Genomic DNA, 72,089 nt, shown 5'->3' with positions numbered 1-72,089 from the left:
GCTTTAATTTTGAGGCTACTTTGGAGGCTTTTTTGACTGTTAGCGTGAAATGCACTCTTGTCTGGATTAATTTTTTCTATTGGTGACTTGAAACAGTTCTGAAAATTGAGTTAGGGTGCGGAAGTTATGAAGATCTTTGTGTAGGCTTTGGAGGTGGGTTGTTAGTGAAGGGTATGATGGAATCTATGTTTTATGAATCTGTTTTTTTGGTAACATTTGCATTGTTTTTGAATTTTTGATTTCCTTTTATTTTGGGTTGCATGGATTGGCTCTTATGATGACGCTGATTGGCTTTTTAGGTTTTGGGGATATGAATGGGATCGTGTGGTTTATTTTGTGGGTTTCGAAAATTGATTCCTATGGCACTATTTCAAAACCGAGTGGGCTTTGTTTGTTGGGCCTATAGTGGGCCGCTTCTTTATTTTTTTTATTTTGCACGTACATTTGGTGTTTATTTAGTGTTAGAATAAAATTTTCAGGAGAAATATTACGCCTTTATTGATTCGGAAAGTAAGGAAAACACACTGAAATAAAACTGACCCATATTCTAAGGGGTCTTAGGACCATCTAAAGTCTCTATTATGAAAATACCTTGAAAATACCTTGAAAATACACCACTTTTGTATTTACTACCTTATGAAAATTTTATTTTAAATTACTACCTTAAAGTTCCAATTTATTTTTACTTACTACCACTTTACAATTTTCTCATTTTAAAATTGAGATATCTCTTTCGTTTCTTATTCATTTTAAGTGATTCAAAGCTCATTCTTCTCATTTATGTGTAAGGATTCCATAGAGATCTTGCTTTTAAAATTTTGCAAAAGGTTAAACGATTTAAATATTATATGTAAAAGTTTAAAATATATATGAATTATCAAACGAATTATTTTGAAATGTCGTTCTCAATGAAATCCCTATAGAGCAAGGAGAATAATGAACTTTGAATCACATTAAACGATTAAGAAACGAAAGAGATATCTTAATTTTAAAATGAGAAATCTGTAAAGTGGTAGTAAATAAAAAAAAATTGGAAGTTTAAGGTAGTAATTTAAAATAAAAATTACATAAGGTAGTAAATACAAAAATGGTGTATTTTTAAGGTAGTAAATACCAAAATTTCCTTATTTTTTTCTATCAATCTAAAGAACTACTAGGCGCTTTTTACTAATGGTGCTCTATATGGCTCAAGCCTGGGGTTTAGTCTCATAAAACTTCGGTCCTTCACCGGTACTCATCTTGAATTCTATTCCTTTTGCGTTGACCCACTGATATGTCTTCACCCATCCGTTCTCGACCTCTTCTAGTGTTGATGCAGGAGAGATTAACCAGGTTGGATCAAAACCTTCATCTTGTAAAGCTAGGGTAGTCATCACAGTCTCGTCCTCCATAGGCCTCGATTCGTTAAACAATGTCCATAGAGCCTGGTTGTCCAATATTTCAGCTGTTTTAGCCTTGGCGAGGTGGGGTGCCTCATCCAAGGTGTGGCAGTCATGGAAAATTTCAAATCCGAGTTTTAGCAAGCCATCCTGAACAAAGGGTTCAGGGAAATCACAACATGGGTGTTGTTCTCCTTCCCGAACGAACATCCCGTTAAGGGTCCTTTGATATAAGGGAAGGAGGGTGGTTTGTTTGGTTTTGTTAAGGCGTAGCCTAGATAGGCGGTCAGCAATATCTTCCTCCGTTGGTTCATAACCTAAGCCAAAGGGAGTAGATTTGTCGGGAAAAGGATGGAATGTGCATTCCTTCTTCCTTATGCCCAATGGGGTTCCTGGAAAATAGCCTTGAGCTAACAGCATTCTGGGGATGACTCGGGATGCATGCGGGTCTAGGAATGCTGGATCATAATCTTCGATGAACTGGATTGTTTCTTCCATTTGAAACCCATAAAGGTCGTCTGCAGTTTCAGCCGTTCCAACCATAGTACAACTGACGTCGAGAGGAGGGGCGCGGATTTCTAGTATTACCCCGTTATGGTTAAGTTTAACCATTTGGTGCAAGGTGGAAGCCACACCTCCTAAGTCATGGAGCCAAGGTCGCCCCAAGAGGAGGTTGAAAGTGGGCTTGATGTCGATTATTTGAAACTCCGTGGTGCGTGCCACAGGCCCGGTTTGTATGGTAAGGTTGATTTTCCCCAATACAGGCCTTCGGGAGTTATCATAAGCTCTTACCCCTTGCGTGGAGGTTTGGAAGTCATCGCTTCCTAGCCCCAAGCAATGGGCGGTTCGCAATGGGCAGACATTAACCGCCGAACCATTATCTAGGAGCGCTAGGGGGATGTTTTGTCCTTTGCATCCCACCACTAGGTAAAGGGTTTTATTGTGAGCACCCCCCTCTTTGGGTAAGTCTTTATCAGTGAAAACTATGGCCTTTTCTCCGGCATCTCTCGTGACATGGCTAACCAATGAGTCAGGTGTGATATCTGTAGGTACTGAGATGAGGTCAAGTGAGCGAATAAGCTTTTCGCGATGTTCCTTTGAAGTACACATAAGATCCCAGATGGTAATCTCAGCCTTGGTTCTTTTTAGTTGTTTCAGGAGAGGATTTTCAATGACTTCCGCGACGGTGGCGTGCCGTCCATTCTCAGGAGTTTGCCTAACCGGGACGTCGTCCATGGGAGGTGGGTGAATGTCCGGTTGGTATATTCTTCCGGATCGAGTGAAGTTGTCGACCTCGGGCTCCTGAGGGGTGGTGTCAATGAGAGCATACCCGGGCCAAGTTTCAGTGAAGAAGTCCTGGCCCGAGACTTGAGATAGATAAATATCTTCAGCATCATCGTTCCACACACCGCACACTTCCCTCTCGATTTGATCCATAGGGACCACAACGAGTGGTGCACCTTGAGGTGTAATATACACCGTGGGGTCGACATTCTCTGGTTGGTCGAGAGAGATGTGACAAGAGCCGAGTGGGCTCTTGTTGTTGTTGGGTTTGCCAACGTTAGGGAGAGGTATCACTTCATCCTCTATCATGTCCTGGATCGTATGTTTTGGAGTCCAGCAGTTTTCAGTGTCATGCCCATTTCCTTGATGGAATTTGCAGTAAGTACCTTCGACCCAATATTTGTTTTTGACAGGAGGGTCACGGGTGGGGCCTATAGGTCTCAACTTTCCTTGATTGGTTAGTCTTTCAAAGGCTTGTACCAAAGTTGACCCGAGTGGGGCAAACTTTCGGTCTCGGACCCATCTTACAGGGTTTCTTCGGGCGAGAGCCTCTTCTACAGCATGGACTTCTTGGGCTTGGGGTGTGTTACCCCGATTATAGGTGTTGGTCTTATATGTGGGTTTGCTCAGTATGGTTTTGGCGAGGTCGTCCTCGATCTTTATTCCCACATCATAAACTCTTTTGAAAGTGTCGAGTCCCAGGTATCTAAGGTGTTGTCTGTAAGCCGGGTCCAGGTTGTCAATGAATTTTTAGACCAATTCTGTTTCAGGAGGCCTATTGATTAGCTGGGCCGCCTGGTCCCTCCATCTAGCAAAGTAGGTTGTGAAACCCTCATTTTTCTTTTGGAAGAGAACTTCCAGCTCGCGCATGGTGACTTGGAAATCCATGTTCGACGAGTATTGCTTGATGAAGACATTGACAAAGTCTTCCCAAGTGGGGAAGAGCTTAGGGTCCTGTGAAGGAAATAATGCCCTTGGTCCAAGTATGCATTCTATGTTAAGTCTAATAAATGCGGTTCAGTATTAATTAACAAGTTAATAATTCAGTGAGATCAAGTGAGCTGAATGCCTAGCTAGAGGCCGCTTCAGTTCAAGTGGAATTAATGATATTAATCCACAGCTTACTCTTGACTGAACCCGTAGGGTCACACAAATAGTACGTAAACGGATCAAGTATTTAATGGCATTAAATACTCCATCTATGAATATTCGGAACCGACGGATCTTGGTTTCAGTGGGAGCTAAGATCGTCACAGGCAAGAAGTGAATACTCCGGAAACGATGATATTGCCGGAAACGGAAATATGGATCGTATCGGAAATATAAATATTATCCAAGTCGTAGATGTTGCCGGAAACGGAAACATGGTACGTATCGGAAAATATTATCGGAAATGGAAATATTGCCAGAATCGGAAATATTGCCGGAAACGGAAATATTGTCAGAATCGGAAATATTACCGGAATCGGAAAATAATTCCGGAAACGGAAATATTAAATATTTGTTCGAAACGGAAATTAATTCCGGAATCGGAAATATTAAATATTGTTCGTATCGGAAATGAATTCCGGAATCGGAAAATTTAATCAGAAGCGCATCGTACGAATAAGCATCGGACGAGGCCTGCCGGACGAGGCCCAGCACGAAGCCAGGCCATCGCCCAGCAAGCCAAGCGCACCGCACAAACAGCCACGCCAGGCCCAGCGCAAGGCCAGGCCCAGCAGGCTGCGCAGCGCGCACAGCGCGCGCGGGCGCTGCGTGGGCTGCTGCTCGCGCGCACGCATGGGGGCCCATCGTGGCTGCCGTGCGTGTGTGTGCAAGTGTTTGTGTTCGTGCACGTTTCCTAAAACATGCAGAGTTCGGTTAATGATTAAATTCCTAATTCTATTTGATAAATTAATTAAATTAGAGTTCTTGTAGGATTCTAGGTTTAATTAATTTGTATCTGAATAGGATTTCGATTCCCTTTCCATACCCCTATAAATATGAGGCTAGGGCTCACAATTTATAACGAGTTTTCAAAGTATTCAAAGTGAGTTTTTGAGAGAAAAATTCAGCCACACATCTTGCTCAAAAGTGCCGAAAATTCTAGTACCTTAAGGGCGATTCTAGTTGGTCAATCTTAAGGCGGATCCGGACGTACTGTGGACTATCTACGGAGGGATGACACTTGGAGTCCTAAAGACTTGTTCTTGTTCGGTTCGGGCGCAGCTAGGGAGGGCACGCAACAAAGAGTATGCATCTAAATTATGCTATATGATTATGTGTAAATAATATGTTATCCTGGGTTAATGGTTGTTTCCGCATGATCTATGTAATGTCATATGTATCATAACCTAACAGTGGTATCAGAGCCCCTTATTATTTTCATAATCTAAATTGCATGAACATGGTTAAATATTACAAATTTGCAAGAATTAAAAGGGGTGATTAATTTTCGTAATTGTTAATTAATTGCAAATTGCGTTTATTTAATTATACGTACGCAGTTTTTCGGCAGTTTCTTCGTTACTCATCCGAATTGAGTGATTTTTGTGTCAATTCCGCATGTAAAAGGCATTCTAAAATTTTCAAATTCGAAGCCTAACTAAGACTTTTCGAAGGTTTTAGTTTTTCGAATGCAAAATTTCGTAAATTTAAGATGTTAAATTAAATATTTGCGATTCTTGTTGATAAATCTTGAATTTTTGATTGACCTACAGCATATGTTTAACAAGTTTGAATGCCTAGTCTTGTTAATTATGCAATCTAATTTGTAATTATGATTAATTTGTTGAAAATTAGAATAATTTAGAATTAATTTGATTTTCATAATTAATTGTAATTTAATTAGAAACCTATGATTAAAAACCACCATAAAAATTGTAAATTTATGATAAATTTTAAATTTTTATGACCTAGACTTGAATCCATAAAAATCGGAAATCAATTGGATAATAAATTTTCGATTTTTCGCCCTAAAATTATGAAATTAATATTATTTATTAATTTGTCATTAATTTTAAATATAAATTTTAAATTTTTATGCGATTCGTTCATAAAACTTGCACGCACGAAGCAATGGACGCTTCGTGTTACCCTTAAGGGGTGTTGTATAATGCGGGCATGCGACGACGACGAATGCAATGAGCAAGGGCGTAGTGCACGAGCACAAGGCAGCAGCCCTGCCTTGTGTCGTGTGCCACGAGCAATGGACGAATGGGCATGGGCGAAGGGCGAGCCAAGGCAGTCGCGTGTGGGCAGCAAGCGAGCTGCGCCACAACGCGCGCTGCCTCGCACAAGAGCGCGCAGCCTCGCGCGCAGCGAGCGCAAGCTCGCGTGCCACGAGCGCTGCGCCCAGCATTGCTCGGGCGCACAGCGAGCGATGTCGCCCGCCCAGCGAGCGATGTCGCGCGCCCAGCGAGCGATGGCTCGCGCGCCCAGCGAGCGATGTCGCGCGCCCAGCGAGCGATGTCGCGCGCGCACTGCGAGCGATAGCTCGCGTGCGATGAGCGCTGGCGCGCGCAGCGAGCACCAATGCGTGCGGAGGCTTGCGATGGGGATGCAGCAGCTATGCGACGAGCGCATGGGCTGCGCGCACATGGCCAGCAATGGCTGTGTGCGTGCGGCCCATGGGCGTGCAACGCGTAGGGTGTTTGCGTTACGATTAAAGATCATTTTGAATGTTTAATTTGAAAATTCCAGTTCACGTAATTTTAATTAATTTTAAAATTAATAATTTAAATTATTTTCTTGGATTTTAATTTTGAATATTGTAATTATAATAAATTTTATTTATTCTAATTATTTTACCAAAATTAAAATCATGAATTAATTTAAATACGACTGAAATTAAATTAAACTTTTTGGATTCAATTATAAATTTATATGAGCTTTAAATTTTAATTAAATTTGTATGTTTCCGGTTAGACTAGAAATACATTTTTATGTTTAAAATTAGTAAAGCATATGAATTTATTGGTTTAAGTGGGAGCGTATTTTAGTCATAAACTCTTGATTAGGTCTACAAATCCTTAAGGTTAAAACAACTTGATTAGAATTAATAAGGACTGAATAATTGGTAGATTATTGGTGCCCTTGATTAATTGCTGCAAATGTTTACGTGATGCATAATGTGTTTTACTAACCAGCTATGTGGGCCATTCATGATAATGAATGGGTGAATGGTATATATTGTATATGTACTGTTTTGCAGGTTATGAAGTGACTAGTATGGCCCAAATAGGATAGAAAATATGGTCTGCGTACCATTAATTTGAATGTAATTGGTCTAAAGTACCAAAGTTATTTTTCAATTCAAATATGGTCTGCGTACCATCAAATAGTTGTAATTAGTTATAGCTTATCCTATTTGAAGAAAATGGTGCCTCCCACGGAGATTTTCAAGACGGACTTTGAAGTTAAAGCTTCAAGATGAAGTCGGGCCATACTAGATCACAAATATCTTATGCATGTTTTAAGTTATTTATTGCTTTAAATATGTCTTAAAATGCATGAGATCAAAAGCTTGATTATGTTGCATGATTAAGGATTTTAGTTCACTTAAAATCTAACCAACATAGTAAGAGCCTTAAGTTCCAAACTTAAAAATTGAGTTAAAAGGTGCCATGCCAAAATATACACTTGCTTGGATATCCTTTACATCAATCTAGTAATAGTTTTCGCTCAGCGAGGTGTTACTTATTGGTCCTAAAGGGGCAAGGTACACAAATAATTGTGAGTACATGTTAGTTTTGGTGAAACTCAACGATATAAGTAAGGAGTCCTTTTATGTCGTGGCAAAATCGATAGGTTTACCTAATAAGTTCTTAGACGTACCTATCAACCAAGAGTAGTTTCTAGACTATTAGCAAAAGGCTTTTGCTTACCTAAAATGTTTTAGGATTAAGTCGACAAACTGTGCTTAGTTCTTCAATGATTTTAGGGTCTTGGAATCATTTTATTCACACCTGCCGGAACAATAAAATCGAATAAAATGCTAATAACTTGTTTGAATTGCATGGTTGCTTTAATTTCAAGTTATTATTCATGATAAATGTTTAGACTTTGCATGCTTCAATGTATGTTTTAATTATTGTTTATAATTAAATATCTTGCACTGCAATAAATCCTTTTAGAAAGGTAACAGTAAATTTCATCGATTGGTAGTGAATCCAAGAACGATTCACGGAAATGAGAGAAAGTAAGCAATTTAAAAATGTACGTTTCTTATAGCGACTTTTATGGTTGTTTTCGAACATCAAAATCGAATGGTAAACCAATTGGTGCTTGTGAATTCAAAATACAATGTAGTTTTGAGATCATAAAGCATTGAGTTTAAACGCTCAGTCTTACCAATGGTTAACAACCTAATATCTTTTTCCATTTAATTCTCGAATGAGTCTAGTCCCTAGACATTCGAATAGATCGATGCTTAGAGAACTTTAGAAGCTTCTGGTAAGATCATCTAGTTGAAACAAAATATTCAACATAAATTAAATGGTAAGAACCTTGTTGGGGTGACATTGGACATGTCTAACAAAGTATAAAAGTCAACACTAAAGAATTCAATTCTTAAAACTATAAGAAAGGGTACAAGAAATAGGAAAACGAGGAACAGATGAAAGGAATTTACGATTCCATTTCTACCTATAAGTTTATGTTTAAAGAGAAGTGACCTAGCAATCAAACTTCCTTGGTATCATATACCGCTTGAGGTTCTTACTTCGGTAATAACTCAAACAATGGAAGCTAGGATACACTAATGACCTACAAGTGGGAAATGAAGCATGGCAATGCTACATTAATTGTAGGGTCATCTAAGTTTGTTTTAAGTCCTTTCAAAGGCTGGAACTTAATGGCTATTTTGTTCCATAATCAACATACCTAAATTTCTGTTTTCAAACACAGAAAGACTCACATTCAAGAAAAAACAAATACAATGTTTGTTTGTTTATTTGAATGAAATGGTCAATTACAGGTTGAGTCAATATGCTTGATTAAAACAAACAACTCTTTAAAGAACTTTACTAGGTTCAAATCAACCCCTTGATTTGAGTTCCACTAATCTTTGGCATTGTTTCTTAGACCATATCAACAAGTTAACATTCAAAAAGCTCTATTTTGATGGACTTTTGAAAGTTGATTGATTTCTAGATCATTTTAAGACAACTAGTCTTACTTGTTGAAAGTAACAAAAGATATGAACTATTGTTAGAACGCCTAGACAATAGAGTTCAAAGCTAAAGAAAGATTTTATAACTTTATTATTTCACACAGATTTGAGTGAATATAGGTTTATTTACTCAATGTGATATAAGTTTGAATCTGTTTGGCTAGTTCAAAGATTCAGAAGTATAAAATCCACTTGGCAAGAAATCATAAAGATCTAGGTTAGATCATGTTGATGATTACTTGAGACCAAATATGATCATCAATGATTGTGTGTTGTAATTTCACAATCTAGGTCCATAAGATATGGCATATCTTAGTTGGAATAATCGAAGTCAATTAGTACTTGATTCGATCAATGATGAATCATAAAGAATTTTCCTATAAATTCTAAAACAAAATGCTCAACTACCACCAAACTAAACCAAATTCGTCAAAGCTATTGAAAAGTAATTTCAGAATATCTTTTCGATAATATATATCTAGAGAGTTGCTAAACTCAGTGGGAGCTTAGTGTTTGTTATTCAACAAACTAAGGCCCAAGTCTAGATATATGTTTCATTGTGATTTATTCAAATGAGACACAAGGGTATTATTTCTACCACGAATTTTTGAGAACATAATGTTTGTTTGCTCGGAATAATGTCCTTTTGGAGATTCGTTTCCAAAATGACAAGTGGGAGAAAATAGACCTCGAAAGTCTTCGAGGCGAACAACAAACATAAACGGACATTCCGGAGGCTTTTCGAAGTGCTTCAGAAAAACCGAACTTATTCTTTAAGGACTTTAGAAGTGGCTTTAAAGAATAGACATCTCTTAAAAAAAAACTTTACAAGTGCTTCAAAGAGAACAGAATATTCAAAGGACTTTCAAGTGGCTATTGATATTCTATTGTTTGATGTTCTATACCCTAGTAGGCATAGAGTTCAAGTCACTGGAACTATGAGATTCTTCTATTAGATAGTGAAGAAACATGGAGTTCAGGTCACTGAAACTATGCAATTCTTCCATTAGATGGTGAAGAAACCTACAACTTGCAGTCAAACTATTATCATGTAGATTAATGAGTTTGTGACTTGTAAGAAAGCTATGACGAAACCCAGATTCCCTAAAATGGTTAGAGGCCATATATAGACTCAAATGTTTTAAATGGTTAGAGGCCATAAAACATACTCAATGTTTTGATGACAAAATTGAAATTTTGTTGATTTGCAAGAATAGTTTCACACCTATTGGTTGCAAGTTTGTTTTAAGGATAAAAACCATCGAACATGAATTGTGTTCACACACAAAGCTAGATTAGTTGCTAAAAGTTACAAGCAAATTCACGATGTGGATTGTGTTGAAACCTCATGCAAAATCGTAATGCTTCAAGTCTATAATTCAAGCAATGATTGCATATTGGTAAATATGGCAATTGGATGACAAAAGTATTCCTCAATCAAATGTTGGAATAAACTATGTACATGGCATGTCATAGGATTTGTGGATCCAAATAAATGCTTGAAAAGGAAAGCTAGCTTATAAAATCTAAGTACAGATTTAAGCAAGCAATTGAGAATTGGAACTGTATTTTAAGTGAAGCTAATAAGCATTTTAGTTTCATAAAATATACATGATTCTTATAGATGTATAAGAAGTTTAGTGGGAGTACATAAAAACTTATTTGGTCCTATGTGTATCACACACATATCTCTCTATTGTGAAATAAAATTCAAATGCTAATGACTTAGATTTGAAATTATTCATCAATGATGGACCATGGCGAAACTTAGTACATATTGGGTATTAAGATCTATTTACAAAGATCTTATAATATTGTTTTAGATTAAGTAATGGCATTTACTAAATCAAACACGAAAGTCTCCATTGGAGATATTCGACCCATGTGAATAAATCTAAGTAAAGAATGTTTGAACTATGTATAAGCATTTACTAAGTTAAACATCAAAGAGTCTAAATGAGATTCTTAACCTATATTATATGTCAAAGAATTTAGCTGGATTCAGTATCTACTAAAATTGAATGAGCTAAAGTTACATGAATAGAATTCAATTGGGAATTATTCTGCAAAAGAATTTATCATGTGTGATATAATATGAGGATCGCCAAAAACGTATCGTATGACTTTAGGCATGACGAACATATACCAATCTCTATTGATCTAAGTGAAGATCAACTAGATTGAGATCAAGAATACTTATGGTACTTGAAAAGGTACATAGGAATAGTTCTTGATTCAAGGAAATAAAGATACGCTAAATATTGATGCTACACGCATAAACACTGGCAAAGGATCAAACAAGACCCTTTGGAGTTAACCATTGATAAGGACGAGCTATAGAGCATCGTGTTTTGAAATGGCAACATGGATTGGAGACCATGAGTTGTTGCGTGGGAAATTAAAATATTAATTTCTATGTTCTAAGATATAGTTGGAGAGTCTTCCACATATCTATGAACTGCTTGGATAGGTAAATCCAAACAAAGCATCACTAGCAACCTATACAGTTGAAGTAAAAGTAATTATTGCCTAAGAAGCAATAAAACAGGGTTGTTTAAAGTTCTTCACTGAACTTGGGTAGATCACCTATCTGCTGGCTTGATGGTTCTTCATTGAAAAATGCGTGGAACCACTCTTGAAGCAAGAAAAACATCTACTAACTTAATGGTTCTTCATTGCAAAATGCGTAGAACCACTAATGTAGTAAGAAAGACTAGATCACATAATAAACAAACTCGAAAAGATCTTATCATCATATCTCAAAGAACATTCGATGAAAAGGATGTTAAGATTGGCAAAGCATGATAACTAAACCTATGCAACAAGTGAGAAGCAACACTCACATTGTCGCACTGGAAATCAAGCATAGCTTTGAATTCCATGAATTGTTTTAGAAAATGGGTTTGAGGCCCATGGTTGTAAAACATTGGAGTTGAACATTTATCATATATGAAATGTGTTTTCATATTCCATTTAATCTTGGTTTAGTATTAAATGATGAGTCCCTTCAATTTGACGATATATTCAAGATAGACTGTCAGGACCAGTCCTGTGACTAAGAAATGTCTATCAAGTGAACTTGAATGTCAAAGGTTGAAAATGGTCCCTAGTCGGAGTTTTCTATAAAATTGGACGCATAGAAAACGTTAGACGATTAGAATGCAAGATGACTAGTAGTTCTGTTTCTTGAACTATGTGGACATGGCAATGTCATAATCATTTGCATAGATACTTACTTTGGGAAGACTAGTATCGGACAAGACCTATGAAACTTTACTGTAAGAGATGAAAATCTGTCATGAGTAAATTTCATTAAATTATTAGACACTAAATCCTCAATACCTGAGTGATTTGAGATTACTTGTTTGAGAACTGGTTGCTTTGACGTTGACCAACCGTCGCACCGTAAAAGGAGGCTATAAAGGCAACGCTCAGGTAATCACCTATCAAACGAAGTCCAATCTCAAGATCGCAAGATTGGGATTGTCCTCCCATAAATCGGGATGAGATGCTTAAAAGTTGTACAAGGCCACTCGGAGAGCTAGAAACTGTGAAATGCATGGCCGTGCTCGGATGAATCATAGGCTATGATTATCTGTTTATTTGATCAGTTGAACTCTGAAACCGAGGAACACCTCTGGACGTAATAAGGATGACAACTCTTACCTTATGTTCAAGAGCAAGCATCGAGCGACAAAGGAATTAGGAAATGCACACTTGTCCCTAAGGACAAGTGGGAGACTGAAGGAAATAATGCCCTTGGTCCAAGTATGCATTCTATGTTAAGTCTAATAAATGCGGTTCAGTATTAATTAACAAGTTAATAATTCAGTGAGATCAAGTGAGCTGAATGCCTAGCTAGAGGCCGCTTCAGTTCAAGTGGAATTAATGATATTAATCCACAGCTTACTCTTGACTGAACCCGTAGGGTCACACAAATAGTACGTAAACGGATCAAGTATTTAATGGCATTAAATACTCCATCTATGAATATTCGGAACCGACGGATCTTGGTTTCAGTGGGAGCTAAGATCGTCACAGGCAAGAAGTGAATACTCCGGAAACGATGATATTGCCGGAAACGGAAATATGGATCGTATCGGAAATATAAATATTATCCAAGTCGTAGATGTTGCCGGAAACGGAAACATGGTACGTATCGGAAAATATTATCGGAAATGGAAATATTGCCAGAATCGGAAATATTGCCGGAAACGGAAATATTGTCAGAATCGGAAATATTACCGGAATCGGAAAATAATTCCGGAAACGGAAATATTAAATATTTGTTCGAAACGGAAATTAATTCCGGAATCGGAAATATTAAATATTGTTCGTATCGGAAATGAATTCCGGAATCGGAAAATTTAATCAGAAGCGCATCGTACGAATAAGCATCGGACGAGGCCTGCCGGACGAGGCCCAGCACGAAGCCAGGCCATCGCCCAGCAAGCCAAGGGCACCGCACAAACAGCCACGCCAGGCCCAGCGCAAGGCCAGGCCCAGCAGGCTGCGCAGCGCGCACAGCGCGCACAGCATGCGCAGCGCGCAGCGCGCGCGGGCTGCTGCTCGCGCGCACGCATGGGGGCCCATCGTGGCTGCCGTGCGTGTGTGTGCAAGTGTTTGTGTTCGTGCACGTTTCCTAAAACATGCAGAGTTCGGTTAATGATTAAATTCCTAATTCTATTTGATAAATTAATTAAATTAGAGTTCTTGTAGGATTCTAGGTTTAATTAATTTGTATCTGAATAGGATTTCGATTCCCTTTCCATACCCCTATAAATATGAGGCTAGGGCTCACAATTTATAACGAGTTTTCAAAGTATTCAAAGTGAGTTTTTGAGAGAAAAATTCAGCCACACATCTTGCTCAAAAGTGCCGAAAATTCTAGTACCTTAAGGGCGATTCTAGTTGGTCAATCTTAAGGCGGATCCGGACGTACTGTGGACTATCTACGGAGGGACGACACTTGGAGTCCTAAAGACTTGTTCTTGTTCGGTTCGGGCGCAGCTAGGGAGGGCACGCAACAAAGAGTATGCATCTAAATTATGCTATATGATTATGTGTAAATAATATGTTATCCTGGGTTAATGGTTGTTTCCGCATGATCTATGTAATGTCATATGTATCATAACCTAACATCCTGGTGATAGTACCATTTTAGCGGCACAGGTTCCAAGGACAAAGGAAAGGCAGGTAAGTACATGGACTTGTCCACGCCTTTCAAGTTCATGGTATTCACAAAGCTCAGTAGATGATCACGGGGGTTGTCCGTGGCCTTGAGCTTTGGTAAGTCAGATGAACTGAACTTTTCTGGTAATTTGCCAGGAAAAGGTTCAGGATCGAGGGAGAAGTATTTGCTCCCCATGGTTTGCTGTAGGACCATTTTTTCAATCCTCTTCTCGTTTTCGAGGTCATTTTTGGCTTGTGCAGCCGCTAAAGCTTCATTTTCCATTTTCAGTTGACCCATAAGTTGGGTCATCTGGACCATCTGGTCTCGCAAATCTTCGATGGACATGTTTGAAGGTGCGAATCGAGGTTGGGGAAGCGGAGATCCTTGAAATGAGGGACGACGGACGGAGCTTGGAGTTACTAAACCTGGTGTTGGCGATGTATCTTCGAGACGCACTAACCGTTGATTCCCTGATCGGCACCAAGTGGCAGGACCAGTCCTAGGCATAAGATAAGCTAAAGTTTAGGTTCCCAAAGTTTCAAGCATCACTTAGTCTAGACTTCGACTCTCTAAGTTGGTTTTTCGCTTTTTCTTTTGTCGGTTTTTTCACGAGTCGCTTTTTGAACTCGAGTGCTTTTCTTATGCCCTCGTAGCAATCCTTTTTATGAACATTTTTTTTGCTACGTATTTTCCTTTCGTTCGGGCACCGAGGCTGCTGCGCCTGACCAGAAGGCCAAGCAGCAACTTCAGCGCCCAGCAAGGGGCGTGAGAAATTCTTGCGCCCAGCCAGGGGCGTTGAAAATTCGTCCCTGGCTGGTTCTCGTTTTCTGTCTTCTGTTTATGCGACTTCGATTTGCGTGCTTGCCTAATAACGTCCTTTACGCGTAACAGCGTTTGTGGGATTCGTCACAGGCCATCCCGAGCGTCGCTTATTTTGTGGCGATCATTCGGGTTTGCGGAACACGTGTTTCGGTATAACTCTTTGGCCAATTAGTCTATGAATGTTTGGGCAGTTTTTAAGGTCGTTGGTTTTCTAGAATAGTTTGTCACACACAATCACATATTTCGCTACACATAACTACATGGATTTGAAAATTAAATATGCCACGTAGTTTATGATAGGCTTCTATGGGTAGTTTATTTGCGCCTGGCTTGGTACCGCTTCTATCGTAGATCCAACACATGCCCCGGTCGAGGTAGTGTCTTCAACAGACGAATTTCGCTCAAGAGGCCAACCCGCAAGTGCAAGCCAAGGGGGCATGCAGGCGAGAGGGACCTAATGGGCGAGCGATTGGGTTCGGGATAGGTGTACTACCTGCACAAGTACCGAATGGGAAACATGCGCGGCGTATGCACCCCCCTATTGGCGAAAAAAGGTATCCTTAGTCCCAACTCCCGAGGGAGCCGAGATTCGTTATGATGTTCTGTCCGTTCACATTAATATGCTGATTTTCAGGTCGTCCCAACTTGATGGGGAAATAAACGCGGGGTAGGATCGTTTCACCCTTCGGCTATTTTGATTACCTACAAGCACGAGTATTTCCTTCACTATCCCCAGTGGAGTCGCCACTGTGAGGGGGTCGAAAAAGCGCGAGGCTAATGCGTGACCTTGTCCCTCGTGGGTGTGACGATTCTTTTTATTCAATCAAGTGTAATTGGATTTCCTGTGAGTATACACCCAATTGACTAGTAATATAGGAGTCGCCATTCAGTTTTTAACGACAATGAGAAAAACTGACAAAACCCGGTTATCGTGACATAAAGGGAGTGCAATTATGTTTGACCACGACGGCCGTAGGTTCCCTTGTGATCCCTGGTGTGGGGATCTCTCAATATACACCCGCAAGGTAGAGATTGAGGGTTCGGGGGACTGTAACTACCGAGAGGAGTACTTCAATCGTCGATAACTCCAGAGGCAGGATATCCTTACTAGCTCAGCATAAATAATTGAAGGGACATGCGTTAACTATTAAACTAATCTGAATTGATTTTAGCGATATGCAACATATAATACTAATTCGATCGTGATTATCTGATTTAAATAGCATTAAGGGACCTAGCATGAAAATCTGATTTCCCAAAAATATTATATTTGTTAGGCATGATAGAACAATCAGATTAGGTTAGTTTAACAGTTTATAAAAAGGGCGAGGAAAGCAGTTAAATCGTCGAAAAGGGACACATTACGACGCACCCTTGAGAGGTGCGTCACGGTTCTCAGAAAACTAACCACTTTGACTTTGCTATTTCTCCTTTTTATTTAACGAATCTCAATTATGGGATAGGATACGTTCTGTTCGATTTATGGATCGATTGCGACAGAACGCGTGAACAGTTTCGCAGCGAGAGGCTTAGGCTAAGGGTTGGAGTCAATACTCAGAATATAATTGTGTGTTGTTGTGTGCTCTTTCACGTCGAATTTAGGGGCCTATTTATAGGGAAGAGTTCGTGGAAAGATAGAATTGCAGAGTTCTAATCCACAAAGAATTAGGAAAAAACACGTACCCAGGAACTTTCAGCGCCCAGGCCTGGGCGCCGAAGATTTCGGCGCACAGAACCAGGCGTTGAAAATAGGGCCTGGGCTGTTTTCTTTAGTCAGATTCGGATTCTTGAAATCCGTAGAGTTTGAGATTAATTCGAGTCTTTTAGCGCGTATCAATTTTATGACGGAATGCGTCTGGGCCCGTTACGAACTATAGGCTCGTTAGGATTTTAATTAATACGTAACTCTTTTTTCTGAATCATATTAGGAATAGGATTCTCGCAGTTTTCTATCTCATTTAGGATTTATGTTGGAATGCAACACCTAATTCTGACAGGTTTCTATCTTTTACGACTTGCCACTTTTAGAAGCTACATTTTACGGCAGTTACTATTTTTAGCAGGTTTTCCATAAATAGCAGGTTTCGGGTGAAATGAAATGGGGAATCGAGACTCGTTTATTTTATAGGAGATGCGTTGTCAAGTGAAGATTTACGCTTTCATCATCGAACCTTTCCCTTGCGGGAACGGGGACAAAAGTAGGTGTCTACACTGGTGGTCATCTTTTTTCATGGTTTTGAGCTAGTCTTTATGGCTCAATTTTGTCATTACCTGGGTCCTTGATTAGGGGACTATGTATAAGTATCAACGGCGACCTTTGTCTTGAGGTCATAATCCGGTTTTATTTTTTGAGACATCCAAACATGGGACTTCGTACAGCGTAGTCTGGGAATATTGTTTAAACTTTGCATAATATATATTTTCCTTCGAGCCCCCAAGCACTCGTGCTTGACGGTCATTTCTTGTCAAAGAGGTTCCTTGGGGATACGCATTCTGTAATGTCCTTAATCGTATTTGGGATTGTGCTCGTAAGTGCGAGCGATTTTTGTAGTGGTGTGCTACTCTTAACAAAGCCGTGAGGTGCGACTTTCAGTAAAGAAATCGGCAATTTTCAAGTCGAATGAATATGGCAGGGCCCTATAGAAGTCAGAGTTGTTTTTTTGGGTCTGGGATCATTTTTGGCGCCCATGCCTGGGCGTTAAAGATTTCGGCGCCCAGCGCTGGGCGCTGAAAATGATTTCTGGCGAGGTTTCTTGATGACACAGTTGGCCTTTTGTTCGTTCGTTTTCTTTTTTTTTTTCTTTTGAATGCGTTCGTAAATATTCGATACTTAGAAAAGATGATATGTATGTGCGAACGAGCGTTCATAGAATGGCCGTTGCTTGCGGTCCATTAATCAGTTCGCTTGAATCATTTTTTTTGAGCAATTTGCTTAGAAGCTTGATAGGGTTTAGGCCCATTCATGAAGTGGGCTCAAGCATCGTGCCCTTTTGATCGTTCAAACATTTGCTTTGAGACTTTTTTTTTTTATTTTGCTATGGTCGTTTCGTAGCTTGGAGCCCCCAAGTATGCATCTTGGGATGCTTCCTTTTGGCGTACGATTTTTGTAGGTTCTTTCGAGAAAGATGCCTTGGGGTTCCGCTCGTGTAGGTGCGAGCTATCCCTTCCGTGGTAGGTAATATTTCGCTACCTTTAATCCTTAATGTAGGAGTCGTGGGGCTTGCATTTTGAATTTGGGCGATAAGTAGTCTTTGCCTCTTTTACACATGCTCTTGGTCGTGCCTGCATTAGTGCGATATGCCTTACTCCCTTTTTTTTAGACTTGTACCGCGGGATGGTTGGATTTATGGTGCGACGTAGGCTTGTGTGGCCTAACAGCGTGTCTTAGAACATTCCTCCAGGCGTTGGGATATCATTATTTTTTTTTTGCATTGGAGTACTTCATCACGCCTCGTTCAGGTGTTCGAACAAGTGTAGCACCTTCTGCGTGGGTGTGCACGGCTTATTACTTCGTTCGATGCAAGGATTCATGGATGTTTCTTTCTTTTTATTTTCTTATCCTTGATTTTTCTTTCGCTTTTGCTTTGGAACGACGTAGACTGTATAAAGGGCGCTTATAGGGCGAGCGTTATGTGCAGTAGTTTGATCGGAGTTTTGGTGACTCGCGATTTTCAGTTACCCTTGTTAGTGGGGTGAATTTATATATTCTAAGTGGTGCTCATAATTTGGGAGGGGTTGTAGCCATTCTAAGATTCGTTTTACACGATTGACCTTAGGATTGTGCCCCTATGACGTGTGTATAGCATTAGCGTCGAGAATTTGCGATAAAATCGTCATTTCGAGCATTTTTAGAGTGTTTTTCTCAAGCCTCCAACTGTAGCTACGGGATTGGCTTGGTGCTATAATGCTTTGCATACGTTTTTATGCATTCATGGTGACATGGATCATGAATAGTTAGAACCAGACTCGTTTAGTGCGAGGTACGTTCGAGTAGTGATTTGCTACTTCTCTTGTAAATGTCGTATTGTGCGACATTGCCATGGTCAAGGTGGTCACATGTTGAAGTGTGCCTTGGCCAAAAGCTAGGTGCCTTTCTTTACCCATAATCATATTTAAAAATCTTTTTGACTCACTTGCAACGTCGAGATAAACGCATACTTAGATTAAACCAACGACTATTTATTATGTTCGAAGAAGTCTTTGAAAATTATTTAAAATCCGAGTCCTACTGTGTACAATTCGAGGTGTCCTAAGTAGGTTGACTTATAGAAAGGTTCGTACAGGATTACATGAGTGAATCAAAATACTGTTACGATTTTTGGAATGCTGTCTAAGGATTTGCTGGAAGCTAGGGTGCAGGCGTCAAGATATACTTGTGCCCGTTTGGCATATGCTTTAGGCTTTTAGGGCCATCTTTTCCAGAATGGCGGGAATATAAACCGTTTTCAAATTGACTTAGATTTACTTGGTGTATGTCTGCACAAAAGGTCAAGGTATACTTAGTTCTTTCCCTAGCTCTTTCATTTCAATTTTTTAGCCCCCAGTTGCTATTATGTCTTCCCATTAACGATGCTTTTAGATTTCGATTTTAGATGCCCGTGTCATATGTCTGAGTAGGGTGAGTCTTGGTTAAGTGTCGAGTCCTATTGACAATGTCTGATTTTTTTTTCAAAGGGGATTAGCAAGCATTTGAATTACCATGAACGGGTGCCCTGAGTTCGAAGGAACGATGGGGCGATGCCGTAGAACAATCCTCTTTATTGCAAGCTTACTGCCTTTACTACTTGTTGGCGATTATGACTGTGTCTAGTGGTGAAAGAAGGTCTTTAAGTGAACGACTATGTCTAGTGGTTAAAGAAGGTTTTTAAGTGAGTTAGTTCGCTTTAGGGACGGTCAAGTCGAGTACTTTAGAGGTCATGGACGCTTGCGCTAGCCCCCATTCAATTGAGGAAAAACGATCTTTTGAGACTTGGCTAAGTGCCTAGGAGTGTGAGTGCTCCTTCTGGCAAGGGTACGTGCCCTTATTATTTTTCGATGTGTGCTCATTAATTTTGGCATCTTGATGACTTGGATTTTTCCTTTGACTTAAATTTTTCTTTCGACTTGGATTGCAAGTAATTAAATTTCAATAAAGGACTGTATTTTTTATTCTTGTTATTCTGTAGGCTTTAACATTTTTGCAAATTGGTTGGACCGAATCATGGATTGCCTACGTATCCTCCTTAAATAGATTTAATTTGGAATCAGGTCTTGCGTAGTTCTTAGCCTAGAAAATGGTTTCTTAGAATGCCGATTTTAAACAAGTACGTTCTGAGGTGGAATCGCAATGTTTGAAATAGGATGAGATAAGTGAAGTTCATTATTATTTTAATCTGCTGCTTTGCCGTAAGCCAAAAATTTGTTTTATTTTTTTTAGTACATGTATTTGCACAAAAATCTTTTCATGTGTTTTTTTTGTACGTATATTTGAATACGTGCTGTACCCCTCCAAGTGTTCGTTATTGTTCTGTGTATGTGCGGATAAAATGACGAGCACTTCTGGACAAATTTTTAGCAAGCAGAGAGATTCAGCGCCCAGGCTGGGGCGCTAAAGATTTCGGCGCCCAGCTCTGGGCGCTGAAAATGATTTCTGGGCGGATCTTTTTTGGTGCGCTAAATGCTTCTTTTTCTTTTTAGACTAACTTTAGAGGCGCTTTGCAAAGTTTATTTTTTATTATTCACATTTTTTTTATTTTTTATTTTTACGTTGAGCGTAGAATGTGCTTTTCATTTGTCTCTTTTTTATTTGTGACTCAAGACGGCTTGAAAGATGGGTTGAATGAGATAGGATAAGTTGTATAGGTATTAGTCGAGCCTGAGGATTACATCAACCAAGGCCAATGAATAGCATGGGGACGGCTCAAGGGTATATCAACAGGATGTATCCAAACAAGTTATATGGTCTTTATGCTAATGGTGGTGTAAGAGCAGGTTTGGGCTTTGGAAATGATGGGCATGACGCACGTGTCAATGACCGTACGTGGTTTGCAGTTGATAACAAGTTCAAGAACAAGAGTCGAGGTAATGGTTTCTTGGGTTATGGCAATGAGAACATGGATGAGTTAAATGAGCTGAACAGGGCCCCAGAGCGAAGGCGTCTAAGAACATAAGGATTGGAAAGGGTAGACATCGTAGAATTTTATGATTTGGATTGGTTGACTCAATTCTTTCCCTTCGTTTACTTGGGTTAATTTCGCACTTTGGGAGGTACAGGCTAAGTATTTCATGGCTCGCTCTTTTCGCTCTCCCTTTTCTCTTTCTTTTTAAGTATTTCATGGCTTACTCTTTTCGCTCTCCCTTTTCTCTTTCTTTTTTTCTTTTTGCTTGGGATTCTCCCCAACATAAATCCTTCAATTTTTTTATTTGGGCTAAGAGGTAGATGGTTGTGGTTTTTGAGTCACGAGGCGAGACTGAGTGAGCCTCGTTTGGTAGGCCTATAGTGGACCTTTAATTTTAGTAGGCCTAGGGTGGACCTTTGATTTTAGCAGGCCTAGGGTGGACCTTTAAATTGTCTTACTTTGCAAGCGTATTTAGTCGTTTCTTCAAATGTGCAAATAGCGTAGATTCAAAATGTTGTTTTTACCTTATTGAAATTTAACGAAAGAATTGCATCGAAAATAACTTTTTTTGCTTCTTTTCAAATTCCAGTTTCTGGGATTTAATTGGAAGTTGTGATTTAGACTCGAACTTTCATTAATCTTTCTGATTATAACCCGTGTATGAATACAAGGAGGTGGCCTAGACTCAAAATAATGACGTGGCGTAAGCCTATAATACTTGACCAAGCAACTCTCAGACTTAGGCTAATTGGACCATAACTTTCGTTGGTTGACACTTTAGATTTTAACCCTTGGGTGTTCATTTGTCATGCGCCATTTTGCTTAATGTTGGCAAGGTAGCTAATTGGGGAGATCGAATTTTTATTTTTCCAAGACTAGAATCATTAGTACGGCTTCTCTCTTAGTGTGTATTGCTTTACCCCAATGGTAGCCTTATGGCATGCCAATTTGGGTATTTTCATGGTTGGTCATGTTGCATTCATGGAAAATCTTTTAGTCCGTACTTAGTAGTATTTCAAGGAGCGAGTGGCTCGAGAGGACTATGATAGTCGTGACCCAATGTGATCAAAAGCCTTGAGGCCATTAATAATATTTTGCTAATGGTATTGATACCTTAGGTTCACTTTGGGGGTTGTGCGACTATGGAGGAATGATTTTCAGAATGTGACCGTTTCCATTTTGCAAATACTATAATATATTCTTTTATTGGTGAGAGAGTATTGAGGCCGTAGATTCTTAGCAAAGGATGACAATTACATATGGGTGCTTATTGATTTAAATGTTAGGAAGGGAGACTCAATATGGTTTAACCTTTTAACTTGCAGAACGACACCAAGCATTAGGACCGATTCTATGGATAAGACAACTAAGACTTAGGATTTAGATTGTACTTTGGCATAGCCTAGTCTAGACTCGGATTTATTTATTTTATTCGAACTTTATTTTTCTTGAAAACTTCATTTGAACATTATTTTTTGAATACTTTGCCCATGTGACATTGTAGACACCTACTTTTGTCCCCATTCCCGAAAGGGAAGGTTCGATGATGAGAACATAAATCTCCACTTGACAACGCATCTCCTATAAAATAACGAATCTCAATTCCCCGTCTCATTTCACCCGAAACCTGCTATTTATGGAAACCTGCTAAAAATGGTAACTGCCGTAAAGGGTAGTAGCTAAAAGTAGTAAGAATAAAAAGATAGAAACCTGTCAGAATTAGGTGTTGCACTCCAACATAAACCCTAAATGAGATAGAGATTACGAGATAATTCTATTCCTAATATGATTCGAAAATAAGAGTCACGTATTAATTAAAATCCTAACGAGCCTAGAGTTCGTAACGGGCCCAGACGCATTCCGTCACAAGGTTAATACGCACCAAATAACTCGGATTAAGTCTCTTAATGGACTCCGTACTCTAGAGTCCAATCTGACAAAGAATTCTGCCCAGACCCTATTTTCAACGCCCAGCCCTGGGCGCCGAAATCTTTGGCGCCCAAAGCCGGGCGCCGAAAATACCTGAGACGGATTCTTTTCCTCATCCGTTTAGTATTCAAATTCCTGAAAATCTATCTTTCTACGCCACTCTTTCCTATAAATAGACCCCTAAGTTCGACGTGAAAAAGGAACAACACACAATTATTATTCTGAGTATTGACTCTAAACCCCTAAGCCTAAGCCTCACGCTGCAAAAACTGATCACGCGTTCTGTCGCAATCGATCCATAAATCGAACAGAACGTATCCCGTCCCATATTTTGAGATTCGTTAAATAAAAGGAGAAATAGCAAAGTCAAAGTGGTTAGTTTTCTGAGAACCGTGACGCACCTCTCAAGGGTGCGTCGTAATGTGTCCCTTTGCATGATTTAATCGCTTTCATCACCCTTTTATAAAACTGTTAAACTATTAAATCTGATTGTTCGATCACGCTTAATAAATATGATATTTTTGGGAAATTGGATTATCATGCTAGGTCCCTTAAAACAATCTAAATCAGATAATCGCGCTCGATCTAGTACTATATGTTGCATATTATTAAAATCAACTCAGATTAGTTTAATAGTTAACGCATGTCCCTTCAATTATTTATGCTGAGCTAGTAAGGATATCCTGCCTCTGGAGTTATCGAAGAGCGAGTACTCCTCTCGGTAGTTACAGTCCCTCGAACCCTCAATCTCTACCCTGCGGGTGTACGTTGAGCGATCCCCACCACCAGGGATCACAAGAGAACCTACGGCCGTCGTGGTCAAACATAATTGCACTCCCTTTATCTCACGATAACCGGGTTTTGTCAGTTTTTCTCATTGTCGTTAAAAATTGAAAGGCGACTCCTATATTACTAGTCAATTGGGTGTAAACTCACAGGAAATCCAATTACACTTGATTTGACAAAAAGAAGCGTCACACCCACGAGGGACGAGGTCACGCATTAGCCTCGTGCTTTTTCGACCCCATCACAGTGGCGACTCCGCTGGGGATAGTGAAGGAAATACCCGTGCTCGTAGGTAATCAAAATAGCCGAAGGGTGAAACGATCCTACCCCGCGTTTATTTCCCCATCAAGTTGGGACGACCTGAAAATCAGCATATTAATGTGAACGGACAGAACCGCATAACGAATCTTGGCTCCCTTGGTGTTTCATCTCGGGAGTTGGGACTAAGGATACCCATCGCCAACGGGGGGGTGCATACGCTTCGAATGTTGTCCAATCGGCCCTTTCGATAGTAGTACACCCGTCCCAAACCCAATCGCTCGCCCACTAGGTCCCTCTCGCCTGCATGCCCCCTTGGCTTGCACTTGCGGGTTGTCCTTCTGGGACGAAATTCGTCTGTTGAAAGCACTACCCCGACCGGGGCATGTGGTGGATCTGCGATAGAAGCGGTACCAAGCCAGGCGCAAATAACTACCCATAGAAGCCTATCATAAACTACATGACATATTATTATTGCCTCATGATGGAATGTTAGTTATGTGTAGCGAAATATATGATTGCGTGTGACAAACTATCCTAGAAAAACCAACGACCTTAAAAATTTCCCAAACATTCATAAACTAATTTGCCAAAGAGTTATACCGAAATACGTGTTCCGCAAACCCGAACGATCGCCACAAAAATAAGCGACGCTCGGGATGGCCTGTAACGAATCCCACAAACGCTGCACAATGCGTAAAGGACGTTATTAGGCAAGCACTCAAAATCGAAGTCGCATAAACAAAAGTAGACGCAAACAGAAAACGAGAACCAGCCAGGGACGCATTTTCAACGCCCCTGGCTGGGCGCCAGAATTTCTCACGCCCTACGCTGGGCGCTGACGTTGCTGCCTGGTTTTTTGGTCAGGCACAGCAGCCTCGGTGCCCGCGCATAAAAAAATATACGTAGCAAAAAAAAACTTTTCGAAAAAAATTGCTGCGAGGGCGTATGAAAAGGCACTCGATTCTAAAAGCGACTTGTAAAAAATAAAATAACTCTTTGTGTCGTTGTTAGGCCTCCTATGACGACAATGTTCGGCTCCGAAACCGAGCACGCTAATCGAAATAAACTTGAATGTGACATGGGCAAAATATTCAAAAAATAATGTTCAAATGAAGTTTTCAAGGAAAAATAATGTTCGAATAAAAAAAAAAAATCCGAGTCTAGACTAGGCTATGCCAAAGTACAATCTAAATCCTAAGTCTTAGTTGTCTTATCCATAGAATCGGTCCTAATGCTTGGTGTCGTTCTGCAAGTTAAAAGGTTAAACCTTATTGAGTCTCCCTTCCTAACATTTAAATCAATAAGCACCCATATGTAATTGTCATCCCTTGCTAAGAATCCACGGCCTCAATACTCTCTCTCACCAACAAGAAGAATATATTATAGTATTTGCAAAGTGGAAACAGTCACATTCTGAAAATCATTCCTCCATAGTCGCACAACCCCCAAAGTGAACCTAAGGTGTCAATACCATTAGCAAAAATTAATGGCCTCAAGGCTTATGATCACATTGGGTCACGACCATCATAGTCCTCTCGAGCCACTCGCTCCTTGAAATACTACTAAGTACGGACTAAAAGATTTTCCATGAATGCAACATGACCAACCATGAAAATACCCAAATCGGCATACCATAAGCTAGGCTACCATTGGGGTAAAGCAATACACACTAAGAGGGAAGCCGCACTAATGATTCTAGTCTTGCAAAAAAAAAAAATCGATCTCCCCGATTAACTACCTTGCCAATATTAAGCAAAATGGCGCATGACAAATGAACACCCAAGGGTGAAAATCTAAAGTGTCAACCAATGAAAGTTATGGTCCAATTAGCCTAAGTCTGAGAGTTGCTTGGTCAAGTATTATAGGCTTATGCCACGTCATTATTTTGAGTCTAGGCCACCTCCTTGTATTCATACACGGGTTATAATCAGAAAGATTAATGAAAGTTCGAGTCTAAATCACAACTTCCAATTAAATCCCAGAAACTGGAATCTGAAAAGAAGCAAAAAAGTTATTTTCGATGCAATTCTTTCGTTAAATTTCAATAAGGTAAAAACAAGATTTCGAATCTACGCTATTTGCACATTTTAAGAAACGACTAAATACGCTTGCAAAGTAAGGCAATTTAAAGGTCCACCCTAGGACTGCTAAAATTAAAGGTCCACCCTAGGCCTACTAAAATTAAAGGTCCACTATAGGCCTACCAAACGAGGCTCACTCAATCTCGCCTCGTGACTCAAAGACCACAACCATCTACCTTTTAGCCCAAATAAAAAATTTGATTGAAGGATTTATGTTGGGGGGAAATCCCGAGCAAAAAGAAAAAAAATAGAAAGAGAAAAGGGAGAGCGAAAAGAGCGAGCCATGAAATACTTAGCCCGTACCTCCCAAAGTGCGAAATTTACCCAAGTAAACGAAAGAAGAGAATTGAGTCAACCAATCCAAATCATAAAGTTCTACGATGTCTACCCTTTTCAATCCTCATGTTCTTAGACGCCTTCGCTCTGGGCCCCTGTTCAGCTCATCTAACCCATCCATGTTCTCATTGCCATAACCCAAGAAACCATTACCTCGACTCTTGTTCTTGAACTTGTTGTCAACCGCAAACCACGCACGACCATTGACACGTGCGTCATACCCATTATTTCCAAAGCCCAAAACCTGTTCTTACACCACCATTAGCATAATGACTATATAACTTGTGTGGATACATCCTGTTGATATACCCTTGAGCCGTCCCCATACTACTCATTGGCCTTGATTGATGTAAACTCGTGACACTAGCTTGAGGCTGCAAATTGTGAGTCCTAGCAGATATAATCCTCATGCTTGACCAATGCCTATACAAATTATCCTATCTCATTCAACCCATCTTTCAAACCGTCTTGAGTCACGAGTAAAAAAGGAAGACAAATGAAAAGTACAAAAAAAAATAATAAATAATAAAAAAGCAAACTTTGCAAAGCGCCTTTAAAAGTTCGTCTAAAAAGAAAAAGAAGCATTTAGCACACCAAAAAAGATCCTCCCAGAAGTCATTTTCAGCGCCCATAGCTGGGCGCCGAAATCTTTAGCGCCCCAGCCTGGGCGCTGAATCTCTCTGCTTGCTAAAATTTGTCCAGAAGTGCTCGTCATTTTATCCGCACATGCACGGAAAAATAACGAACACTTGGAGGGGTACATCACGTATTCAGATATACGAACCACCAAAGAAATACATGTACTCAATCAAAAAAAATATAAAACAAATTTTTGGCTTACGGCAAAGCAGCAGATTAAAATAATAACAAACTTCATTTATTCTACCGTTTCAAATAATATGTTTTCACCTCAGAACATACTTATCGAATTCGGCATTCTAAGAAACCATTTTCTAGGCTAAGAACTACGCAAGACCTGATTCCAAATTAAATCTATTTAAGGCGGATACGTAGGCAATCCATGATTCGGTCCAACCAATTTGCAAAAATATTAAAGCCTATAGAAAAACAAGAATAAGAAATAGAGTCCCTTATTGAAATTTAATTACTTGCAATCCAAGTTGAAAGAAAAATTTAAGTCAAAGGAAGAATCCAAGTCATCAAGATGCCAAAATTAATGAGCACACATCGAAAAATAATAAGGGCACGTACCCTTGCCAGAAGGAGCACTCACACTCCTAGGCACTTAGCCAAGACTCAAAAAAATCGCTTTGCCTCAATTGAATGGGGGCTAGCGCAAGCATCCATGACCTCTAAAGTACTCGACTTGACCCTACCTAAAGCGAACTAACTCACTTAAAGACTTTCTTTCACAACTAGACATAGTCGTTCGCTTAAAGACCTTCTTTCACCACTAGACACAGTCATAATCGCCAACAAGTAATAAAGGCAGTAAGCTTGCAATAAAGAGGATTGTTCTACGGCGTCGCCCCATCGTTCCTTCGAACTCAGGGCACCCGTCCATGGTAATTCAAATGCTTGCGAATCCCCTTTGAAAAAAAAACAGACATTGTCAATAGGACTCGACACTTAACCAAGGCTCACCCTACTCAGACATATGACACGGGCATCTAAAATCGAAATCTAAAAGCATCATTAATGGGAAGACATAATAGCAATTGGGGGCTAAAAATTGAAATGAAAGAGCTAGGGAAAGAACTAAATATACCTTGACCTTTTGTACAGACATACACCAAGTAAATCTAAGTCAATTTGAAAACGGTTTATATTCCCCCAATTCTGGAAAAGATAGCCCTAAAAGCCTAAAGCATATGCCAAACGGACACAAGTATATCTTGACGCCTGCACCCTGGCTTCCAGCAAATCCTTAGACAGCTTTCCAAAAATCGTAACAGTATTTTTGATTCACTCATGTAATCCTGTACGAACCCTTCTATAAGTCAACCTACTTAGCACACCTCGGATTGTACACAGTAGGACTTGGATTTTAAATAATTTTCAAATGATTTTTAAAAGACTTCTTCGAACATAATAAAGTGTCGTTGGTTTAAGCTAAGTATGCGTTTATCTCGATGTTGCAAGTGAGTCAAAAGATTTCTAAATATGGTTATGGGTAAAGAAAGACACCTAACTTTTGGTCAAGGCACACTTCAACATGTGACTACCTTGACCATGGCAATGTCGCACAATACGACATTTACAAGAGAAGTAGCAAATCACTACTCGAACGTGCCTCGCACTAAACGAGTCTGGTTCAAACTGTTCATGATCCATGTCACCATGAAACCATAAAAACGTATGCCAAGCATTATAGCACCAAGCCAATCCCGTAGCTACAATTGGGGGCATGAGAAAAACACTCTAAAATGCTCGAAATGACGATTTTATCGCAAATTCTCGACGCTAATGCTATACATACATAGGGGCACAATCCTAAGGTTTGATCGTGTAAAACGAACCTTATAATGGCTACAACCCCTCCCAAATTCTAAGCACTACTTAGAATATATAAAGTCACCCCACTAACAAGGGTAACTGAAAATCGCGAGTCACCAAAACTCCGATCAAACTACTGCACCTAACGCTCGCCCTATAAGCGCCTGTTACACAGTCTACGTCGTTCCAAAGCAAAAGCGAAAGAAAAATCAAGGATAAGAACTGTCAAAATATACCCAGAGATAATTTTCAACGCCCAGAGCTGGGCGCCAATATCTTTAACGCCCCAGGCTGGGCGCTAAATATCTCTGGTTGCTAAATCTTGCCCTGATACAAAAACAAGAAAGAAACATCTATGAATCCTCGCATCGAACGAAGTAATAAGCCGTGCACGCCCACGAAGAAGGTGCTACACTTGTTCGAGCACCTGAACGATTCAGCGCGATGAAGTACTCCAATGCAAAAAATAATAATGATATCCCAACACTTGGAGGAATGTTCTAAGACACGCCGTTAGGCCACACAAGCCTACGTTGCACCATAAGTTCAACCATCCCACAGTACAAGTCTAAAAAAAGTAAGGCACATTGCACTAATGCAAGCACGACCAAGAGTAAGAGGCAAAGACTACTTATCGCCCAAATGCAAGCCACACGACTTCTACAATAAGGATTAAAGGTAGCAAAACATTACCTACCACGGAAGGGATAGCTCGCACCTACACGAGCGAAACCCCAAGGCATCTTTCTCGAAAGAACCTACGAAAATCGTACGCCAAGAGGAAGCATCCCAACATGCATACTTGGGGGCTCCAAGCTACGAAACAACCATAGCAAAATAAAAAATCTCGAAGCAAATGTTTGAACAAACGAAAGGGCACGATGTTTGAGCCCACTTCATGAATGGGCCTGAACCCTATCAAGCTTCTAAGCAAACTATTCAAAATCAGTCATTGCTCAAAAAAAAAAAAAAATGATTCAAGCAAACTGATTAATGGACCGCACACAACGACCATTCTATGAACGCTCGTTCGCACATACATATCATCATTCTAAGTATCGAACATTCACGAACGCGTTCAAAAGGAAAAATATACAACAACAAGAGCGGTCAATGTCTTACGCCTCAAGGTATGTTCCTCGGGCCATATAGACTCGCCCAACTATCGCAATAACTGTACGCCTTAAGAGCAACAGTTCCTTAAAATAATCGCCCCAAAGCGACAGGCACCGTAGTCCACCAATCGGCTACGGCTTCTCGAGAAAATCATCACGTTCTAAAAATAAAGAAAAAACAAAAGAAAAGAGAATACATAGAACTTCCAAGTGAAATAAACGAAAAAACAAGAGGCCAACTGTGTCATCAAAAGACCGGCCCAAACAACATTTTCAACGCCCCACCTGGGCGTAAATTATTTCTGACGCCCTGGCCTGGGCGCTGAAAATGAGCCCAGGCCCAAAAAACAGCTCTGACTTCTATAGGGCCCTGCCATATTCATTCGACTTGAAAATTTCCTAAAGTCGCACCTCACGACTTCGTCAAAGTAGCATACCACTTCAAAGATCGCTCGCACTTACGAGCACGATCCCCAAACACGATCAAGGACATTACAAAATGCATATCCCCAAGGAACCTCTTTAACAAGAAATGACCGTCAAGCACGAATGCTTGGGGGGCTCGAAAGAAAATATATATTTCAAAAGAGAGTATGAAAAGTTAAAACAATATTCCCAGACTACGCTGTACGAAGTCCCGTGTTTGGATGTCTCAAAAAAATAAAACCAGTTTACGACCTCAAGACAAAGGTCGCCGTTGATACTTGTACGTGGTCCTCTGATCAAAGACCCAAGTAGTGGCAAAATTGAGCCGTAAAGACTAGCTCAAAACCATGAAAAGATGATGACCACAAGACAAATGGCCCGTCTAAGCACGTTGTCGACCCACATTCAGGTTGCAACTAAATCCGAGCATCCCTCGAAAGAATTCGCTCCTACAACAATGAATAAAAAGAAATTCCCAAGAGAAATCACAAGAAAAAAAAATGAAATAGGGACTTGTCCACCTCAATCAAGGCAAGACCGAACCACCCGAGTTCCAAATCGAAAAAACGAATTCAGGGACGTCCACCCTCAGCGGACAGGGCTCGCCCACCTTCAGCAGGCGGGGTCTGCGTCACTAGCCGCGCAGATCCTCAGTTTTTGAAAAATAGAATCTTCAAAAAACAAACTGAAACAGGCTCGCCATCTTCAGCCGGCGGGGTCTACGGCGCAAACCACGTAGGTCCTTATTTTCAAAAAATAAACACAAAACAAATTTCAAAACAGATTCGTCCACTTCTATCGGACGGGGTGTCCACCCTTAGCGGACAGGTTCGCCATCTTCAGTCGGCGGGGTCTACGTCACAAACCGTGTAGGTCCTTATTTTCAAATTTCAAAAACAGATTCGTCCACTTCTATCGGACGGGGTGTCCACCCTTAGCGGACAGGCTCGCCATCTTTAGCCGGCGGGGTATGCGTCACTAACCGCGCAGGTCCTTAGTCGCTGCAGCGATAACTTTTTTTGGTTTTCCGTTTTTCCCAAAAACGATGTGACTAGCTTTTTGGTTTTCCGTTTTTCCGAAAAAAGAACGATGTGAGTAGCTTTTGTTTTTCCGTTTTTTCCAAAAAAGCGATGTGAGTAGTTTCCCTTTTTTCCAAAATTTAAAAGATTCGTTTTCCGTTTTTCCAAAAAAAAGAACGATGTGCTGGATTTTCCTTCGTTTTACGTCCCATAAAAACAAGGGGGTTTTCTCGTTTAGCTAACCCTGAAAATGAGAATCTTTAAAAACATTTTTACCTCGTGATTGGGCTTGGCCAGGCCCAATTACACTTTATAGCTTTGATTTCGAAAACATCTGTAGCTACTCCCAATGACAAAGTGAGGGAGTTTCTACGCTTCTTTAGATACTTCCAATGACAAAGTGAGGGAGTTTCTATACTATCCGTTGACAAATCCCAATGACACGTGAGGGATATGTCGACATCTCAAGTGATGACCCTTAAGTCAAATGTTATCACTCGGGGGCTCGTGAGACCTTCGCAAAAGCAGGTCACCATGACTTGTGTGACGCACTCCGTCTAACACTTTGACCATCGTCTTACTCCAAGACTTAGTCAAAGTGGGGGCTAACTGTAGACACCTACTTTTGTCCCCATTCCCGAAAGGGAAGGTTCGATGATGAGAACATAAATCTCTACTTGACAACGCATCTCCTATAAAATAACGAATCTCAATTCCCCGTCTCATTTCACCCGAAACCTGCTATTTATGGAAACCTGCTAAAAATGGTAACTGCTGTTTATGCCAAATTTCGTCTAGGGGCGATCTTTGGCTTAGGTCGACACTAACTAAGCGATAATTAAATAAGGGAAGACAAAAAGAGACACGACACAGAGAAATGTTGACGCGGAAAACCCAGGAATAAGGTAAAAAACCGCGGATAGCTATGAGAATATCAATCCACTAAGTTTCCTATATGATTGTTTGTATCTTATTCTAGAAATCAATGTAAAAAAATATAAATAACGAATACAAGAATGATTTGAATGCTTTTATGGCTTGAGAGTATGAGAGCTTGAGTTCACGTGCCCTTCGCTTGTCTTCGTCTTCGTCCTTTTATAGGAAATTTCCAACGGTCTAGTTGGTTGAGAGAATCCCACAAAGATAGGGATATCTTTGTCGCACGTCTCTTTGGTCTTCAACTAACTCCACGTTTCTCGCGCATGCCTTGGACTCGTTCCTGCTGTCATGACGGCGCTGCCCATCGTGGGCTTTAGGTTAGCTTATCTTTATTGGCCTGCCCAGAGACGACGCGTCTCTACGTCTTGCGCGTTGTCATCTGTCCTTCGTCGTCTATGCCTCGTCATACGACGCCACGTCGGACGTATCTCCCTGGAACTATGCTTACCTGCGATACGACAGAACCTGGTTGACACGACATGATCAAACGTTAGTGCGGTTATGTCGTTAGTCCAAAAAGTGGGACAACAGTTTGCCCCCAATTGTGAATTTGCGGAGTCATACAGAGCGAAAGAAACAATTCAAATTTAAAAAATAAAAAACCGTCTTCAACTGCCTAGTTCGTGGGACAAAACCGTTCAGAATTCCAGAGTAATAAATATCGATTCGCGACATGCAATAAAGTTCTTCACACCAAGATTTTTCAAAAAATTTATAGATCCGAAAGCAGGAGAGAGAAGAGGGAGAAAGTGAAGTCGATTTTCGCACTGAGTTTGCTCGATTTCAGGTAAAATTTGCTTTCTTTTTTCGATTTTCTTGTAGATTTCTGTAAGTGAGATGGGTAGATCTAAGTCGGTTGTGGTGAGAGGAAAGGGGGAGTCGGGATCCACTCGGGTTAAGTCCCTTAACCCGATATATTCTACTGTGGTGGACCCGGCGGCGTTTGTTGAACTTGCTGGTTTGCCGCCGTCGGCGGAAGTGAAGATTCCCGGCTCGGACGAGGAAGCCTTTGACTGTCCAGAGGGGTATGTGGTTATGTACGAGTATCCGTTCACAATTGGCTTAAAATTCCCTTTCACTCCTCTAGTTAGGTCCTTTATCGAGGTTTTCCATTTGAGCCCGGGTTAGTTGATGCCCCAGATATGGCGGGTTTTCACGGTGGTGCACGGAGTCACTGCAAACTGGCGAGCGCCGTTTGATCTGTCTGACTTGATGTATACTTACGACCTAGCGCTGCAGAAGTGTTGTAGGTATACCTTGGTCACGAAGAAGGGGAAGACAAACTTAGGTGTTGGTTTAGGAGTGAACGACAGGGGTTCGCAGAGTCGTTTTGTCTTCGTAGGCAAAGATTCTCTGGGAGATAAAGGGCGGTTTCTGGTCGAGGGATGGACGACGGAAGGTAACTGTGCTGTTTTGTCTTTGTTTCTCGTCGTTTTACTGAACGTCGCCTTACTTGGTTTTGTTTTGCAGTTGTCAAGGCATCGTCGTTGACTGAGTTGAACGCTGATTCTGAGGATAAGTATCAGAAATTCTTGGGTTATTCTGTCGAGGATAGGTCTTTTAGTCGTGACGGGGAGATTTTAGACGAGCAGGAGGTGAACCGGTCAGGCGACGTCGCCGAGGAGGAGGAAGTAGACGAGGAATCAGGTCAACTGACTCGTCGTCGGAAAAGGTTGGATTTGCTTGAAGAGGTGGTGGCAAACTCGTCGTCCGCCGAAGGTGAAGTAGGCGATATGGCTGACAACTCAGGTATTTGACGTTTGTTTATTTTGGGGTTTGTATATATTTTTTGTTTTTGCTTTGGATAGTGTTTGACCTTGATCTTTTGTATTGGGTGTAGAGCACACTTTGTCGTCTAGGCCTGTGTCGAGGATGTCTCAGAGCGAGATTCAGGAGCGTGCGAGGAAGCGATTGAGGTCGTCCTCGACTTCTGGTGGACAAGGTATGACGGTCGTACCTCGGTTTTCTGCGATAGGTTCGTCGGCTGAGACGCCTGTCGTCATAGGAGCCGAAGGCTTTCATTCGATTGCTTCGTCGTCGCCCCCGCAGCCGTTCAAGGCGTCGTCTGCTGCTGTCGACGTTGGTAAAATGTCTGCTTCGTCGGCCAAGAAGCGTCCTGCGGAGAAGAATCCCGTCGAGGATACGGTTATTACTTTGCCCCCAGGCTTCTTGGGTGATGAAGAGGCGTCTGTTATATGGCCTTTCGCTGATCGCTTGATCTTGCCTACGACGTATCGACGATATCACGAGGTAGATCCTCTTCCTGTCGCGTCGGACGCCGCTGAACTTAGCCTGCGGGTGAGTTTTATTTAGTTTTTTCTTCTTTTCTTTTTTGTTTGCAAAAGATGTGTGTTGTGTAAATCTGTTCTGGCATTGGTTTTGTGCAGGCGTCGCAGGCTGCCTTGGCTGTGCGTAGGCAATGTTCGTTGCTGTGCGACGAGGTGACGAATGCGAGGCAGCTGGCGGCGACGGCGAAGAAGGCGGTCGTGTCGTGGGAGGCGAAGTAGAAGGCTGCTGAGAAGAAGGTCGTGGACCTCGCTGCGGTGGTTAAGGCCAAGGGTGATCAATTAAAAGGTAAGGATAAGCAGTTAGCCGACGTGGCTAAAGATTTGGAGAAAGTGAGGGAGAGCTGGCCTCGACGACGGAGGAGTTAGATGGATTGAGGAGCTTGTACGACGCCCTGCAGGAGGAGGCGAAGGACGTCGAGGCTCTCGCTATATGGAGGACGCGGGCGCAAATGATGTACTTCTGCTTGATTGGGGAGACTAGCATTTGGCCGTGTCAGAAGGAGGTGGACGACTACCTGGCCAATGGCGGTACCATGGCTGACCTGTCGGTGCCCGTGGTGGATTCGGAAGAGTTAGCGAAGACGGCTGACACCGCCAGTACTGAGGCGACAGAGGTGGACGCTGCCTTGTTGGTGGTGGACGCGCCTGTTCTGGAGCAAGAGGGGGAGGTGTTAGCTGTTGGGCGCGAAGAGGAGGCTCTTGTCGTCGTTTCTCAAGACGAGGCGTTGGACGTGGCGTCGGTGGAGGTGCCAGTCGTGACTGACGTCGTCGTGCCCCCAGAGCAGGAGTCGAAGCAGGAGATCGTGGCCTCTACTCAGGAAGAAGGGATGTAATAGTTTGTAGTTTTTGAATTTCTGTTGGTTTTTGTGTTTTGTTTGTGAATTTCTTTACTCGTCGTCGATGGCGACGACGAGGTGGTTTGGATGACTTGTGTTTTGTTTTTGTGTTTTGGATGTTTTTACTCGTCGTCGGTGGCGGCGGCGAGGTGTTTGGATAATGTTTTGTGTTTGAATTTCGGAATTCGTGGCCTCAGGGGTCGCGCAATTTGTATTTTGCTATATAAGTGTGTTCCTCTCTTTTTCTTACTTGTATGTTTTTTGTGACTTTTGTGTTTCGAAGCTTTTGTCGTGCGTCGTGTGGCACGTGTTTTACGGGTAACAAATATTGAAATGGTGGCATTACATGTATGTAAAACCGTACCTGCGTCGGTTGCTCGTTGTTAATCACTTGGGATTCATTTTCTGTCGTGCGTCGTGTGTTATCTTATACAAAAGAAAACATGGGTTGCTAGGAGGATTGGCCGTTGGGGATGCCAATGGCCCTCCGATGCCTAAGTCAGTAACAATTCCAAACAAATAAAGCGATAAAAAATAAGGAAGAAGGTAGAAACGATGGTACGGCAACTGATAAAATTGGCTACGACGGATATTTTAAAAGTGATAGAGTTTAAGATGTGTAGCGTTCCAGCTTCGGGGGACCGACTTGCCGTCTTTGGTGACGAGCCTGTATGCCCCCTTTCCGACGATTTTATCGATCAAGTATGGTCCTTCCCAAGCTGGCGCGAGTTTACCTGCGTTTAATTCTTTTGTGTTTTGGAACACTTTGCGCAACACCCAGTCGCCCTCCTTGAACACTTTTACGTTGACGTTTTTGTTGAAGCATTTTGCCACAATCTGTTGTTGCGACGCCATTCTTATCAACGCTGCTTCTCTGAAGTCTTCTGTGTTGTCGAGGTTTTCACTAAGTTCGACGTCGTTCTGCTCTGGCGTCATGAGTCCATATCGTGCACTGGGCAGCGTCACTTCAGGGGGTAGTACTGCTTCGCACCCGTAAACGAGTGAGAAGGGAGTCTGTCCCGTCGCCGTCCTAGGCGTCGTCCTGTTGGCCCATAGGATGGATGGCAGCTCTTCTGCCCATCGTCCCTTCTTATCGTCCAACCGTTTTTTTAGCGATGCGATGATTGTTTTGTTGCTGGATTCCGCCTGTCCATTTGCTTGGGGGTATCTTGGCGTTGACGTCTTTAGCTCAATGTTCCACGTCTTGCAGAAAGCCCTAGTCTTGTCGCTGATGAATTGGGATCCGTTGTCGCATATGATTTCTGATGGCACTCCGAATCTGCATATAATGTTAGTCCATATGAACGAACATACCTCTTTGTCTCTTACCTGTTGGAACGCACCTGCTTCTATCCACTTAGAAAAATAATCTGTTAGAGCTAGCATGAAGACCTTTTGTCCTGGGGCGACGGGTAATTTACCGACGATGTCCATTCCCCATTTCATGAAAGGCCACGGAGTTAAGGTGGGGTGTAAGAATTCAGATGGTTTATGTGTCATACCTGCGTGTCGTTGACATTTGTTGCACTTAGCTACGTACCTCATTGCGTCTTTGAGCATCGTGGCCAATATTATCCGTTTCTTTTGATTCTGGTTGACAGGCTTCGTCCTCCTTCATGTCCGCCACATTCTCCTTCGTGGTATTGTGTAGTCTTTCCCATTCTGTTTTTTCTGCGCATCGCATCAACATTCCGTTCGCTGATCTTTTAAATAGTATACCCTGCAAAATAACATATCGTGAAGCTTTGAAAAGTATTTTCCTGGCCTCGAGCTTGTCGTCGGGTAGGGTTTCATGTGTTAGGTAGTCGAGGATGGGCTTGGTCCAGCTGTCGGTGTTTGTGGTTGATAGGACGAGGCTGGCATCTTGTGGTATGTCTTTTTCAATAGCGGGTGACAATAGGTGTACTAGAGGTATGGTCGAAAATGGTGACTTTCTGAGTGCGGATCCTAGGTTGGCAAGGGCGTCGGCTTGCGTGTTCAAGTCTCGTGGAACTTGTTTAATGGAGAGGGGTTTGAATTTGGAGGCTAGCTTTTTTGCTTTTTCGAGGTACAAGGTCATTTTCAGGTCTTTAGCCTCGTAGTCGCCGTTGATCTGGTTGACGATTAATTGTGAGTCGCTAAAGATGTTGAGTCCACTTGCCCCCAATTTTTCATCTAGCGTCAATCCGGCGATTAATGCCTCGTATTCTGCTTCGTTGTTTGTCGCTTTGAAGTCGCAGCATATGGCTTGTGCTATCATGTCCCCTTGTGGTGACTTTAGCACGACGCCTAGACCTGCACCGCGAAAGTTAGACGAACCGTCGACGAAGAGCGTCCATATCTCTTCTACGTTATTGATGCGTTTGACTTCGTCGTCCGCTATTTTCTCCAAGTCGGGGCTAAAGTCTGCCACAAAGTCTGCTAGTGCCTGCGATTTCACCGCCGTTCTTGGTTGGTATTTGATGTCGAAGCTTCCTAGCGCCATCGTCCATTTATCCATTCGACCTGTTAGTTCTGGTCTACGCATCACAGACTTGATTGGATAATTAGTCATCACCACTATTTGGTGAGTTTCGAAATAATGCCTTAGTTTTCTAGCTGCAGTAACGAGTGCTAAAACGAGTTTTTCGAAGGGAGGAATACCTGGTTTCCGCTTCTAGTAGCGACTTACTTATGTAGTAAATAGGTAGTTGTTGCGTTTCGTCTTCTCGGGCTAGGATCGCGCTGACTGCTCTGGAGCTGACGGCTAGGTACAGTTGTAGGACTTCGCCTTCTTTGGGTTTGGACAGGAGGGGTGGCGACATCATGTATTTTTTGAGGTTTTGCAAGGCTGCTTCGTGGTTGTCGGACCAGTCAAAACCTTTATTTTTGCGCAAGACGTCGTAGAATAGACGACACTTGTCCGACGACCGCGAGATAAAACGATTTAGCGCCGCCACTTTCCTGTCAAGCGCTGTACCTCTTTTATGTTCCTGGGGGATTGAATGTTGATGATTGCGCGCACCTGGTCGGGGCTAGCCTCGATTCCTCTTTGGGTGACGATGTAACCTAAGAATTTCCCTGCAGACACTCCGAAAGAACATTTAGTTGGGTTAAGTTTCATACCGTATTTTCTCAATATGTCGAAGGATTGTCGTAGGTGTTCGACATGGTCGTCGGCCTTCCTTGATTTTACTAGCATGTCGTCGATGTAGACCTCCATCGTGTCTCCAAGTTGGTCTTTGAACATTTTGTTGACCAATCGTTGGTACGTTGCACCTGCATTTTTAAGACCAAAAGGCATGACTTTATAACAATAAATTCCTCTGTCTGTTACAAAAGATGTTTTCTCCTGGTCGTCTGGGTGCATAAGGATCTGGTTGTATCCGGAGTAGGCGTCCATAAATGTTAGTAGCTCGTGTCCAGCAGTGGCGTCGACCAGGGCGTCGATGTGCGGCAGCGGGAATGGGTCTTTAGGGCATGCTTTGTTGATGTCTGTGAAGTCGATACAGACTCTCCACTTTCCGTTCTTTTTACTGACGACGACGACATTTGCTAACCAATCTGGATACTTGACTTCTCTGATTTTCCCGGAGTCTATCAGTTTTTGGACTTCTTCGTCTATGATTTTATTTCTCTCAGGTGCGAATTTTCGCCGTTTCTGTTTCAGTGGTTTGAAGTTGGGGTCGACATTGAGTTTGTGGGTGATGACGTCTAAACTGATTCCTGTCATGTCCTCGTGCGACCAAGCGAAGCAGTCCGAGTTTTCTCTTAGGAATGACACTATCTGACTTCTGATGTTGTCAGGCAGCGACGCTCCGATCCTTACTACTTGGTCTGGCTTTGCCTGATCTAGTATAATCTCATCGATCTGTTGGTCGTCGGGGTCGTCTACCGTCGACCCTGGCTGTAATTTCTAGATGGATGACTTTGATGGTTTCAGCGCCGTTTCATAACATTTCTTTGCGTCCCTTTGTTGTCCTTTGATTTCCATGACTCCCCATTTGGTTGGGAACTTGATTGACTGGTGGTATGTCGACGGCACCGCCTTCATTTTGTGGATCCATGGTCGTCCCAAAATGACGTTGTATGCTGATGGGCAGTCGACGACGTTGAACTTGGTCATCACATTAACACCTTCTGCGTACGTAGGCAGCGATATCTCTCCTACTGTTCGTAGCGATTCTCCACTGAATCCTACTATGACTGTCGACCTTCTGATTATACTCTTTTCGTCTAGTCCCATTTCCTGCAGAGCCTCTAGGAACAATACGTTTGCTGAACTGCCGTTGTCGATCAATATCCTTTTGATGAGAGCGTTGCCTATTGGGAGCGATATGACTAGCCTGTCATGATGTTCCTGTATTGTGTCGGTTGAATCTGAGTCGTCGAAGGTTATTATCATCGCTGCTAATGACTTGTTGAGTGCTACTTCGTCTTCGGTCTGCCCCTCTTTGACGGCTTCAGATTCGCCCCTGTTGATTTTTTTAGCTGCAGAAGAAGTTAGTCCACATATATCTGAATCACCAGAAATAACGTTTACCACTTTTTCGAACGTGGGCGGGGCCGGTCGGTCGCCGCTTGGTGCTCGGTTGGGTTGGGAGCTTCTATCCTTGTTGTACGTCTCCTTTCCTTTGTCGCTCAGTAGGTCCTTCAGGTGGCCTCTTTTCAATAGATACGCCACCTCCTTTTTGAGGGAGATGCATTCCTCGGTTGTGTGGCCATTGTCGCGGTGGAAGTCGCACCACCTGCTCATGTCCTTCGTAGAGTCTGGTCTGTCGCTCTTCTTAGACCATCTGACGGTACCACCTACACTTTGAAGGGCGTTTACCACGCCTCCGATGTCGACGTTGAAGCCATACTCGGAGATGGGGGGATAAACGACCCGTTCATTCCTGTAAACATTGTTAGTATCATCATATTGATTGACATTTTGTACCTGACTCTGGCGGTTGTATGGTTGGTGTCTCCAGCCGTTGTTCCTTGGGGTGTACGACCTCCTGTCGCTGCTGCCCCCTGCTGGTCGCTGAGAAACCATTCGTGTAATCTCGTCGTCTTCAATCCGCATCTGGGCAGTAGCCCTCGATCGGACTTCTTCGAAGGTTGCACAGGGATATTTGGTTAGTTCCCGGTACAGCTCCGAGTTGGGGACGAGACCTCTCTTGAAGGCTTCGATGGCTGTCCTGACATCACAGTTTTTTATGCTAATTTTTTCACAATTAAAACGGTTAAAATAATCGCGTACCGACTCGGTAGGTCCTTGGACCAACCGATAGAGGTCACTTGTTTGTTTCTCCAACTGGCGACTGCTGGCGAATTGTTGGTAGAAGGCGTTGATGAGGTCGGACAGGCAGAAGATAGATCCAGGTGTTATGTTCATGAGCCATTCCAGGGCTGCTCCGTCGAGGGTTCCTCCGAAGGATTTGCACATGACGGGCTCGACCAGGTCGTAGGGGATGCCGATCTGCCACATTCGCTGCTTGTAGAAGTTGACGTGTCTGTATGGATCAGACGTTCCGTCACACAGGGTGGTCCAGGTAGGGAGTCGGAGCTGGTGTGGTACCGTCACCCTAGCGATCGCTTCACAGAACGGCGATGTTGCATACCCGTCGGTCGGCTCGGTTTCCACGGGCGTGGGTGTTAGGTTATGATACATATGACAATACATAAATCATGCGGAAAAACCATAAAGCCAGGAAATCATATTATTTACACATAATCATTTAGCATAGTTTAGATGCATACACTTTGTTGCGTGCCTTCCCTAGCTGCGCCTGAACCGAACAAGAACAAGTCTTTAGGACTCCAAGTGTCGTCCCTCCGTAGATAGTCCACAGCACGTCCGGATCCGCCTTAAGCTTGACCAACTAGGATCGCCCTTAAGGTACTTAGAATTTTCGGTTAGTATAGGCAATAGTATGACTGAATTTTGCTCTCAAAAATCACTTTGAATACTTGAATACTCTATACAAAATAATGACCCTAGGCCTTTATTTATAGAGGTATGGAAAGGGAATCGTAATCCTATTAGGATACGAATTAATTAAACTAGAATCCTAATAGAATTCTTATTTAATTAATTCATCCTTTTAGGTTTAGGAATTTAATCATATGTCGAAACCTGATTGCTTTAGGATTCGTATAGCACACAAACACACACGCACGCACAGCAGCCCACGAGGGGCGCCATGCGCGCGCGCGCGCAGCCCGCGAGCTCGCAGCCCACTGCCACAAGCCCACACGCTGCCGCGGCCTTGGCGCGCTGGGCCTGCCTTGCGGTGGGCCTGGCGCAGCCTTGGCTGGTGCGTTTGTGGCGCGCTGGCTTGCTGGGCGATGGCCCGGCTTCGTGCTGGGCCTTCGTCTGGCAGGCCTCGTCCGATGCTAATTCGTACGATACGCTTCCGATTAATTTCCCGATTCCGGAATTCATTTCCGATACGAACAATATTTAATATTTCCGATTCCGGAATTAATTTCCGTTTCGGACAAATATTTAATATTTCCGTTTCCGGAATTATTTTCCGATTCCGATAATATTTCCGATTCTGACAATATTTCCGTTTCCGGCAATATTTCCGATTCCGACAATATTTCCATTTCCGATAATATTTTCCGATACGTACCATGTTTCCGTTTCCGGCAACATCTACGACTTGGATAATATTTATATTTCCGATACGATCCATATTTTCGTTTCCGGCAATATCATCGTTTCCGGAGCATTCATTTCTTGCCTGTGACGATCTCAGCTCCCACTGAAACCAAGATCCGTCGATTCCGAATATCCATAGATGGAGTATTTAATGCCATTAAATACTTGATCCGTTTACGTACTATTTGTGTGACCTTACGGGTTCAGTCAAGAGTAAGCTGTGGATTAATATCATTAATTCCACTTGAACTGAAGCGGCCTCTAGCAAGGCATTCAGCTCACTTGATCTCACTGAATTATTAACTTGTTAATTAATACTGAACCGCACTTATTAGACTTAACATAGAATGCATACTTGGACCAAGGGCATTATTTCCTTCAGTCTCCCACTTGTCCTTAGGGACAAGTGTGCATTTCCTAATTCCTTTGTCGCTCGATGCTTGCTCTTGAACATAAGGTAAGAGTTGTCATCCTTATTATGTCCAGAGGTGTTCCTCGGTTTCAGAGTTCAACTGATCAAATAAACAGATAATCATAGCCTATGATTCATCCGAGCACGGCCATGCATTTCACAGTTTCTAGCTCTCCGAGTGGCCTTGTACAACTTTTAAGCATCTCATCCCGATTTATGGGAGGACAATCCCAATCTTGCGATCTTGAGATTAGACTTCGTTTGATATGTGATTACCTGAGCGTTGCCTTTATAGCCTCCTTTTACGGTGCGACGGTTGGTCAACGTCAAAGCAACCAGTTCTCAAACAAGTATTCTCAAATCACTCAGGTATTGAGGATTTAGTGTCTAATAATTTTAATGAAATTTACTTATGACAGATTTTCATCTCTTACAGTAAAGTTTCATAGGTCTTGTCCGATACTAGTCTTCCCAAAGTAAGTATCTATGCAAATGATTATGACATTGCCATGTCCACATAGTTCAAGAAACAGAACTACTAGTCATCTTGCATTCTAATCGTCTAACGTTTTCTATGCGTCCAATTTTATAGAAAACTCCGACTAGGGACCATTTTCAACCTTTGACATTCAAGTTCACTTGATAGACATTTCTTAGTCACAGGACTGGTCCTGACAGTCTATCTTGAATATATCGTCAAATTGAAGGGACTCATCATTTAATAAACCACAAATTAAATGGAAAAATGAATTCTTTTCATTTGTTGTGAATGATTAACCAATAATGTTTTACAAAGATTTAAACTCTAAAACTTTAAAACATTAAACAGGGATATCAAAGCCATTCTCCAATATGCTTGATTCCCATAGCTGCAGTGTGCGAGTTGTGTACCTTAGCCATATAGCTTCCTTTGCTGCTTCATGTGCAGCAATGTACTCCGCTTCAGTTGTAGAATCCGCAATGGTGCTTTTCTTAGCACTTTTCCAGCTTACTGCACCTCCGTTGAGGCAGAAGATAAACCCAGACTGTGATCTGAAATCATCTTTGTCGGTTTGGAAACTTGCGTCTGTATAGCCTTTAACAATTAATTCATCATCTCCACCATAGACCAGGAAGTCATCTTTGTGCCTTTTCAGGTACTTCAGAATATTCTTGGCAGCAGTCCAATGCGCCTCTCCTGGGTCTGACTGGTATCTGCTCGTAGCACTGAGTGCGTACGCAACATCCGGGCGTGTACATATCATAGCATACATTATTGAACCAATCAATGATGCATATGGAATGCCATTCATTCGTCTACGCTCATCAAGTGTTTTTGGGCACTAAGTCTTGCTTAGAGTTATTCCATGAGACATGGGTAGGTAGCCTCGCTTGGAGTCTGCCATCTTGAACCTATCTAGCACTTTATTGATATAAGTGCTTTGACTAAGTCCAATCATCTTTTTAGATCTATCTCTGTAAATCTTGATGCCCAATATGTACTGTGCTTCTCCTAGATCTTTCATCGAAAAACATTTCCCAAGCCAAATCTTGACAGAGTTCAACATAGGAATGTCATTTCCGATAAGTAATATGTCGTCGACATATAATACTAGGAAAGCAATTTTGCTCCCACTGACCTTCTTGTATACACAAGATTCGTCTGCGTTCTTGATGAAACCAAAGTCACTGACTGCTTCATCAAAACGTATATTCCAGCTCTTGGATGCCTGCTTCAATCCGTAGATTGACTTCTTTAGCTTGCATACCTTTTTAGCATTCTTTGGATCCTCAAAACCTTCAGGCTGTGTCATAAACACAGTTTCTGTTAAAACACCGTTTAAGAAAGCAGTTTTGACATCCATCTGCCATATTTCGTAATCGTAATATGCAGTGATTGCTAACATTATCCGAATAGACTTTAGCATTGCAACTGGTGAAAAGGTTTCATCGTAATCCACACCGTGGACTTGCCTGTAACCTTTTGCAACCAATCTAGCTTTGAAAACTTCAAGTTTCCCATCCTTTGCTTCCAATGGCTTGGTAGCCATCTGGCAAATCGACCAAATCCCATACTTGGTTTTCAGACATGGAGTCTAATTCAGATTGCATGGCTTCTTGCCATTGCTTGGAGCTAGGGCTCGTCATAGCTTGTTTGTAAGTCGCAGGTTCATCACTTTCAAGTAATAGAACGTCATAGCTCTCGTTCGTCAAAATACCTAAGTACCTTTCCGGTTGAGATCTATATCTTTGCGATCTACACGGGGTAACATTTCTAGATTGACCATGATTCTCACCAGATTCTTCTAAAGATCTTTGAGTTTCATCCTGAATGTCATCTTGAGCATTCTCTAGAGTTTGTTGTTCGACTCGAATTTCTTCGAGGTCTACTTTTCTCCCACTTGTCATTTTGGAAATGTGATCTTTCTCCAAAAAGACACCATCTCGAGCAACAAACACCTTGTTCTCAGATGTATTGTAGAAGTAATACCCCTTTGTTTCCTTTGGATAGCCCACAAGGATACATTTGTCAGATTTTGGATGAAGTTTGTCTGAAATTAATCGTTTGACGTATACTTCACATCCCCAAATCTTAAGAAAAGACACATTTGGAGGTTTTCCAAACCATAATTCATATGGAGTCTTTTCGACAGCTTTAGACGGAGCTCTATTTATAGTGAGTGCAGCTGTATTTAGTGCATGTCCCCAAAATTCTAATGGAAGTTTGGCCTGACCCATCATTGACCTGACCATGTCTAGCAAGGTTCTGTTCCTCCGTTCCGATACACCGTTCCATTGTGGTGTTCCAGGAGGAGTCAATTCTGATAGAATTCCACATTCTTTCAGATGGTCATCAAATTCATAGCTCAGATATTCACCGCCTCTGTCAGACCGCAGTGCCTTAATCTTCTTGCCTAATTGATTCTCTACTTCACTCTGAAATTCCTTGAATTTGTCAAAGGATTCAGACTTATGCTTCATTAGGTAGACATAACCGTATCTACTGAAGTCATCAGTGAAAGTGATAAAGTAGCTGAAACCACCTCTAGCATTTGTACTCATTGGTCCACATACATCTGTATGGATTAAACCCAATAGTTCATTTGCTCTTTCTCCAACTTTAGAGAAAGGTTGCTTTGTCATTTTGCCAAGTAAACATGATTCGCATTTACCATAATCCTCTAAGTCAAATGGTTCTAGAATTCCTTCCTTTTGAAGTCTTTCTAAGCATTTCAAGTTTATATGGCCTAATCAACAATGCCACAGATAGGTGAGATCTGAATCATCCTTTTTGGCCTTTTTGGTATTTATGTTATATACTTGTTTGTCGTGATCTAATAAATAAAGTCCATTGACTAATCTAGCAGATCCATAAAACATCTCTTTAAAATAAAACGAACAACTATTGTCTTTTATTAAAAAGGAAAATCCCTTAGCATCTAAGCAAGAAACTGAAATGATGTTTTTAGTAAGACTTGGAACATGGAAACACTCTTCCAGTTCCAAAACTAGCCCGGAGGGCAACGACAAATAATAAGTTCCTACAGCTAATGCAGAAATCCGTGCTCCATTTCCCACTCGTAGGTCGACTTCACCCTTGCTTAACTTTCTACTTCTTCTTAGTCCCTGTGGATTGGAACATAAGTGTGAGCCACAACCTGTATCTAATACCCAAGAAGTTGAATTAGCAAGTATACAGTCTATAACGAAAATACCTGAAGATGGAACGACTGTTCCGTTCTTCTGATCTTCCTTTAGCTTTGGACATTCTCTTTTGTAATGGCCTATTCCATCACAATAAAGACAGCTTGATGTGGATTTGTCCTGCTTTGATTTAGCATCGCCCTTGGACTTTCCACTTTTCTTGAACGGTCTCCTTCTAGCCTTGAGTAAATCTTTGGCTTCACAGAACAGTATTATTTCAGCCTTTCTGACAAGGTGAACAAATTCTGCAACTGTTTCTTCTCTTGGTTCACTTAGGTATAGTTGCTTGAAGCGACCAAACCCACTGTGTAGTGAATTGAGCAAGATAGAGACTGCCATCCTTTCACTTATTGGTGTTCCTAGTAGACTTAGGCGATCAAAGTATGAACGCATAAGATCCACATGGAACCTCAGTGGGACGCCTACCCTCTGTTTAGTGCGAGGAGCTGAACATGTGTTTCTTGGACTTCCATCCTATAACACCTTTTGGGAGAACTAACCTTTAGACCAGACATTGATTCAATCAACTCATGGACGTTCAGGTCCCTGTCCTCCGTGCTTCCACGACAGATATCCCTCAGATTCTTGATGAGCGTAAAAGGTTCATAGGCTACAAACCTTCTAGCCCAATCATCAGGGATATTGTTCAGCATGAGACTCATAACCTTTTTGAGATCCGCATCCCAGGCGTAAAATCTCTCAGGGGTCATGTCTCTGGCATAGTAGCTTGGCATGGGATGTGATAGTACATACTCAAGTCCATTGAGTTTGACTATTTCAACTAGCTTAGCTTCCCATTCAAGAAAATTTGCTAGGTTCAGCTTGACCATAAGCTCATAACCTATGATGATGTTTTGATTGTTGTTTGCCATATTTAAAACTACAATTGAAAAGAATAAACAAATAAATAACCATTCACAGTTTCTCTTAATAAACTTAAATTCTAGCATACATGCATAATTCAACGTTCATTAAGCATTTTATTCAAGTTATGTGTTCCGGCAGGTGTGAATAAAATGATTCCAAGATCCTAAAATCATTGAAGAACTAAGCACAGTTTGTCGACTTAATCCTAAAACATCTTAGGTAAGCAAAAGCCTTTTGCTAATAGTCTAGAAACTATTCTTGGTTGATAGGTACGTCTAAGAACTTATTAGGTAAACCTATCGATTTTGCCACGACATAAAAGGACTCCTTACTTATATCGTTGAGTTTCACCAAAACTAACATGTACTCACAATTATTTGTGTACCTTGCCCCTTTAGGACCAATAAGTAACACCTCGCTGAGCGAAAACTATTACTAGATTGATGTAAAGGATATCCAAGCAAGTGTATATTTTGGCATGGCACCTTTTAACTCAATTTTTAAGTTTGGAACTTAAGGCTCTTACTATGTTGGTTAGATTTTAAGTGAACTAAAATCCTTAATCATGCAACATAATCAAGCTTTTGATCTCATGCATTTTAAGACATATTTAAAAGCAATAAATAACTTAAAACATGCATAAGATAAATTGATCTAGTATGGCCCGACTTCATCTTGAAGCTTTAACTTCAAAGTCCGTCTTGAAAATCTCCGTGGGAGGCACCATTTTCTTCAAATAGGATAAGCTATAATTAAAACTAATTACAACTATTTGATGGTACGCAGACCATATTTGAATTGAAAAACAACTTTGGTACTTTAGACCAATTACATTCAAATTAATGGTACGCAGACCATATTTTCTATCCTATTTGGGCCATACTAGTCACTTCATAACCTGCAAAACAGTACATATACAATATATACCATTCACCCATTCATTAACATGAATGGCCCACAAAGCTGGTTAGTAAAACACATTATGCATCACGTAAACATTTGCAGCAATTAATCAAGGGCACCAATAATCTACCAATTATTCAGTCCTTATTAATTCTAATCAAGTTGTTTTAACCTTAAGGAATTGTAGACCTAATCAAGAGTTTATGACTAAAAAGGGCTCCCACTTAAACCAATAAATTCATATGCTTTACTAATTTTAAACATAAAAATGTATTTCTAGTCTAATCGGAAACATACAAATTTAATTAAAATTTAAAGCTCATATAAATTTATAATTGAATCCAAAAAGTTTAATTTAATTTCAGTCGTATTTAAATTAATTCATGATTTTAATTTTAGTAAAATAATTAGAATAAATAAAATTTATTATAATTACAATATTCAAAATTAAAATCCAAGAAAATAATTTAAATTATTAATTTTAAAATTAATTAAAATTACGTAAACTGAAAATTTCAAATTAAAATTTCAAAACGATTTAATCGCAACGAAACAATCCTACGCAACGCACGTCCATGGGCCACACGCACACAGCCATCGCTGGCCATGTGCGCGCAGCCCATGCGCTGCGTCGCATCGCTGCTGCTCACCATCGCAAGGCATCACACGAGCTGGTGCTCGCTGCGCGCGCTAGCGCTCGACGCAACAAGCATGCTGCCGCAGCCCATCGCTGGGCGCAGCGCTCGTCGCACGTCGCAACAAGCACGCTGCTTGCCATCGCTGGGCGCAGCGCTTGTCGCACGCACAACAAGCACGCTGCACGCCATCGCTGGGCGCAGCGCTCGTCGCACGTCGCAACAAGCACGCTGCACGCCATCGCTGGGCGCAGCGCTTGTCGCGCGCACAATAGCGCTCGCTGCGCGCGAGCGATCGATGCTGGGCGTAGCACTCGTGGCACGCGAGCTTGCGCTCGCTGCGCGCGAGGCTCCGCACGCTTGCGCGAGGCAGTGCGCGCTGTGGCGCAGCTCGCTTGCTGCCCACACGCGACTGCTCGTGCCTTGCTCTCGCCTTCGCCCATTCGCCCATTGCACACAGCCCACGACACAAGGCAGGGCTGCTGCCTTGTGCTCGTGCACCATGGCCTTGCTCATTGCATTCGTACCGCATGGGCGACGAGCTCCCTTGCTCGTCGTCACATGCCCGCACTATACAACACCCCTTAAGGGTAACACGTAGCGTCCATTGCTTTGTGGGTGAAAGTTATATGAGCGAATCGCTTAAAAATTTAAAATTTTTATTCAAAATTAATGACAAATTAATAAATAATATTAATTTCATAATTTTAGGGCGAAAAATCAAAAATTTATTATTTAATTGATTTCCGATTAAATGGATTCAAGTCTAGATCATAAAAAATTTAAAATTTAACATAAATTTACAATTTTTATAGTGGTTTTTAATCATAGGTATCTAATTAAATTATAACTAATTATGAAAATCAAATTAATTCTAAATTATTCCAATTTTCAACAAATTAATCATAATTACAAATTAGATTGCATAATTAACAAGGCTAGGCATTCAAACTTGTTAAACATATACAGTAGGTCAATCAAAAATTCAAGATTTATCAACAAGAATCGCAAATATTTAATTTAACATCTTAAATTTACGAAATTTTGCATTCGAAAAACTAAAACCTCCGAAAAGTCATAGTTAGGCTTCGAATTTTAGAATGCCTTTTACATGCGGAATTGACACAAAAATCACTCGATTTGGATGAGTAACGAAGAAACTGCCGAAAAACAGCGCAAGTATAATTAAATAAACGCAATTTGCAACTAATTAACAATTACGAAAATTAATCACCCCTTTTAATTCTTGAAAATTCGTAATATTTAACCATGTTCATGCAATTTAGATTATGAAAATAATAAGAGGCTCGTGATACCACTGTTAGGTTATGATACATATGACAATACATAAATCATGCGGAAAAACCATAAAGCCAGGAAATCATATTATTTACACATAATCATTTAGCATAGTTTAGATGCATACACTTTGTTGCGTGCCTTCCCTAGCTGCGCCCGAACCGAACAAGAACAAGTCTTTAGGACTCCAAGTGTCGTCCCTCCGTAGATAGTCCACAGCACGTCCGGATCCACCTTAAGCTTGACCAACTAGGATCGCCCTTAAGGTCCTTAGAATTTTCGGTTAGTATAGGCAATAGTATGACTGAATTTTGCTCTCAAAAATCACTTTGAATACTTGAATACTCTATATAAAATAATGACCCTAGGCCTTTATTTATAGAGGTATGGAAAGGGAATCGTAATCCTATTAGGATACGAATTAATTAAACTAGAATCCTAATAGAATTCTTATTTAATTAATTCATCCTTTTAGGTTTAAGAATTTAATCATATGTCGAAACCTGATTGCTTTAGGATTCGTATAGCACACAAACACACACGCACGCACAGCAGCCCACGAGGGGCGCCATGCGCGCGCCCGCAGCCCGCGAGCTCGCAGCCCACTGCCACAAGCCCACACGCTGCCGCAGCCTTGGCGCGCGCTGGGCCTGCCTTGCGGTGGGCCTGGCGCAGCCTTGGCTGGTGCGTTTGTGGCGCGCTGGCTTGCTGGGCGATGGCCCGGCTTCGTGCTGGGCCTTCGTCTAGCAGGCCTCGTCCGATGCTAATTCGTACGATACGCTTCCGATTAATTTCCCGATTCCGGAATTCATTTCCGATACGAACAATATGTAATATTTCCGATTCCGGAATTAATTTCCGTTTCGAACAAATATTTAATATTTCCGTTTCCGGAATTATTTTCCGATTCCGATAATATTTCCGATTCTGACAATATTTCCGTTTCCGACAATATTTCCGATTCCGACAATATCTCCATTTCCGATAATATTTTCCGATACGTACCATGTTTCCGTTTCCGGCAACATCTACGACTTGGATAATATTTATATTTCCGATACGATCCATATTTCCGTTTCCGGCAATATCATCGTTTCCGGAGCATTCATTTCTTGCCTGTGACGATCTCAGCTCCCACTGAAACCAAGATCCGTCGATTCCGAATATCCATAGATGGAGTATTTAATGCCATTAAATACTTGATCCGTTTACGTACTATTTGTGTGACCCTACGGGTTCAGTCAAGAGTAAGCTGTGGATTAATATCATTAATTCCACTTGAACTGAAGCGGCCTCTAGCTAGGCATTCAGCTCACTTGATCTCACTGAATTATTAACTTGTTAATTAATACTGAACCGCACTTATTAGACTTAACATAGAATGCATACTTGGACCAAGGGCATTATTTCCTTCAGTGGTTGCCCCCGGCAGTTTGGTCATCAGCTTCATCATCAACGAGCATCGCTTCTTCATGTGATTTTCCATCTTATTTAGGCGCTTGGTGACGGGGTCCGGTGTTGCTTCATCCTCTTCCCCATGAGGCTCCTCGCCGTCGGACAGGTCCTCAGAGTCGTCAGTCATCTCGAATATTAACTTCTTCGGTTTTGCACCTGGCTTGTAACGCGATTGATACTTGGTAATTTTCACGGATTCGAGCTCCTTCTGGAGGTTTTCAATGGAGGCCCTTTCTTGGGCCAGCTCTGCTTGGGCCTTCTCGTAGGCCGCTTTCATCTCTGCGAGCGTCATCTCTTCAGTAGTCATGGTTTGTAGGGTGATTTTGTGTGAAACCTAGTTAATGTCCCCACAGACGGCGCCAAACTGTTTATGCCAAATTTCGTCTAGGGGCGATCTTTGGCTTAGGTCGACACTAACTAAGCGATAATTAAATAAGGGAAGACAAAAAGAGACACGACACAGAGAAGTGTTGACGCGGAAAACCCAGGAATAAGGTAAAAAACCGCGGATAGCTATGAGGCTATCAATCCACTAAGTTTCCTATATGATTGTTTGTATCTTATTCTAGAAATCAATGTAACAAAATATAAATAACGAATACAAGAATGATTTGAATGCTTTTATGGCTTGAGAGTATGAGAGCTTGAGTTCACGTGCCCTTCGCTTGTCTTCATCTTCGTCCTTTTATAGGAAATTTCCAATGGTGTAGTTGGTTGAGAGAATCCCACAAAGATAGGGATATCTTTGTCGCACGTCTCTTTGGTCTTCAACTAACTCCACGTTTCTCGCGCATGCCTTGGACTCGTTCCTGCTGTCATGACGGCGCTGCCCATCGTGGGCTTTAGGTTAGCTTATCTTTATTGGCCTGCCCAGAGACGACGCGTCTCTACGTCTTGCGCGTTGTCGTCTGTCCTTCGTCGTCTATGCCTCGTCATACGACGCCACGTCGGACGTATCTCCCTGGAACTACGCTTACCTGCGACACGACAGAACCTGGTTGACACGACATGATCAAACGTTAGTGCGGTTATGTCGTTAGTCCAAAAAGTGGGATAACAACTGCCATAAAGGGTAGTTGCTAAAAGTAGTATGAATAAAAAGATAGAAACCTGTCAGAATTAGGTGTTGCACTCCAACATAAACCCTAAATGAGATAGATATTACGAGAGAATCCTATTCCTAATATGATTCGAAAATAAGAGTCACGTATTAATTAAAATCCTAACGAGCCTAGAGTTCGTAACGGGCCCAGACGCATTCCGTCACAAGGTTAGTACGCACCAAATAACTCGGATTAAGTCTCATAATGGACTCCATACTCTAGAGTCCAATCTGACAAAGAATTCTGCCCAGACCCTATTTTCAACGCCCAGCCCTGGGCGCTGAAAATACCTGGGACGGATTCTTTTCCTCATCCGTTTCGTATTCAAATTCCTGAAAATCTGTCTTTCTACGCCACTCTTTCCTATAAATGGACCCCTAAGTTCGACGTGAAAAAGGAACAACACACAATTATTATTCTGAGTATTGACTCTAAACCCCTAAGCCTAAGCCTCACGCTGCAAAAACTGATCACGCGTTATGTCGCAATCGATCCATAAATCGAACAGAACGTATCCCGTCCTATAATTTGAGATTCGTTAAATAAAAGGAGAAATAGCAAAGCCAAAGTGGTTAGTTTTCTGAGAACCGTGACGCACCTCTCAAGGGTGCGTCGTAATGTGTCCCTTTTCCATGGTTTAATTGCTTTCCTCGCCCTTTTATGAACTGTTAAACTAACTAAAATCTGATTGTTCGATCACGCTTAATAAATATGATATTTTTGGGAAATTGGATTATCATGCTAGGTCCCTTAAAACAATCTAAATCAGATAATCGCGTTCGATCTAGTACTATATGTTGCATATTATTAAAATCAACTCAGATTAGTTTAATAGTTAACGCATGTCCCTTCAATTATTTATGCTGAGCTAGTAAGGATATCCTTCCTCTGGAGTTATCGAAGAGCGAGTACTCCTCTCGGTAGTTACAGTCCCCCGAACCCTCAATCTCTACCCTGCGGGTGTACGTTGAGCGATCCCCACCACCAGGGATCACAAGGGAACCTACGGCCGTCATGGTCAAACATAATTGCACTCCCTTTATGTCACGATAACCGGGTTTTGTCAGTTTTTCTCATTGTCGTTAAAAACTGAATGGTGACTCCTATATTACTAGTCAATTGGGTGTAAACTCACAGGAAATCCAATTACACTTGATTTGACAAAAAGAAGCGTCACACCCACGAGGGACGAGGTCACGCATTAGCCTCGTGCTTTTTTGACCCCCTCACAGACATTCAAGGTTATTTCAATTAGCGTGCTCGGTTTTGGAGCCGAACATTGCCGTCGTAGGAGGCCTATCAACGACACAAAGAGTTATTTTTTTTTATAAGTCGCTTTTGGAATCGAGTGCTTTTTCATACGCCCTCGTAGCAAAAATTTTCACGAAAAGTTTTTTTTTTGCTACGTATTTTCTTCATGCGTGGGCACCGAGGCTGCTGTGCCTGACCAAAAGGCCAGGCAGCAACTTCAGCGCCCAGCGTAGGGCGTGAGAAATTTTGGCGCCCAGCCAGGGGCGTTGAAAATGCGTCCCTGGCTAGTTCTCGTTTTCTGTTTGCGTCTACTTTTGTTTATGCGACTTCGATTTTGCGTGCTTGCCTAATAACGTCCTTTACGCGTTGTGCAGCGTTTGTGGGATTCGTTACAGGCCATCCCGAGCGTCGCTTATTTTTGTGGCGATCGTTCGGGTTTGCGGAACACGTATTTTGGTATAACTCTTTGGCCAATTGGTTTATGAATGTTTGGGCAATTTTTAAGGTCGTTGGTTTTCTAACGTTGTTTGTCACACACAATCACATATTTCTCTACACATAACTAACATTACATCATGAGGCAATAATAATATGCCATGTAGTTTATGATAGGCTTCTATGGGTAGTACTTGCGCCTGGCTTGGTACCGCTTCTATCGCAGATCCAACACATGCCCCGGTCGAGGTAGTGCCTTCAACAGACGAATTTCGCCCAAGAGGCCAATCACGATGTAAGCCAAGGGGGCATGCACCAATGAGAGGGACCTAATGGGCGAGCGATTAGGTTTGGGACGGGTGTACTACTAGCGAAAGTGCAGAGTGGACAACATTTGAAGCGTATGCACCCCCCGGTTGGCGATGGGTATCCATAGTCCAAACTCCCTGAGGGAGCCAAGATTCGTTATGCGGTTCTGCCCGTTCACATTAATATGCTGATTTTCAGGTCGTCCCAACTTGATGGGGAAATAAACGCGGGGTAGGATCGTTTCACCCTTCGGATGTTTTGATTACCTACAAGCACGAGTATTTCCTTCACTATCCCCAGTGGAGTCGCCACTGTGAGGGGGTCGAAAAAGCGCGAGGCTAATGCGTGACCTCGTCCCTCGTGAGTGTGACGCTTCTCTTTGTCAAATCAAGTGTAATTGGATTTCCTGTGAGTTTACACCCAATTGACTAGTAATATAGGAGTCGCCATTTAGTTTTTAACGATAATGAGAAAAACTGACAAAACCCGGTTATCGTGACATAAAGGGAGTGCAAATATGTTTGACCACGACGGCCGTAGGTTCCCTTGTGATCCCTGGTGTGGGGATCTCTCAACATACACCCGCAAGGTAGAGATTGAGGGTTCGGGGGACTGTAACTACCGAGAGGAGTACTCGCTCTTCGATAACTCCAGAGGCAGGATATCCTTACTAGCTCAGCATAAATAATTGAAGGGACATGCGTTAACTATTAAATTAATCTGAGTTGATTTTAACAATATGCAACATATAATACTAGATCGAGCGCGATTATCTGATTTAGATTGTATTAAGGGACCTAGCATGATAATCCAATTTCCCAAAAATATTATCTTTATTAGGCGTGATAGAACAATCAGATTTAATTAGTTTAACAGTTCATAAAAGGGCGAGGAAAGCAATTAAATCATGGAAAAGGGACACATTACGACGCACCCTTGAGAGGTGCGTCACGGTTCTCATAAAACTAACCACTTTGACTTTGCTATTTCTCCTTTTATTTAACGAATCTCAAGTTACGGGACAGGATACGTTCTGTTCGATTTTTGGATCGATTGCGACAGAACGCGTGATCAATTTCGCAGCGTGAGGCTTAGGCTTAGGGGTTAGAGTCAATACTCAGAATATGAATTGTGTGTGTTCCTTTCACGTCGAACTTGGGGCTATATTTATAGAAAAGAGTTCGTGGAAAGATAGAATTGTAGAACTCTAATCCACGAGGAATTAGGAAAGTACACGTCCCAGGTAATTTCAGCGCCCAGGACTGGGCGCCGAAGATTTCGGCGCCCAGAGCCAGGCGTTGAAAATAGGGTCTGGGCCGTTTCTTTGTCAGATTCGGACTCTTAGAATCCGGAGTGTATGAGACTTAATCGAGTCTTTCAGTGCGTATTAATTTTATGACGGAATGCGTCTGGGCCCGTTACGAACTCTAGGCTCGTTAGGATTTTAATTTAATACGTAACTCTTATTTTCGAATCGTATTAGGAATAGGATTCTCTCGCAACTTCTATCTCATTTAGGATTTATGTTGGAGTGCAACACCTAATTCTGACAGGTTTCTATCTTTTATGACTTGCCACTTTTAACAACTACCCATTACGGCAGTTACTATTTTTAGCAGGTTTCCATAAATAGCAGGTTTCTATAAATAGCAGGTTTCGGGTGAAATAAAAAGGGTGATTGAGATTCGTTATTTTATAGGAGATGCGTTGTCAAGTGGAGATTTATGTTCTCATCATCGAACCTTCCCTTCGGGAATGGGGACAAAAGTAGGTGTCTACATGCACCTATTTATAGAGTTATGTAAAAGGACTTATAATCCTATTAGAGTACTATTTTAGTTTAATTAGAATCCTGCTAGGACTCTATTAAATAAACTTTATCTATTAGGATTAGGATTTAATCATATGACGAATCCTGATAGCTTTAGAATTCGTGTAACACGCACACGAGCAGCGCACAAGCACCGCACGCCCGCGCGCAAGCCTTGCGGCCCACGCCGAGCGCACAGCGCTGAGGCCCACTGCTTGCAGCCTGCCTGATCCGTACACGCGCCCAAGCCTTGGCTGGGCCTGGACTTGCGCTGGGCCTGGTCGAGGCTTGGCGTGCGGTTTGTTGCGCTTGGCTTGCTGGGCGACGGCCTGGCTTCGTGCTAGGCCTTCGTCTAGCAAGCCTCGTCCGATGCTAATTCGTACGATACACTTCTGATTAAATTCCCGATTCCGGAATTCATTTCCGATACGTACAATATTTAATATTTCCGATTCCGGAATTAATTTCCGTTTCGAACAAATATTAAATATTTCCGTTTCCGGAATTATTTTCCGATTTCGATAATATTTCCGATTCTGACAATATTTCCGTTTTCGGCAATATTTCCGATTCCGGCAATATTTCCATTTCCGATAATATTTTCCGATACGTACCATGTTTCCGTTTCCGGCAACATCTACGACTTGGATAATATTTATATTTCCGATACGATCCATATTTCCGTTTCCGGCAATATCATCGTTTCCGGAGTATTCATTTCTTGTTTTTGACGATCTCAGCTCCCACTGAAACCAAGATCTGTCGATTCCGAATATCCATAGATGGAGTATTTAATGCCATTAAATACTTGATCCGTTTACGTACTATTTGTGTGACCCTACGGGTTCAGTCAAGAGTAAGCTGTGGATTAATATCATTAATTCCACTTGAACTGAAGCGGCCTCTAGCTAGGCATTCAGCTCACTTGATCTCACTGAATTATTAACTTGTTAATTAATACTGAACCGCATTTATTAGACTTAACATTAAATGCATACTTGGACCAAGGGCATTATTTCCTTCAGTCTCCCACTTGTCCTTAGGGACAAGTGTGCATTTCCTAATTCCTTTGTCGCTCGATGCTTGCTCTTAAACATAAGGTAAGAGTTGGCATCCTTATTATGTCCAGAGGTGTTTCTCGGTTTCAGAGTTCAACTGATCAAATAAACAGATAATCATAGCCTATGATTCATCTGAGCACGACCATGCATTTTACAGTTTCTAGCTCTCCGAGTAGCCTTGTACAACTTTCAGCATCTCATCCCGATTTATGGGAGGACAATCCCAATCTTGCGATCTTGAGATTAGACTTCGTTTGATAGGTGATTACCTGAGCGTTGCCTTTATAGCCTCCTTTTACGGTGCGACAGTTGACAACGTCAAAGTAAGCAGTTCTCAAACAAGTAATCTCAAATCACTCAGGTATTGAGGATCAGTGTCTAATAATTTTAATGAAATTTACTTATGACGGATTTTCATCTCTTACAGTAAAGTTTCATAGGTCTGTGCGATACTAGTCTTCCCAAAGTAAGTATCTATGCAAATGATTACGACATTGCCATGTCCACATAGTTCAAGAAACAGAACTACTAGTCATCTTGCATTCTAGTCGTCTAACGTTTTCTATGCGTCCATCTTTATAGAAAACTCCGACCAGGGACCATTTTCAATTTTTGACATTCAAGGTCACTTGATAGACATTTCTTAGTCACAGGACTGGTCCTGACAGTCTATCTTGAATATATCGTCAAATTGAAGGGACTCATCATTTAATACTAAAGCAAGATTAAATGGAATATGAAAATACATTTCATATATGATAAATGTTCAACCCTAACGTTTTACAACCATGGGCCTCAAACCCATCTTTAAAACAGTTCATGGAATTCAAAGCTATGCTTGATTTCCAGTGCTACAATGTGAGTGTTGCTTTTCACTTGTTGCATAGGTTTAGTTATCATGCTTTGCCAATCTTAATATCCTTTTCATCGAATGTTTTTCGAGATAGGATGATAAGATCTTTTGAGTTTGTTTATTATGTGATCTAGTCTTTCTTACTTCGATAGTGGTTCTACGCATTTTGCAATTAAGAACCATCAAGTCAGTAGACATGTGATCCACCCAAGTTCAGTGAAGAACTCTTTAACGTAAACAACCCTGTTTTATTGCTTCTTAGGCAATAAGTACTTTTACTTCAACTGTATAGGTTGCTAGTGATGCTTTGTTTGGATTTACTTATCCAAGTAGTTCATAGATATGTGGAAGACTTTCCAGCTGTGTCTTAGAACATAGAAATTAATATTTAATTTCCCACGCAACAACTCATGGTCTACAATCCATGTTGCCATTTCAAAACACGATGCTCTTTAGCTCGTCCTTGTCAATGGTTAACTCCAAAGGGATCTTGCTTGATCCTCTGCCAGTGTTTATGCGTGTAGCATCAACTATTTAGCATATCTTTATTTCCTTGAATCAAGAACTATTCCTATGTACCTTTTCAAGTACCATAAGTTTTTCTTGATCTCAATCTAGTTGATCTTCACTTAGATCAATAGAGATTGGTATATGTTCGTCATGCCTAAAGTCATACGATACGTTTTTGGCGATCCTCATATTATATCATACATGATAAATTATTTTGCAGAATAATTCCCAATTGAATTCTATTCATGTAACTTTAGCTCATCTAGTTTCAGTAGATACTAAATCCAGCTAAATTCTTTGACATATAATATAGGTTAAGAATCTTACTTAGATCCTTTGATGTTTAACTTAGTAAACGCTTATACATAGTTCAAACATCTTTTACTTAGATTTATTCACATGGGTCGAATATCTCCAATGGAGTATTTCGTGTTTGATTTAGTAAATGTCATTACTTAATCCAAAACAACATTATAAGATCTTTGTAAATAGATCTTAATACCCAGTATGTACTAAGTTTCGCCATGGTCCATCATTGATGAATAATTTCAAATCTAAGTCATTAGCATTTGAATGTCATTTCACAATAGAGAGATATGTGTGTGATACACATAGGACCAATTAAGTTTTATGTACTCCCACTAAACTTCTTATATATCTATAAGAATCATGTACATTTTATGAAACTAAAATACTTATCAGCTTCACTAAAATACAGTTTTAATTCCCAATTTGCTTGCTTAAATCTGCACTTAGATTTCATAAGCTAGCATTCATTTCAAGCATTATTTGGATCCACAAATCCTATGACATGCCATGTACATAGTTTTCTTCCAACATTTGACTGAGGAATACGTTTTGTCATCCAATTGCCATATGTACCAATATGCAATTATTGCTTGAATCATAGACTTAAGCATTACGATTTTGCATGAGGTTTCAACACAATCCACACCGTGAATTTTCTTGTAACCTTTAGCAACTAATCTAGCTTTGCGTGTGAACACAATTTCATGTTTGATGGTTTTTATCCTTAAAACAAACTTGCAACCAATAGGTGTGAAACTATTCTTGCAAATCAACAAAATTTAAATTTTTGTCATCAAAACATTGAGTATGTTTGATGACCTCTAACCATTTAAAACATTTGAGTCTATATATGGCCTCTAACCATTTTAGGGATCTGGGTTTCGTCATAGCTTTCTTACAAGTCACAAACTCATTAATCTATGTGATAATAGTTTGACTGCAAGTTGTAGGTTTCTTCACTATCTAATAGAAGAATCTCATAGTTTCATTGACCTGAACTCCATGTTTACTTGGGTATAGAACATCAAACAATAGAATATCAACAGGCACTTTGAGAGTCCTTTGAATATTCTGTTCTCCTTGAAGTACTTGTAAAGTCTTCTAAGAGATGTCTATTCTTTAAAGCCACTTCTAAAGTCTTTCAAGAATACGTGTTCGGATTTTTCTAAAGAACTTCGAAAAGCCTCCAGAATGTCCGTTTATGTTTGTTGTTCGCCTCGAAGACTTTCGAGGTCTATTTTCTCCCACTTGTCATTTTGGAAACGAATCTCCAAAAGGACATTATTTCGAGCAAACAAACATTATGTTCTCAAAAATTCGTGGTAGAAACAATACCCTTGTGTCTCATTTGAATAAATCACAATGAAACATATATCTATACTTGGGCCTTAGTTTGTTGAATAACAAACACTAAGCTCCCACTGAGTTTAGGAACTCTTTAGATATATTATGAAAAGATATACTGAAATTACTTTTCAATAGCTTTGACGAATTTGGTTTAGTTTGGTGGTAGTTGAGAATTTTGTTTAGAAATTATAGGAAAATTCTTTATGATTCATCATTGATCGAATCAAGTACTAATTGACTTCGATCATTCCAAATTAGATATGCCATATCTTATGGAGCTAGATTGTGAATTTATTACACACAATCATAGATGATCATTCTTGACTTAAGTAATCATCAACATGATCTAACCTAGATCTTTATGATTTCTTGCCAAGTGGGATTTATACTTCTGAATCTTTGAACTAGCCAAACAGATTCAAACTTATATCACTTTGAGTAAATAAACCAATATTCACTCAAATCTAGGTGAAATAATAAAGTCATAAAATCTCTTTCTTTAGCTTTGAACTCTATCGTCTAGGCGTTCTAACAATAGTTCATATATTTTGTTACTTTCAACAAGTAAGACTAGCTTGTCTTGAATGATCTAGAAATCAATCAACTTTCAAAATTCCATCAAAATAGAGATTTTGAATGTTAACTTGTTGATATGGTCTAAGTAACAATGCCAAAGGTTAGTGGAACTCAAATCAAGAGATTGATTTGAACCTAGTAAAGTTCTTATTGTTAAAGAGTTGTTTGTTTTAATCAAGCATATTGACTCAACCCGTTAATGACCATTTCATCAAAATAAACCAACAAACATTGTTTTTGTTTTTCTTGAATGTGAGTCTTTCTGTGTTTGAAAATAGAAATTTAGGTATGCTGATTATGGAACAAAATAGCCATTAAGTTCCAGCCTTGAAAGGACTTAAAACAAACCATATGACCCTACAACTAATGTAGCATTGCCATGCTTCATTTCCCACTTGTAGGCCATTAGTGTAGCCTAGCTTCCATTATTTGAGTTATTACCGAAGTAAGAACCTCAAGCGGTATATGATACCAAGGAAGTTCGATTGCTAGGTTACTTTTCTTTAAACATAAACTTATAGGTAGAAACGGAATCGTAGATTCCTTTCGTTTGTTCCTTGTTTTCCTATTTCTTGTACCCTTTCTTATAGTCTTAAGAATTGACTTCTAGTGTTGACTTTTATACTTTGTTAGACATGTCCAATGTCACTCCAACAAGGTTCTTACCATTTATGTTGAACATTATTGTTTCAACTAGATAATCTTACCAGAAGCTTTTAAAGTTCTCTAAGCAGTGGTGTATGTTAAGGTTCACTTACTAACGTGCGCCAATCTTGAAAATGGCGAGGAAGAAGAAAACGCAGAAGCTTGAGATTGCTCAAGTGAATGAGGAAGCCTCTTCTCTTCTTCATCAAGAAGTTTCGAGGCCTAAGAACCAGAACCAACTCAGAAAACAAATACCCATTCCTGATGAACCTCGGGTTAGTGCGGGTCTGGTGACACCAGTTACGCTGCCTCATTCTGACCATGTGCTGCCGTCGATGGAACGTCTAGACAACTCTCAAGCTTACCAGGACTCGGCTGGTTGGTCGCGGTCAGTGCGTACTGATGTAAATCGACCGCCATCGCTGGTTGAAGCTCTGGAAGAGTTTTACGAAGATAGCCATCGAATGGTGGTGGGAAAGGATAGGGTGGACCTCCTGGTGAGAAGTGTTAATGCTGCACTCAAGGAAATGCACCACCAGAGTGTGATGAAGGAGAACCCAGGTGTAGATCCAGCCCAGAAAACAGAGGATGTCCGTACAGAAACAGAGTGTGAGATGAATGGTGCGCAGCCAGCTCAAAGGCGATTGGATATGGAACCAAAACCATGGGTGAGTCTATTCAAAGGTAGTTCACTCCCTTCTAAAGGTTTTGCGTTGAATTTTATTGCTCCCACAGTCTGTGATCGTAAACCCATAGCTGTACTTGATAAGCATGAGATACAAAAAATGAATGATCTATGGGGAAATGCAGTTGTCATGTATGTAGTTGGGGAAAAACCTTCGATTGGGTCTATTTTGAGATTCATTGCAAAAGAATGGCACCAGGTGGGTAAACCTCAGATTTTCCTCCATGATGAGGGCTATTTTGTAATCAGATTCCAGTCAAAGAAGGATAAGGAATCAGTTCTGGTGGCTGGTCCTCATATGTTCTTTGGCAAACGTATGATTGTTAAACCTTGGACAGCAAGTTTTAATTTCCAGGAGGAAATATTAAGGGTAGTACTGGTGTGGATTAGGTTGCCTAACTTACCATTGAGCTGTTGGGGGGGGGGGTGATTCATTGAGCAGAATAGGGAGTTTGCTTGGAGATCCTCTATATGCTGATGAATGTACTTCTAAACAGCAAAGAATTTCATTTGCTCGAATTCTTATTGAGGTGGATGTAACTGGTGACTTGCCTAAATCTGTGCAGATTCAGGACCCTATGGGTAACATTGTTAAACAGGTGGTTGAGTTTGAATGGCTACCACCTTATTGCCAGAAGTGTAAGATTGTGGGGCATGATTGTACTCAGACAAGAGTCAATACCACAAGGTTTAGGCCAGCTGATGTTCAGAGAAAGAAGGTTGTGAAGGTGTGGAAACCTAAAGCAGTGCAACCAAATGTTGAACCACAAACTACTGATGAGTTGACTGCTAATGATGCTGTACAAGAGGATGATGGGGAGAATGGAGAGTTATCTGTTTATGATAAGCCTTTTACTCCCATTGCTCCAGTGCTTGATGAAGGGTGGAGAGTTGTTTCAAGGAGAAGAAGAGATATTAGAACTCCAGCTCAGACTGTGGGGCTTGCTGAAGTCCATTTAAATGGGGAGGAATTGGTTGCTGGTAGTGATGGAGTGGAATTCCCAATTGATCCACCATGAATATCAGTACCTGGAATGTGAGGGGATTGAATGATCCCATTAAAGTAGTTGAAATAAAGAAGTTTTTAGCTAGTAATAACATTAGTGTTGTAGCTTTGTTAGAAACTAAAGTTCAGGAGAAGAATAGTTGTAAAATCCAGAAGAAAATAGGGGTTGGGTGGCAGTGGATTATGAATTATGAGCACTCTCCTAGGGGAAGGATATGGATTGGTTGGAAGCATGCATTGGTGTCAGTTCAGCTTATCCAAAAAACTGAATTTTGTGTTCACTGTCATGTTGCTACTAAGAATGGCTTGTTTGATGCTTTATTTTCAGCTGTGTATGGTTTGCACTCTGTTGATACTAGAAGACCAATGTGGAGAGAGATCACTACTTTCAGTAGTACTGTTAATTGTCCTTGGCTTGTCATGGGGGATTTCAATGCAGTTTTATTAGCTGTTGATAGAGTAAATGGCAATGCAGTTACAGAAGGGGAAACTAAGGATTTTGATAGCTGTATGGATGCTGCAGGGTTGGCTGAGCTTAAGAGTTGTGGGAGTTACTATTCTTGGAGCAATAAGGGGCAAGGTAACTTGAGAATCTGTTCCAGAATAGATAGGGCCATTGCTAATGCTTTGTGGCATTCTAAGTTTGTTGATGCTGTGGTGGATTATTTGCCTCCAGGAATATCTGATCACTCACCTCTGATTATGTCTTGCAATATTCATATGGGAGGGGGGAGTAGACCCTTTAAATTTTTTAACTATATGGCTGATCATGTTCTGTTCCTTGATGTAGTTAAAAAGGGATGGGATGTGTCCTGTCCAAGGGGTGGAGCCATGTTCAAGGTGTGGACTAAGCTGAAAGCAGTAAAGCAAGGATTGAAGGAGTTACATCATAAAGATTTTGCTAAGCTTGATGAGAGAATTGAGGGGTTAAGGGCTGATTTGGGTCAAATTCAGATCCAGTTAGCTTCTTGCCCTACTGATAGTAATGTGCAATAAAGTGAGAGGGATTGTAGTGAGACTCTTAAGAAGTTTTTGCATATTCAGGAGAGTGCATATAGACAGAAAGCAAGAATTCAGTGGTTGCAAGTAGGAGATTCTAACTCTAAATTCTTTTTCAGTGCAATGAAGGAGAGGATAGCTAGGAATAGCATTGATATTTTGTATGATGATTCTGGGAAGAAGCTTAGCACTACTCAGGAAATTCAGGAAGAAGTTAGCTCTTTCTATAAGAAGTTGATTGGTACTACAGCTAGCTCATTGATGGGTGTGGATGTTGGAGTGGTTAGGAAAGGGTGTTAGGTTATGATACATATGACATTTACATAAATCATGCGGAAACAACCATTAACCCAGGAAACATATTATTTACACATAATCATTTAGCATAGTTTAGATGCATACTCTTTGTTGCGTGCCTTCCCTAGCTGCGCCCGAACCGAACAAGAACAAGTCTTTTAGGACTCCAAGTGTCGTCCCTCCGTAGAAAGTCCACAGCACGTCCGGATCCGCCTTAAGATTGACCAACTAGAATCGCCCTTAAGGTACTCAGAAAATTCGGCACTTTTGGGGCAAGATGGGTGTTTGAATTTTCTCTCAAAAACTCACTTTTGAATACTTTGAAACTTGTGTTATAAATTGTGAGCCCTAGCCTCATATTTATAGCGGTATGGAAAGGGAATCGAAATCCTATTCAGATACAAATTAATTAAACCTAGAATCCTACAAGAACTCTAATTTAATTAATTTATCAAATAGAATTAGGAATTTAATCATTAACCGAACTCTGCATGTTTTAGGAAACGTGCACGAACACAAACACTTGCACACACACGCACGGCAGCCACGATGGGCCCCATGCGTGCGCGCGAGCAGCAGCCCACTCAGCGCCCGCGCGCGCTGCGCGTGCTGTGCGCGCTGTGCGCGCTGCGCGCTGCGCACGCTGTGCGCGCTGCGCGCTGCGCGCAGCCTGCTGGGCCTGGCCTTGCGCTGGGTCTGGCGTTGCTGTTTGTGCGGCGCGCTTGGCTTGCTGGGCGATGGCCTGGCTTCGTGCTGGGCCTCGTCCGGCAGGCCTCGTCCGATGCTTATTCGTACGATGCACTTCCGATTAAATTTTCCGATTCCGGAATTTATTTCCGATACGAACAATATTTAATATTTCCGGTTCCGGAATTAATTTCCGTTTCGAACAAATATTTAATATTTCCGTTTCCGGAATTATTTTCCGATTCCGGTAATATTTCCGATTCTGACAATATTTCCGTTTCCGGCAATATTTCCGATTTTGGCAATATTTCCATTTCCGATAATATTTTCCGACACGTACCATGTTTCCGTTTCCGGCAACATCTACGACTTGGATAATATTTATATTTCCGATACGATCCATATTTCCGTTTCCGGCAATATCATCGTTTCCGGAGTATTCATTCCTTGCCTGTGACGATCTTAGCTCCCACTGAAACCAAGATCCGTCGGTTCCGAATATTCATAGATGGAGTATTTAATGCTATTAAATACTTGATCCGTTTACGTACTATTTGTGTGACCCTACGGGTTCAGTCAAGAGTAAGCTGTGGATTAATTCCACTTGAACTGAAGCGGCCTCTAGCTAGGCATTCAGCTCACTTGATCTCACTGAATTATTAACTTGTTAATTAATACTGAACCGCATTTATTAGACTTAACATAGAATGCATACTTGGACCAAGGGCATTATTTCCTTCAGTCTCCCACTTGTCCTTAGGGACAAGTGTGCATTTCCTAATTCCTTTGTCGCTCGATGCTTGCTCTTGAACATAAGGTAAGAGTTGTCATCCTTATTATGTCCAGAGGTGTTCCTCGGTTTCAGAGTTCAACTGATCAAATAAACAGATAATCATAGCCTATGATTCATCCGAGCACGGCCATGCATTTCACAGTTTCTAGCTCTCCGAGTGGCCTTGTACAACTTTTAAGCATCTCATCCCGATTTATGGGAGGACAATCCCAATCTTGCGATCTTGAGATTAGACTTCGTTTGATAGGTGATTACCTGAGCGTTGCCTTTATAGCCTCCTTTTACGGTGCGACGGTTGGTCAACGTCAAAGCAACCAGTTCTCAAACAAGTAATCTCAAATCACTCAGGTATTGAGGATTTAGTGTCTAATAATTTAATGAAATTTACTTATGACAGACTTTCATCTCTTACAGTAAAGTTTCATAGGTCTTGTCCGATACTAGTCTTCCCAAAGTAAGTATCTATGCAAATGATTATGACATTGCCATGTCCACATAGTTCAAGAAACAGAACTACTAGTCATCTTGCATTCTAATCGTCTAACGTTTTCTATGCGTCCAATTTTATAGAAAACTCCGATTAGGGACCATTTTCAACCTTTGACATTCAAGTTCACTTGATAGACATTTCTTAGTCACAGGACTGGTCCTGACAGTCTATCTTGAATATATCGTCAAATTGAAGGGACTCATCATTTAATAAACCACAAATTAAATGGAAAAATGAATTCTTTTCATTTATTGTGAATGATTAACCAATAATGTTTTACAAAGATTTAAACTCTAAAACTTTAAAACATTAAACAGAGACATCAAAGCCATTCTCCAATATGCTTGATTCCCATAGCTGCAGTGTGCGAGTTGTGCTTCGCCTGCGGCAGAGGTTTAGTTAATGGATCTGATATGTTGTCATCAGTTCCAATTTTGCTTATCTCGACTTCTTTTCTTTCAACGAACTCTCGTAGAAGGTGAAATCTACGAAGTACATGCTTGACTCTCTGGTGGTGTCTAGGCTCTTTTGCCTGTGCAATAGCTCCGTTATTATCACAATACAGGGCTATTGGTCCTTTAATGGAGGGGACTACACCAAGTTCTCCTATGAACTTCCTTAGCCATATAGCTTCCTTTGCTGCTTCATGTGCAGCAATGTACTCCGCTTCAGTTGTAGAATCCGCAATGGTGCTTTGCTTAGCACTTTTCCAGCTTACTGCTCCTCCGTTGAGGCAGAAGACAAACCCAGACTGTGATCTGAAATCATCTTTGTCGGTTTGGAAACTTGCGTCCGTATAGCCTTTAACAATTAATTCATCATCTCCACCATAGACCAGGAAGTCATCTTTGTGCCTTTTCAGGTACTTCAGAATATTCTTGGCAGCAGTCCAATGCGCCTCTCCTGGGTCTGACTGGTATCTGCTCGTAGCACTGAGTGCGTACGCAACATCCGGGCGTGTACATATCATAGCATACATTATTGAACCAATCAATGATGCATATGGAATCCCATTCATTCGTCTACGCTCATCAAGTGTTTTTGGGCACTGAGTCTTGCTTAGAGTCATTCCATGAGACATGGGTAGGTAGCCTCGCTTGGAGTCCGCCATCTTGAACCTATCAAGCACCTTATTGATATAAGTGCTTTGACTAAGTCCAATCATCTTTTTAGATCTATCTCTGTAAATCTTGATGCCCAATATGTACTGTGCTTCTCCTAGATCCTTCATCGAAAAACATTTCCCAAGCCAAATCTTGACAGAGTTCAACATAGGAATGTCATTTCCGATAAGCAATATGTCGTCGACATATAATACTAGGAAAGCAATTTTGCTCCCACTGACCTTCTTGTATACACAAGATTCGTCCGCGTTCTTGATGAAACCAAAGTCACTGACTGCTTCATCAAAACGTATATTCCAGCTCCTGGATGCCTGCTTCAATCCGTAGATTGACTTCTTTAGCTTGCATACCTTTTTAGCATTCTTTGGATCCTCAAAACCTTCAGGCTGTGTCATAAACACAGTTTCTGTTAAAACGCCGTTTAAGAAAGCAGTTTTGACATCCATCTGCCATATTTCGTAATCGTAATATGCAGCGATTGCTAATATTATTCGAATAGACTTTAGCATTGCAACTGGTGAAAAGGTTTCATCGTAATCCACACCGTGGACTTGCCTGTAACCTTTCGCAACCAATCTAGCTTTGAAAACTTCAAGTTTCCCATCCTTGTCCTTTTTCAGTTTGAAAACCCATTTGCTTCCAATGGCTTGGTAGCCATCTGGCAAATCGACCAAATCCCATACTTGGTTTTCAGACATGGAGTCTAATTCAGATTGCATGGCTTCTTGCCACTGCTTGGAGCTAGGGCTCGTCATAGCTTGCTTGTAAGTCGCAGGTTCATCACTTTCAAGTAATAGAACGTCATAGCTCTCGTTCGTCAAAATACCTAAGTACCTTTCCGGTTGAGATCTATATCTTTGCGATCTACGCGGGGTAACATTTCTAGATTGACCATGATTCTCACCAGATTCTTCTAAAGATCTCTGAGTTTCATCCTGAATGTCATCTTGAGCATTCTCTAGAGTTTGTTGTTCGACTCGAATTTCTTCGAGGTCTACTTTTCTCCCACTTGTCATTTTGGAAATGTGATCTTTCTCCAAAAAGACACCATCTCGAGCAACAAACACTTTGTTCTCAGATGTATTGTAGAAGTAATACCCCTTTGTTTCCTTTGGATAGCCCACAAGGATACATTTGTCAGATTTTGGATGAAGTTTGTCTGAAATTAATCGTTTGACGTATACTTCACATCCCCAAATCTTAAGAAAAGACACATTTGGAGGCTTTCCAAACCATAATTCGTATGGAGTCTTTTCGACAGCTTTAGACGGAGCTCTATTTATAGTGAGTGCAGCTGTATTTAGTGCATGTCCCCAAAATTCTAATGGAAGTTCGGCCTGACCCATCATTGACCTGACCATGTCTAGCAAGGTTCTGTTCCTCCGTTCTGACACACCGTTCCATTGTGGTGTTCCAGGAGGAGTCAATTCTGATAGAATTCCACATTCTTTCAGATGGTCATCAAATTCATAGCTCAGATATTCACCGCCTCTATCAGACCGCAGTGCCTTGATCTTCTTGCCTAATTGATTCTCTACTTCACTCTGAAATTCCTTGAATTTGTCAAAGGATTCAGACTTATGCTTCATTAGGTAGACATAACCATACCTACTGAAGTCATCAGTGAAAGTGATAAAGTAGCTGAAACCACCTCTAGCATTTGTACTCATTGGTCCACATACATCTGTATGGATTAAACCCAATAGTTCATTTGCTCTTTCTCCAACTTTAGAGAAAGGTTGCTTTGTCATTTTGCCAAGTAAACATGATTCGCATTTACCATAATCCTCTAAGTCAAATGGTTCTAGAATTCCTTCCCTTTGAAGTCTTTCTAAGCGTTTCAAGTTTATATGGCCTAATCGACAATGCCACAGATAGGTGAGATCTGAATCATCCTTTTTGGCCTTTTTGGTATTTATGTTATATACTTGTTTGTCGTGATCTAATAAATAAAGTCCATTGACTAATCTAGCAGATCCATAAAACATCTCTTTAAAATAAAACGAACAACTATTGTCTTTTATTATAAAGGAAAATCCCTTAGCATCTAAGCAAGAAACTGAAATGATGTTTTTAGTAAGACTTGGAACATGGAAACATTCTTCCAGTTCCAAAACTAGCCCGGAGGGCAACGACAAATAGTAAGTTCCTACGGCTAATGCAGCAATCCGTGCTCCATTTCCCACTCGTAGGTCGACTTCTCCCTTGCTTAACTTTCTACTTCTTCTTAGTCCCTGTGGATTGGAACATAAGTGTGAGCCACAACCTGTATCTAATACCCAAGAAGTTGAATTAGCAAGTATACAGTCTATAACGAAAATACCTGAAGATGGAACGACTGTTCCGTTCTTCTGATCTTCCTTTAGCTTCAAGCAATCTCTCTTCCAATGCCCCTTCTTCTTGCAGTAGAAGCATTCGGATTCAGAAGTGGGTTGACTGACCTTCCTCTTTGCAGATTTGGCGCCAGTATGCTTAGTTGGGCTGGCCTTGTTGCCACCTTTCTTAGCATTCCTCTTCTTTCCAGATTTCTTGAACTTGCCCCCACGCACCATAAGCACATCCTGCTTATCACTTTTGAGCGTCTTTTCAGCGGTCTTCAGCATACCGTGAAGCTCAGTGAGCGTTTTGTCCAGACTATTCATACTGTAGTTCAGTTTGAACTGATCATACCCGCTATGAAGAGAATGGAGGATGGTGTCTATAGCCATTTCCTGAGAAAATTGCTGATCCAGCCGACTCATATTCTCAATGAGTCCAATCATTTTGAGAACATGTGGACTTACGGGCTCGCCTCTCTTAAGCTTGGTCTCAAGAATTTGCCTATGAGTCTCGAATCTTTCGACTCGAGCCAGATCTTGGAACATGTTCTTCAACTCACTGATGATTGTGAAAGCATCTGAGTTGATGAACGTTTTCTGCAGATCCGCACTCATGGTGGCGAGCATTAGACATTTCACATCCTTGTTGGCATCAATCCAACGATTGAGGGCTGCCTGAGTGATCCCGTCGCCTGGAGCTTCGGGCATCGCCTCATCTAGGACATACTCCTTTTCTTCCTGCATAAGAACTATTTGCAAGTTCCTTTGCCAGTCAAGGAAGTTTTTCCCGTTCAACTTCTCCTTTTCGAGAATTGATCGAATGTTGAATGAATTGTTGTTTGCCATATTAAAAACTACAATTGAAAAGAATAAACAAATAAATAACCATTCACAGTTTCTCTTAATAAACTTAAATTCTAGCATTCATGCATAATTCAATGTTTATTAAGCATTTTATTCAATTTATGTGTTCCGGCAGGTGTGAATAAAATGATTCCAAGATCCTAAAATCATTGAAGAACTAAGCACAGTTTGTCGACTTAATCCTAGAACATCTTAGGTAAGCAAAAGCCTTTTGCTAATAGTCTAGAAACTATTCTTGGTTGATAGGTACGTCTAAGAACTTATTAGGTAAACCTATCGAATTTGCCACGACATAAAAGGACTCCTTACTTATATCGTTGAGTTTCACCAAAACTAACATGTACTCACAATTATTTGTGTACCTTGCCCCTTTAGGACCAATAAGTAACACCTCGCTGAGCGAAAACTATTACTAGATTGATGTAAAGGATATCCAAGCAAGTGTATATTTTGGCATGGCACCTTTTAACTCAATTTTTTAAGTTTGGAACTTAAGGCTCTTACTATGTTGGTTAGATTTTAAGTGAACTAAAATCCTTAATCATGCAACATAATCAAGCTTTTGATCTCATGCATTTTAAGACATATTTAAAGCAATAAATAACTTAAAACATGCATAAGATATTTGTGATCTAGTATGGCCCGACTTCATCTTGAAGCTTTGACTTCAAAGTCCGTCTTGAAAATCTCCGTGGGAGGCACCATTTTCTTCAAATAGGATAAGTTATAACTAATTACAACTATTTGATGGTACGCAGACCATATTTGAATTGAAAAATAACTTTGGTGCTTTAGACCAATTACATTCAAATTAATGGTACGCAGACCATATTTTCTATCCTATTTGGGCCATACTAGTCACTTCATAACCTGCAAAACAGTACATATACAATATATACCATTCACCCATTCATTATCATGAATGGCCCACATAGCTGGTTAGTTAAAACACATTATGCATCACGTAAACATTTGCAGCAATTAATCAAGGTCACCAATAATCTACCAATTATTCAGTCCTTATTAATTCTAATCGAGTTGTTTTAACCTTAAGGATTTGTAGACCTAATCAAGAGTTTATGACTAAAAGCACTCCCACTCAAACCAATAAATTCATATGCTTTACTAATTTTAAACATAAAATTGTATTTCTAGTCTAACCGGAAACATACAAATTTAATTAAAATTTAAAGCTCATATAAATTTATAATTGAATCCAAAAATTTAATTTTAATTTCAGTCACATTTAAATTAATTTATGATTTTAATTTTAGTAAAATAATTAGAATAAATGCCATTTATTATAATTATAATATTCAAAATTAAAATCCAAGAAATTAATTCAAATTATTAATTTTAAAATCAATTA

The 72,089-nt window shown here is 41.0% G+C and overlaps 2 protein-coding genes across 2 annotated transcripts; one reads left to right on the top strand and one right to left on the bottom strand.

Annotated features, from left to right (window-relative positions):
- Window positions 1-39,257: 39,257 nt before the first annotated feature.
- LOC130467295 (uncharacterized) lies at window positions 39,258-51,555 on the bottom strand. Its single transcript, XM_056835769.1, has 2 exons — window positions 51,251-51,555; window positions 39,258-40,839 (listed from the first exon to the last, which is right to left on the bottom strand). Exons 1-2 carry the CDS (start codon window positions 51,553-51,555, stop codon window positions 39,258-39,260), a joined length of 1,887 nt encoding a protein of 628 aa, XP_056691747.1.
- Window positions 51,556-63,157: 11,602 nt separating this feature from the next.
- Window positions 63,158-64,447, top strand: LOC110781132 (uncharacterized). Its single transcript, XM_056835768.1, has 2 exons — window positions 63,158-64,135; window positions 64,193-64,447. The coding sequence occupies exons 1-2, from the start codon at window positions 63,158-63,160 to the stop codon at window positions 64,445-64,447; spliced, it is 1,233 nt and encodes a 410-aa protein (XP_056691746.1).
- The last annotated feature ends 7,642 nt before the right edge of the window (window positions 64,448-72,089 follow it).

Source organism: Spinacia oleracea, chromosome 2, assembly GCF_020520425.1.
Source record: "Spinacia oleracea cultivar Varoflay chromosome 2, BTI_SOV_V1, whole genome shotgun sequence".
Classification (NCBI taxonomy): Eukaryota; Viridiplantae; Streptophyta; class Magnoliopsida; order Caryophyllales; family Amaranthaceae; genus Spinacia; species Spinacia oleracea.
This window is presented reverse-complemented; position numbering and strand designations above follow the sequence as displayed.

Excerpts from the sequence above, each read along its gene's own strand:
- LOC130467295 (XM_056835769.1), bottom strand. The coding sequence starts at position 51,555 with ATGACTACTGAAGAGATGACGCTCGCAGAGATGAAAGCGGCCTACGAG. Across the intron at positions 40,840-51,250 it reads CACATGAAGAAGCGATGCTC|ACACGTCAACTTCTACAAGC; the intron begins GTTGATGATGAA and ends TGATCCATACAG.
- LOC110781132 (XM_056835768.1), top strand. The coding sequence starts at position 63,158 with ATGAATATCAGTACCTGGAATGTGAGGGGATTGAATGATCCCATTAAA. Across the intron at positions 64,136-64,192 it reads CTTGCCCTACTGATAGTAAT|GAGAGTGCATATAGACAGAA; the intron begins GTGCAATAAAGT and ends TTGCATATTCAG.